The sequence below is a fragment of the Pleurodeles waltl genome, chromosome 8 (assembly GCF_031143425.1).
Source record: "Pleurodeles waltl isolate 20211129_DDA chromosome 8, aPleWal1.hap1.20221129, whole genome shotgun sequence".
Taxonomy (NCBI): domain Eukaryota; kingdom Metazoa; phylum Chordata; class Amphibia; order Caudata; family Salamandridae; genus Pleurodeles; species Pleurodeles waltl.
This window is the reverse complement of record NC_090447.1, coordinates 250077809-250149897: the sequence shown is the minus strand read 5'-3', so window position 1 is coordinate 250149897 and position 72089 is coordinate 250077809.

Genomic DNA, 72089 nt, shown 5'->3' with positions numbered 1-72089 from the left:
GTCAACTGGGTGTCTCAGTGGCACACAAAGGAGAATGTTAAGTAGAGTATTCACTTCTTGGTGGTGTTTTTGGTCATGGCTGCAGGATGCCTGGATGGAAGAGCTTGTTTGTATGGGGGATCCTCAGCTGCAGGCGCAGGGGTGCTCAGAGCCTGTGGGTCCTCTGGCTGGGCCTCCATTGCATTAGCTGTGGCAGATGTAGATGGCACAGGTGTTGATTGGCTATTGGTAGGGGCCTGTGGGTGGTTGAAGAACGCAAGCAGGATGCGGGTAAGTGTAGTGAGCACCCCACAAATGGAGGCCATGGTGGCATTGTGTGTCTGCAACTGCTGCATGGCCTCCTGGTAGTATGCCCTCTGCAGCCTCTTATTCTCCTGCAAGGTTGTCAGTATTTGACCCATCCTGTCCTGGGATTGCTGGTATGCTCCCAGGACTCTGGAGATGGCCCCCTGGCCAGTCGTGTCCCGTTGGTGCCTCATCCCTTGACCCACAGTTGCCCTCCCACTGCCCTTTGCCCCTGTGACCCTGGCAAAGTGTGCCCACTCCCACTGACACAGACCTTCATCGTCTTGGATGTTAGGGGTCACCTGAGGTCCCTGTACTGTGAGGCACACTGTAGATTGATCTGTCCTTGGGACACAAGTTTGGGGAGGAGGGTGTTCCTGTGCTGTAGTAGCCACAGAGGTGGGGGACTCAGATGTGGGCAGGGTGAAGCTGGTGGTGGTGGACTGACCCCGGATGGGCCAGGTGAGGCGTCCTCTTCCAGACATCCAGAGTTGTAATCCTCAATTGGGCCTACTTCCAGGGGCTGACTGTCTGTCTCTGGCATCCCGTGCTGTGTGCCATTAGTAGGGATACCTGTGGATGGAGAGGAAGTGTATTACATTGTTGAAATGTACTTGTTGTTCACGTGGTGTTTTGCAATCATAGCCTTGGCATGCTTTTCAGTGATAGCAATGACAACTGCTTGGCCACTGGCAATGTTTAAGGGCTGATGGATAGTGCTGTTGTGTGCCTGTAGTATAGTAGGTTGTGGTAATCAATGCTGTCATTGCCATGTACTGGTGAGCAGTCCAAGTATCCTGCAGGTGAAGGAGGTGACATGGTTATACATGCAGGTGTCCTAATGTGGAGTGGAATTGGCAATTATACAAGGGTGGGAAGTGTTGCCTTGTGGTAGTTGTAGTACTTGCTACAGTGGGAGCTATCCGTGCACTTGGTGGGCCTGTGTGGGACTAGTGGTAGTGGGGAGGTGTGGCATGTAAGGGAGGGCATTGGGTTCAGGGTGGATTGGTGCATGTAAGTGTGCTGGAGAGGGGTTCAAGGGGGTGGGGGTACATGCTGTGCAGGAGTACATGTTGCCCAGGGAGTGTTGTTGACTTACCAGAGTTCAGTCCTCCTGGTATTCCAGTCAGGCCCTTTGGTTGTAGTAGGGCCAAGACCTTCTCCTCCCACAATGTTAACTCTGGGGTTGGAGGTGAGGGTCCACCGCCAGTCATGTTGATGGCAATCTGGTGTCTTGCCACCATGTACCGGATCTTCCCCCTTAGGTCATTCCACCTCTTCCTGGGGTCCTTCCTTTGTTTATGGATGGTTTCCCACTGAGTTCACCCTGTTGACGATCCTCTGCCATAACCCCGTTTTCCTTTCAATGGATGTATGCTGGACCTGTGCGCCAAAACAGTTGTGGCTTCACTCTGACGATTTCATCTACCATGACCCTCAACTTCTCGTCTCTGAATCGTCAGTGTTTCTGTTGTGACATGGTGGATGTGTTGTGGGTGTGTAATGTGCAGGGGTGCAGTTTGGTGAGGTGGGGTTGTGTGGTTTGGTGTGCCTGTGGTATGTGGTGGTTGTGTGCAATGGCGACGTGTTTGTTGTATGCAGAGGTGCAGTTGTGTAGTGTGTGCTGCGTGTTAGGTGTGGTGGTGCCCATGGTATTTGTGCGTTCTTCTTTTTATCTGGGTAAAATTCAGGATGCAAGGGGTTGTGGGTATCTGTGGGGGTGTGTTTTATAGGGCAGTGATTAGGTGTGTGTAGTGTGTGTGTCAGGTGTGGGGTATTCATATTGTCCAACGTGGTGTTGTGTTCTGGTGGAGTTGAGTTTTTGACCACAGTGGTTCGCACTGCCAATGGACTACCGCTGTGCAAAGACCATTGTGCTGATTTGTAGGTCGTAATTTCTAGGGTAGGATGTTGCCGGCGTGGTGGTGGTGGCAGGGGGACTGCCTCTCTCCCTCCCTCGGTCTGGCTGACGGTGTCAGATTTTGGGCTGATTTTGGCCGGTCTGCAGTTTGTGACTCATGACCGCCGACACTGACGGTCTTTTGGCCCACACAAGACGGCGGTCTTCTGCTTAGACTTCCAAAGCCTTAATCAGCACATAAATCTCCCCTACATAAAATAAAAGTTAATTTGATCTTGTGAAAAGTAACTTGTGTTCATGTAAATTGCTCTAACGTCTTCAGGGCGAGTTCACACTATATAAAACAAAATAAATAAATGATTCAAGAATATGGGCCACTTTTTGTGGGATTGCCCGGGCTTAACTGTGATCTCAATCTGACCCTGCTCCTCTCCACAAGCCAAATACTATGTAACTAAATATGAGCTACTTATTATTATCTCCTCCCTCAAAATAAAATGAATATGTGTGACCTCACCCTTGGTCATAATATTACCATTCTGCTGGCCTCCTAAACATGACTTGGTGAAGAATCTGGTCCATATCTTAATGTGTCAATTTCTCACAATATTCAGGTCACTCGAACTAACTGCACCTGCACTGATTTTGGAACTTATTCTGCTGAGTTTATTTCACCTTACATTTCTTCTATTAAACAATGAAGGGGTCATTATGACCCCGGTGGTCAGTGGAAATGTGGCGGTAGTACCATTATAACATTGTACCACACCGACCGCCATGGGGGTAGCAGCTGCTGGGCCGTAGATAACAATCTCCAGACCGGCGGCCGCTATTGTTCTGCCGGTGGCATTATGACCCTGCCCACCGCCATGGTTTTCGTGGCATTCGTAACGCCACGAAAACCATGGCAGTAGTCCCTACCAATGACAGGGAATTCCTTCCCTGTCAGTGGTAGGAGGCCCACCCCCTCAACACTCCCCAGACAACCCCTCTCCATCCACGCTCCCCCTTCGAATCCTCCCCTCATACACGCACACTCGTAGGCACACACCACACATTCACACAGGCATACACGCATGCATCCATTCATTCATGCACACATCCGTACACACATTCAAACTTACACGCAGACACGCATTCACATTTGCATTCATACACACATTCTCACACATGCACACACACATGCAAGCAACACTACACACTCATTCGCATGCACACACTCATACACTCATGCACACCGCCCCACACACACACACAACACACCCACCCCACTCCCCTGTCGAAAACCCTACTTACCTGAATCCAGGAGGTCTTCTGGCAGAGGACAGGACAGGGTGCTGCTACCACCGGCAGCGCTTGCCAGCAGAACACCGCCAGGCCGTACTATTTTTCATAATACGGCTGGCGGCAGTCTACTGGCATGGCGCTGCTGGTGGTAGCAGCGCCACCTAAACACCATCCACCAGCATGGCCACAGCCGGATTTCTGCACTTCTTGTGGCAGAAATCCAGCTGTGGTAATATTATGGCGGACGGATGTTAACCACGGTGATGGTCTTTTGGCGGCCGTCACCGCGGCGGTAGGCGGTATTTACTTCCAAAGATGTAATGTGGGCCTTAGTCCTTATAGTCGGACATCCCTGTCCACTGAGAAGTTCTGCCGCTCCTTGACAGTTCCGACACAGTCATTTAGTAACTGCTACCTCATCATTTGTTCTATGGTAAGATCAATATTAAGGAGAGAATTGCATCCTTTTTTTAAGAGGTATCTTAGCCCCCAAGAATTACACGCTGTACGCTAAAAGTTATAAAAATAATTTTACTATGACTCTAAGCAAAAGTGAAATGTCAGGCAATCTTGGCATGTCTTTGGACATAACTAATTTTAATAATAGGATTTTGGAAGCCCTATATTGAGTGATTCCTCAGAAAAAAAGTCACTCTTAAAGACACTCATTCCAGGAAAGGGTTGTGTAACAAGGACCTACTACTCAAAAGAAACTTGTAAAAGGGTGAACTGCTCTGGTGAACTAAGTACTTCACATCTTAGAAAGAGTTGTATCAATTAACTGTCAAGGCCCCTCAGATGCTCCAGAGCTACACCTCCCTTAGATACATTTTCTTCCAAATAACAGACTTCTTTCCTGCCAAAGCAGAGAGGATTAGAACATCCCTTCCCCCACCTTTCTTCCTTTACCTTCCCTTTGATAAACTCTTATTCACCTTCTTTTGTAACTCGTCAATCGAGAGTTCACAAATTAGATGCTCATTTTGTCAAACCAATTGTTGTTTTGGATCCACGTTCTATGAAATTTATCAAACTGATCAAGGGTGTCATTTCAGCTACCTTTATAGATATCTGCACCCCCTTTGTAACCTCTGCTACAGTATGTTTTGATACAAAGGAAGCACCAGTAGCCCCCCCTCCTCAAGAAACCAGCTGCAGACACTATGGGCCTCATTCCGACCCTGGCGGGGACGGAGGAAGCACCGGCAACAGGCTGGCGGTGCTTCAGGGGCAATTCTGACCGCGGCGGTAAAGCCGCGGTCAGAAAAGGGAAACCGGCGTTTTCCCGCCGGTTTTCCCCTGCCCCAGGGAATCCTCCACGGCGGCGCTGCAAGCAGCGCCGCCATGGGGATTCCGACCCCCTTCTCGCCAGCCTGTTCCTGGCGGTTTACACCGCCAGGAAGAGGCTGGCGGGAACGGGTGTCGTGGGGCCCCTGGGGGCCCCTGCAGTGCCCATGCCACTGGCATGGGCACTGCAGGGGCCCCCTAACAGGGCCCCATTAAGATTTTCAGTGTCTGCAAAGCAGACACTGAAAATCGCGACGGGTGCCACTGCACCCGTCGCACACCAGCAACTCCGCCGGCTCCATTCGGAGCCGGCTTCATCGTTGCTGGGGCTTTCCCGCTGGGCGGGCGGGTGGCCTTTCGGCGATCGCCCGCCTGCCCAGCGGGAAAGTCAAAATGACCGCCGCGGTCATTTGACCGCGGTACGGTCTTTTGGCGGTCTCCGCCCGGCGGGCGGTCTCCGCCCGGCGGGGTCGGAATGACCCCCTATGTTAGTTGGTAATTATTATCGATCTTTCTCCTCCTTGCTTATAAAATAATTGAAAGTTTGGTCAAAACTGAGTTAATGTTTTAGTGCAGACAACAGAATGCCTGATTCTTCAAGGCAGGCTTCTGCCGTCTTCATGGACTAGATTCCATACTAATTGCAGTGTTGGAATATTTTTATGAATGGTGCTGGACACAGGTGGCGCTTCCACACTTGTCCTTCTTGACTGCTTCTCAGCATTTGACATTGTCTCCCACTTCTGCTTTTACAGTATCTATTGTCGATTGGGGTGAGAGGAGGTGCTCAGGCTTGGGTTGCTTCTTAATTACAAGATGATACCAAGATGTGGCTCACCTTCTCCTTTTTTGTCCTCTCTCCACTCTCCTACAGTTTCTCACAGGGTTTGTCCCATAGTGCCAACTACTTAATTTTTTTTGTTATCCCTTTCCTACCCTTATTTCTTCCCTTCAGTTATCTCTATGTTCGACAAAGTGGACATACAGCTCATTGTTAACTGAATAATAAGCAGGATATCTGATTGATGTTGGTAAATGGACAAGCTGCAACTAATGCTGGAAATGGAAATAAAACACTTCACAAACCCATAAAGTAGGGATCATGGTGTGCCAGCAGACATACAGTGGAGCCACAAGGTATGGAGTCATTAAAAACAGAGTGCGACACTCAACTTATACATTTATTCTTGAAAAACTATATATAACAAATTGGCAACAAGGGCAAACATTACACTAAATCTGTTCTGGACTATTTAACTGGTCACAAAAAACTGGCTCTTGAATTATCTTAGGGATTATGGCACCTGCTACAGAGATCTTTGTGTGCCAAGCAAATTTAAAGTGATAATAATAATTGAAGGATAACTGTACTGTTTACATTACTTGCGTAATGGGAAGGGTATGTCAAGGGTGGGGCATTTATCTCCTTGGGTCCAGCCAGAGTTATTTGCTCAACCCTCAGGTCAACACTCTGGTAGGAATGGCACAGAGCAGCAAGGTGTAGCAAAGGAACAATGTGTATAGCATTAAACAACACCAAACATTGAAATAAGAAAGTCATCAAAAAATAAACAGACACAACTAAACTAAAATCCACCAGATGGTTCTAGAGATATGAATTTTTAAAGCAATTAACATTTTTAACATCAAGCACAAAACAAGTATTGGCAAGTCAAAACTTTATGAACTTTTGAAAACTTTGGAAAACGAATGTTGCACTGAGTTCAATGACTATGACCCAGGTTGAGTGACCAGATCCACCAGACTAGAGGTCTAGGAGTCTAGTAAGTAAACTTTGGACAGTTATCTGGCCACCAGATCACCATGAAGCAAGTTCCGAACTTTTATGGGACAACTGCCGTTTACTTCTATGGAGCTGTCCTGATGCTGAGGGGATCCAGGCTTCAATGCACTCAATGGAAGTTCCAGATGCTGTAGGAGGTAAAATCTAGTCGAGTCCTCGGTCCACAGGTGAGGGGGGCTATGCCTGCCATGGATCTTAGAGTCCCATGAAGTTCTCTATGCAGGAGTCAAACGGCTGCCGATGCAGACAGTTTGCTCTCACAACATAGCGATTCGAGTGCAAACATTTGGTGGGGGATAGTGCCCTTGTAGTCCAATGAATCCAGTCTCTGACAGCTCTACTGGATACAGCAGACTCAGGTGCAGACTTTGGCTATTTTGGATTCCTTTGTTGGTGCGCACGGCAACCGGTAGCGGCAAAACGTCTGCAGGGGCTACCACTTTGTCATTTTGGTCTCTTTCCACTCTTATGTCCCTGCAGCAGGTTTCAGGAGATTGGGGCCAGGAATCAACTTTTCCCCAGGACAGGCACGCAGAACAGGGTCCAAACTCCACTAGCTCAGTGTGCAGCAGGTGCAGTCACTCTGGTGCCGCAGCGTTTCTTACTGAGATTCAAAAGGGTGTTGAGATGTCTTCTTTTTGCACTCGTCAAAAATCCAGTAAGTACTAACTTCTTGGCAAATTACACTGGGACAAATTCGGTATATTTTACTAGGGCCAGCACGGATCCAGCTCAGTAGTAGCTGCTGAATCATACTGGATCTCCCTCATTTCCTGCATTAGCTGCAACTCATTAAAACTTATCAAATACAACATTAAGCTTTCAGTGGTAGGATGTGCTTTCTGCTCAGGCACCTGATGCCCAACAAAAGTAGAAGGTATACATACACAACAGTAGCACAGTTCATAATAGATTGTTCATATTTGACCAGAGTGTTTCCCTTGGTGATTTTCTCAATAAATGTGCTTCTGCCTGTGGTTTGAGTCATAAGAGCCAGAAGAAGATTTTCCACTGGACTGTGCTAATTCTATTTAACTTGGCTTCTGAAATCCTTTGCAGCCAAACTTCAAATCTTTTGAAATTCGGCTGCCACACTCACATTGGGGTGCTCTCAAAGAAAACAAAAATGCTAGACATCCGGTCAATTTGTATTGGATCCCTGCATCCTTTGGGCTTTCTTTCTACATGTCTTTGTGTCATTGTGCTATGCCAGCCCTGTATTTATGCAGTCAACTTTTCACTGATATACTTCTTCTTGCTCCCTCCACAATGTGCCAGCCATTTGCAGAGCCAGAACAGAGGGGTGAGCCTTTTCCACTGTGATTCTGAGGGCCTGGAACACACAGCCTTTATTATTCCACAATCAAACATGCTGTTTTTTATAAACAATTGAACACTTGGTTATTTTCTTCTCCTACTATGGTGTAAGATTTTGTTAATTCTTGAGAGGTCTGTCTTTGGCATCCAGATTCCCTTTGGGTTACTGTGCTCTATACAAAATTTGATTGTCATCATTATTGAATGGACCCCTGCCCAAGTCAAGCTTGGCACCTCAGCCACAATAATGCTACTTAGTTCTAGTGCTTGATGGCAGATACATCCCAACCATAAGCCAAGAGACTTCACTGTCAGCAGAAGCCAAAACCAGACAGCATCACAGAACAGGCTACCGGGACAGACTGTTCAGGGGAACAAAATCAAAGGAACTCATTTTCACCTTAATGTTTATTAACATATTTAATATCAGAATCTTTCCAGGCTACCTCTTGTTGTGAGAGCTCAGTTGATAGTGCAAGATCTTACATTTACCACAAGTCTCACAAGATCACAGTGAATCTGAAGCTGTCATCGGATCATGGCCACAGGGAGAGACTATACATATTCCCCACCCCATTTACTATTAGGATCTTTCCAAACTACTTCTTTTAGCGAGATCCCCAAAATCTTACAGGATATTGGCCATACTGCAGCTCACCAGACATGGCAGTTATCTTGGGAAGGGTCCCACTATTTAACTTCTGTCAAGCTCTGTCACCCTTGCATGCCAATCACAGTCCTAGAGAGGGAGCAGTTACCTGATGCACCACTCTTCCAGACACACTGGGAAGGCCCATTCCTGGCCACGAGAGGACTTCATACCTTTACCTGAAAATACACACTGTACGAATGAGAGGCGGTCGCTTGGTGATGTAAGAAAAGAGAGTGTTAATGAAAGAGAACTATTGGCAGTGCAAGAATGTGCATGAGTAGAGCTTGCATTGGCAGCTTTGCAGATCCTTTGGCAGAGCTAACATTAACATTATATGTGACCTGGGAAGTGCTATATGAGCTCTGTGAATCATTAGCTGCTACAAGGGGTAAAGAAGTCAAACTAACATTGGAACCTGAATGGGTATAATCACTGGAACCTGGGACATCACAATGTGGTGTGTGAACGTTTGGTCATTAGCAGAATTAATATGAATACATGAATGCTTCAGACTGTACCTTAGAGTGTGCAAGAGCACACAAATATAAAAGAATGCAATCAAGTGCTGTTGACATAGCACTAAAAGCATCATGAAGAAACACCACAGCCAATGAGTGGGGTGAAGGAACCCCACTGCTCCAAGTGAAAGTAATACTTCATAGTCTACATAGGTTAGGTGTGTCACACCAGCAGGGAAGCAGGGAGAAATGGAACTAAGCAAATAGAACAGGTTTCCTCTACAGTCCATATTCAGTGTGATATTTCCCAGGTCAGTGAGCCATATACATAATGTATCACAGAGGGTAGAGAGTACACAACCACAGCAAGGTTCAGGAGGGGATCAGTAAGTTCAGGTTCAGAGGAACTGGGAGGGACCTACAGTGAGAGGCTGCTCTAACAAGTATGCTTTCATTCTGTCCTTGCTTTTTAAGCACACATCCTGTTGAGATTGGCCTAGAAACAGGATACAAAGATACCAGACGAGGAAGCTTTGGATCATGATGGTTGTTATCCTGCCAATTCCCTTTCCCATAGCGAGCCCCAACAATACTGGTTTCCACCCCCAGCTTGTGCCTCTTCTCCAAGGCTGAGGTGTGACAGTTCATCTGGATCTGTGGTTTCCATGTGGTGAATAAACTGTTTCTTCTAACACCAACTGGAGATCACATTTTCTTCCCCTAAATTGTACAATGTTATATTCATCTGTTCACTCTCTGCTTCAAACATACTCATGCAGTGTCATGTGCCAGAGTCCCAGAGAGCCCTCTCCTGTCAGAGGTGCTATTTTCAGGTATGTTACCCTTGGTACTACTTTCCCAGCCATTCATTCCGGGTCCCATCTAGTCTTAGAGCAAATAATTATGCTTTCCCCATCTGTCAAATAACACAGTTCAAGACATCAGGGCCAAAAACACAATTGTCAATTCTCCATTATAGAAGCATGATGGCTAAAACATGTGTCAGAAAATTGCTGAAAACAAGGGGAGGGGTAGATGTGTTCATTGTTTCAGTGAGGGTACACCTCCACCTAAAAAAACAATAAACTCCAGAGTTAAAGAAAGGCCTTGCAGACCCTCTGGTAATGAAGCTAGGTACCAAGGGGTCAAATATAGGTCCCTGCTGGGAATGCACCAGTCCACCAAGCTAGCAGCTCCCACTGTCAGAGAAATTAGATGTGAAAGCACAATTCTGCTCTATGCTCCTGAAACGTAAAAACACAACATCTCCTTAAGAAATAAGATGTAGAAGCCATCTGGAGTTCATACACCAGACTCAAAAAGAAAAATACCTCACAGTACCACACATCACAAAGCAACAAAATTACTCACAAAAAAATCCTGGGCCAACCAGGGCCATGGCATGTGAGAAGGAGGATAGGAGGTTCTATGGTATCGAAACAACGAATGCAAACAGTAACGTGGGCAACACGTATATGCCAAAGGTTGTAAAACACACTGCAAACGAAAGGCAGATAATCATATCCTGGACAGTGCACTACACATTGAAACTGTAATAAAATGTAAGAGCAATGAATGACAGTCATTTAGCCAACCACAGAAGAAGGAAGGGCTGAGAAGGCCTTACCCTTATGCAAACAAAAAACCTGCAGAGCATTCTTAGCGGCACGCCAATATTTAAGAAATGTGGCATATTCTCATGGGGTGCTGTGACCAGAGCTGTGCCTACCACTCCATCCTAAGAACCACATATTGGCAGAAGACAAGGCAGCAAACAGTGGAATCCCAAGCACAAAAGGAAAAAGGTGGGATATATTGTCATCCGTGGATATCTTTTTTATGAGCTGCAAGAATAGGACTTAGTGTACCATTTCTGGGGTTTAACCTGTACCCATGGAGCCAAAGACAGAATCCCAAAATAGATGCAGGAGCTCATATGACACTATTACCCACTTTTTTGGTCAAACCTTACTTCTGTACCAGTGTTAGCAAGTTGGGAGCAGAAAGCACATCAGTCACTGAAAAGGCTGAGCATGCATACCACCAGACAGGCCCCTCCTTAGAGTCACTTTAGTTAGCTCCTATGTCGCCTAAACAGACCTCCTGAGAAAGAAGTGCTACCCTAGAGCTAAAGACCCACTTACCCCAGAACAAACCCCTCCACACCAATGAAAGGGGCCTCAGCAGATACAGAGCCACATATGGCAAACATGCTAAACTCAAAAGCCCACTGCAGTAGGGTTCAATCAGGAGAATGCACAAAGGCAGGAATTCATTAGCTGCAACCATACAAGATGGCTCCACACAGGAAAATAAATGTATAGGGCTGACAGTAACTGCAACAAACAACAAGGTGATAGATGGAATACCCAAATTAATCACAGCCAATGGTAAATGCTTGAGTCTCATTCTAGTCCATTCCACCCTGGGATGGATTGTTCCTATGTGGAGCAGGGTCAGTACTGATTTCCATAAAGCTGGCCTCAGTCTAGAATTGTATAGTGGCTGAAAAACAATGGACTGGAATGCAGTCTCGAGTGGTCACCAGTGGCAGAGATTAATGCAAAGAAACCATCAATTACCTTTTTATTTGTTGCATTTGACTCCATAAGTGTGATCGGTATTCTCAGGCATGATTGTCTGTGTTCACTAAGTCATAGAACTAAAGCTGCGCCTTACCAACGAGGCCAAAAAAAGGCTGAAACCAGTATGGGGTTGTTTGTGCTTCGTTCTGGAGGAGGCCTCACCTAGCAGTTAAGGAGGGACTGTTTTACTGAGGAGCAGGATTAGTACTGATTTGCATAAAGCTGGCCTTTGTCTAGAGTTGCATAGTGGGTGGAAAAAGACGGAGTGGAATGCAGCCTGAGAGATTGGCAGAGGCTGATATTAATTGAAGCATTTCATCTATCACCTTGATGTATTTTGCATTTGACGCCCTATATGTGAAGGCTGTCCCCAGATTTGGGTCATGTACTCACTATGCCTTATGACTCAAACTGCACAATACTACCAAAGCCTAAGTAGACTGAAGCCAGTTGTACTGCTTCCGTTTCCTTCTGAAGTAGATTGCACCTGACAGTAAAGGATGGACTGTGCCCATGTAGAGCAGCTTCAGTGCTGACTTACATAAGGCAGCCCTCTATCTGAAGTAGGTGTGCCCCCAGATTATCAAAGACAGAATGTTGGGCCAGATGTAGCAAAAATAAAAATTGCGACTCGCATTTTGCGAGTTGATGCCAGTCGCAAAATGCGAGTCGCAAATTGGAATGCCAGAAAAAAAAGCGATCCGATTTTGCGACTCGCAGCCGGACTCGCAACGCTGTGTGCGAGTCCGCAGTTTGCGAGGTCGCTGTTTGCGAGTGTGCAAAAAACGAACTCGCAATTAGCGAGTGGGTGTCGCAAATTGCGAATACCTTCAAAATTGCTTGCAGATGCAGCAGAACACTCCAGAAAGCATACCAGAACACTCTGGAAACACTTCCTGGCACATGATGATGACATCACAGCCAGGAAGTTAACAAATACACCTGGGAGGAGGGCTCAACAGTGAGCAGTGTCTCTGCCACTCACAGTAGGGTGCTGAGGAGTGGTAGGCACAGCACCATGGACGCAGCAGGGACCAGCCAGGCTGGCAGGAGGGGCAGGAGATCATAGATAACAGCCAGGACAGATTAATGTGGCACATGGCGTTAATGTGCCACATGACTGGTTGGCATTTTCCTGCCCATGGACAATTTCAACTTGTATATAGTTTCTTCATGACATTAATAAAACAGTTATTTTTGTTCCACTTAACAAATGGTTAATAGGTGAGTATGGTGGGAGTTGACACGTACCGTCCAAAATATTGCGTTGCAATGTGGTCACGTCTCAGTCTGCCTTGATTAGCTAGACTCCTATCCCCATGATGGCAATGTGGTTGTTCTTGCTCTTCATCATCAGGAACTGGGTCTGCAGGGGTGAGAGGTAGCCCACGTCGGGTGGCTATGTTGTGGAGGATGGCGCATGCGACCACAATTTTGAAAGCGGTAATGGGGGTGTATTGGAGGGCGCCTCCACTGCGGTGGAGGCATCTGAATCTTGCCTTCAGCAGTCCGAAGGTGCGCTCGATCAGGTTCCTGGTCCTCTTATGCGCACTGTTGTATTGCCTCTCTGATTCAGTTCTGGGTGTTAAAAACGGAGTCATGATCCAAGGCCTGAGAGCATGTGCACTGTCACCTGTTGGGCACAAAAGTACACGGTTAGGAAGTCCAGATTGTCGGGCACAGTGACCTGTGTGTATGTCTGCAAGTGTCTGTGGCTCTACCTAGGAGGTAACCGTCTCCAAATTCCCCACGTTCCAGGCGTTGATGTATCCCACTATGCCGAAAAATGTATGAGTCATGGGTACTGACAGGAAACTTAGCTACGATGTCCGTGATGACATAATGGGCATCACAAACAACCTGTATGTTGAGTGAGTGGGTACACTTCCTGTTGCGGAAAATGTGTTCCAGATTAGCAGGGGGGCATATTTGAATGTGTGTCCCATCTACACACCCTATGACATGAGGAAAGTGGGCAATGCGGTAAAAGTCCAGCTTGGTGCTGTTAATTTCTGCCTCATTCCTTGGTAAGTATATGAAGTGAGACATGTGCGTGACTAAGGCATCTAGGAATGCCCTGAGGAACCTTGACACTGCACTTTGGGATACCCCACCTGCCACGGCAATGACCCCCTGATAGCTCCCTGAGGCCAAGAGGTGCAGTGCGCATAGTACTTGCACATGCGTAGGGATGGCGCAGCCACGCAGAGTCTTGTGTTCTAGCTGTGGTTTCAGTAAATCTATTAATTCTAGAATGGCTGCGCTGCTAAGGCGGTATTTGTCATAGATCTCCTCTTCAGTTTGCTGAAAAAGAGTCTGCCTGGTTCTATATATCTTCTCCTGTCTGTGGCCCCTCCTCCTCCTCTGCTGGGCTCCATAGACTCTCCTCCTCACTGCTATCAGGTATATCTCCGCCATCTTGAGTAACACAGATGCCTTCTGGGTCCCCTTTTATACTTTGGTAATGGTTACCACCTGCTCTGAGTTAGTGGTAAATGGGACATGCAAACTGGGCTTTTTGCGACTAGTCGCAATTTGCGAGTTGCAATTGCATAAGGTTTGCGACTCGCAAATTGCGACTTGCAATTTGCGGGTCGCAAAATGGGGTCGCACCGGATGCGACTCGCAAACGGGTCCCATCGCTTTTTGCGAGTCGGAAATGGGCTTTTTGCATCCCATTTCCGATTTTGCACTGTCATAAATAGCGAATCGGCCCATTTGCGAGTCGCAAACGTTTGCTACATCTGGCCCGTTATTCTTTAACCCCATTTTGTTGTACGTGCATTACACTGACAAGCAACTACCTTCAATGATACATAAAAAGCAAACAAAATCACTCCATTAAGTCACAGCCGCAACAATTGATTGAAAACATCAGTAGCAAAAAAATATTTTAAGTTGTAAATGCTGCACCGGGCAACTTTATGGAGAATAATGTTGTGAAAGCAGATGCAATAGAATAAAATGTTGGTAAAGGCCGGTATTATGACTACAGAACGTGACAGTAACTGTACAACATCATTTTGTTTCATACTGTTTTAGGAGCCGTGTGACATTACTAAGGGCGAGGCATTGTTAATATTAGACATTACTGAAGTTTTCTGTGGAAAGTTTTCAATGACAGGTTACTTTTCTCCGAAAAGCATTTTCAGCTAAACTGTGCTTGCGAGAGAAAGTGCTGCGTTTGTGTTTCCTCGGACTCCCAACCCTTAATTTTGAAAAATGAAGTAAACGTTAAAAGACAGCTGGGTTTATACTTAAAAGCCGGTGCTCTTCACTGTTTCTGCAACAGCCGTTCCTGTCACCAATATTTTCTGTCAACGATGTTGACTAAACAGAGGAAAGTCTGTAGCTCTCATAATAATATTCGGCTCCCAGTCACTGCTGTTCTTTAATGTTTAAAGAAATATATCTTGCAGTGATATTTTACCTTACATTTCTCCTCAAATAAAAAAACAAAAATCAATAACCATAAAATATCTGCCTTGAATTAATCTCAATGTGCCCTGGTCATAGACTGCAAAGAAAAATATATTTAAAATGATCACTTTTTTTCTCCCTACATTTTGGGAAATAAGGTATGATTATGAATTATTCCATTTATATGTAACGAATATGTCAGACCCTCAAGGATTATTACGGTGAAAATCTACAGCTGGGTGTTTGTCAAATAGGGTAATTAATATCAAACTCCTTGTCCAAAATGGTAATCCGGGAGATTCAATTCAACAAAATGCACGTCTGAAGGCTTTTGCACAATGTAATAAGAATCCATCTTTAAAGGCATACTGGCTTTAACATGTATGTTTCACAATGACTCCCTCCTCCCATTGGTGCTGCTGCCAGAGACAAATACTGTAAATTATCTAGTTATTTAAGACGTTTTACAATGCGATGTGTGTGCACCTGAAAGTTCAAGCTCAGGCAGCTCGATAAATTAACAAAATGATCAAACAAGCAGCAAACAAACAAATGTTATTGATTTAGATCTCATCGGAGATAAACAATATTTACAATTATAAATAATTACAATTAAAAGGAGAAGAAAAGGGCTCAACGGTTTCAGTGCAAACCTTAACAATTAGTACATTGGCAAAATCGATTTTAAAAACAAATTATAGCAAACAAATTCATCAGGTGGTGACTTTGCGAGGGCAATCAATTCGTCAGTTTTGAATATGTTTTTTTTAAAACACAAAGGTTTCAAAAATTGATTTCTAACTTCCTTCACTGTTGCGCTAGGACAAACAGAAAGAACATGCATAATTTCTTGAGTCCCACCAAGATCACACATTCCAGTCTTATTTCATTTATCGGACCAGTGTTTTTTAAAATTACTTAGAAGTAAAATGCCTAATCTTTGCATAAGTAAGATTATCACAGCAAACTTGAACGCTTCTAAACATAACACTGTGCTTTTGCGGTGTTACTCGCCTGAAAGTTTTGACACCTGGGTCTCTTCCTCTTTGGACTCTATCGCTCCTTTAAGAACTAAAACCATGACTAGAACCAAACCATCTGCCCCTTGGTTTTCGGCTGAGCTTAAGGAGCTGTGTCTGAAATGTCACCAGCAACAGCGCAAGTGGTTGCTTACTACCACCGCTGATGGAAAACTCCTGGAAAAAAAGCTAAACATAAGGCTCTGCTGTCACATTATAAAATGTCTATTAAAGCCGCAAAAACAGTTTTTGACTAACAAAATTAGGATGGCTGGCAGTTCTTCCAAACTTCTATTTAAAACTATCAAAGACCCGACCTCCCCTCCTTCTCAAAATCAGAATTCTACTTCCCAAGCCTCCTGGGACGGTATGGCACTCTTTTTCAAAAACAAGATCCTAGATCTATTCTCTACTTTTAATCTTTTGTTAGAAGGCGACTTTCTGCCTGTAGAATCCTCAGGACTAAAATTATTGGAGTTTCCCTCTATTTCTCTTCAGAAGACCAAAGAGTTGCTTTTATGCACTAAATCTGGGTCTCCTCTGTATCCCTGCTCGGCCAAAATATTTCATCTGGCCCCCAATCCTATTCCTGATTTTTTGCATAATACTTTCAGAGGTATTATTCAATCTGGCATTTTTCCAGCCTCTTGGAAAAGAGCCATGTTGACCAGCGGGGTGCAGCCATACTTCTAATGCTCGACTTGTCCGCTGCATTTGATACGATATGGCCAGCACGTATGATTCAAGTGTTTGAGGAGATAAGGGTTGCGGGTGTTGCCCTCCATCTGCTTCCTTCCCTGTGGTGATCCTGTGGTGTTCCCCAGGGCTCCACATTGAGTCCGATCGTTTTAAGCATCTATGTGGCACCTTTGTCACCCCTGGTGCGGTCTTTCGGCTTTGAGGTTCAGTCATATGCTGATGATACACAAATTATCTTGTCAATTTCCAACAATGTGATCGATGTTGCTGAGTCTTTCAGGCACTGCATGTCCAGTATTGAGAAATTCGTAAACAACAATGCATTAAAACTCAGTGCTGGAGAGAGAGAGGTCTTGGGTGCCAAAGAATCTGTTCCAATATCATGTGGCCCGAGGAGTGTGCGCCTCCTCCCACTCCTGTGAAATCTGCCAAAAATCTAGGTATTTTGTTGGACAATTCCTTGAGTTTTGACAACCAGGCTAGCCACAAGGCCGGCACTTGTTTTCACATCATGAGAATCTTGAGGAAGATTTTTCCTTTTATTCCTAAGATTTATGTCAGGCGGTTGTCATCGCACCCATTACATCTTGGTTGGATTATTGTTGGAGTATACCTGAACACTAACTGTACTAGAATTAATAAGTTGCAGGTTGTCCAGAATGCAACTGCTCATCTCACTTTGAACAGCCATAGACAGGCATCGGTGAGTAAAGGGCTGCATGCCCTTCATTGGCTGCCTATCAGAAAGAGAACTGTCTTTAAAGCTGTATGCATGGTGCATAAGGCCCTTCACTTCCAGAACACAAAATAGCTTAATGCTAATTTTTGGTGGTATACCCCACCTAGACCTCTTAGGTCTTCCCTGCACTAACTGGTAGTTGTTCCTAGATTTTGTAAAGTTAGGTGGGGTGGGTGGACTTTCTAAGTGGGGGCAGCTAAGTTATGGAACACTTTGCCATCTTACATTGTGGATCTGGAAACTTCTTCTGCTTTTAAAAAACAATTAAAAACTTTGATCTTTACTCAATAGGGTCCTAAATGAGTGCTATTGCCGTTTCTGCTGGGCCTCTGGTAGCACATTGATTCCCTTGGGTTTAATGTGCTCTACAAATGCCTTTAACATAACATAAGTAAAAATCGTCTGCACTGAGTTCCAAAGATGGCTTTAAATATTCTTGATTCTGCTTAAAAGAGGTACTGTCAAAGTAAGACTTACACATTTCTAATAGTGAACAGTGGGTGATGTCACTTCTGGCAGCAGCATTTTTTAGAAACACTTTGAGTTGTGCTGGTGTCCACATCTGCAGGTGGTCGATAGTACACTGTAATTTGCTAGTGCAACCTTAAGATTATTATTAAAGGTGTCTTTTTTTACTTTTCCATTAACGGTTTCCTGCCTTAGGGAGTCTCTTAGGGTGCCTTTGGGCGCATGTAATAAATTGCAAGCTCATCTAATTACATTTATCAAAGATGTAGAATAGACACTAAAGAAGGTAAGTTCTATTCATAATGCTCGAAATTGAATTGCCTGGCTTAAAGATATTATCCTCCCTGAGAAGCTTACATTTGAATACATTTAAAACAGACCATTCACTTTTGGGAATATGTTCTAGGCATAAGATAAAATGGAGGGTGGTATCTTTGCCCTATTAATATCTAAAATGATTTCGAAATGTCACCTACCGGTGGAACAATATTTATTTTAAAAACACCTGTATGAACTATTGCCTTAGAACCTATGTGCGAAAGTGTGACATATTTTCAAGAGACTGGGAGAGGACCCTTCCTAAGTATGAATATGTATTTTCTATGTCCAGTGGCATTCCACTCAGCTTCCAATTAAAATAATAATACCACCTTTTGCCTCTAAATGGCCTTGTTCTAAGCAACATTTTTTTCAAAAAGTTATCCACTGCATACTTAAATAAGATGTCGAGATTTCACTGGACAGCAGCAGAAGTAAGATCATAGATGATGACGTCTTCATCATACAAGAAATCATGCAAATTTTGAGGTGCAATTTGCGGAGGAAAATTATTAATATTAGTAAAACAAGCAGATAAATCCCTAAGATAAATTGAAAACAAGAGAGAAGCTAGAATACAGCTATGTTTCAATCCATTTTGAGTTAAAATATTAGGAGTCAGTCCCTTGCCCTTCCCCCCCATTAAAACATTACATCAAGTGGATGGCTTCTCACAATTATTCAGAACTGATTTGTTCACATACAGTTCAGAGAGGTAGTTAATCCATTTCAACGGGGGCATGGGTATCACTGTAGGATTTTTTCTACTACCTGTAAATTTTGTGAGGCGCCGCAAAAAGGTTTTATGGTTTTTCTGTAAGGCTGCTTGTTGCAGTTCCACCCAATTCGTATCCATTATTGTTTTGTTGATTGAGAAACAATTATTTCTCCGTTTCCTTTGTAGAGCCTGAATTCCTTTACCACTGGTGACTGAAAAATCATCACAATGATCACAACCATGTGGAGGATAAGCAATTTATTTTTGTGAAAGCACTCAACTTCTGCCCAATCAAAACATGTACTCCAGGCATCCAACATGGGGGCAAAGACTAGCCAGACTATAAGGCATCTGGGGTCACTGAGACAGAATGTCTGTTGAGTTATTCCCATATATGCTACTCGTAGACTTAGGTGGTCATTATGAACATGGCATGAATAACCACACTTCCAGCTGTGGCGGTAACTACCACCAACAGGCTGGCAGTCCGGACCGCCAAATAATGGAGCCAATAAGAAACAAGTAGCGGTCCATCCACACACCGCAATTTTTGTAGTTCCGCCGACAATGGAGGAGTCTGCCTTCAGGCCGGCGGAAAGGCCCTACCTGACCACCAATTAATGAAACACCACACTGCCATCAGTTCCGGGGCGGGAACCACCGCCAGGCAAAGCGTGGCTGAAACAAACAATATAAAAGGAAACACTCATCGGAGGTACACAGAACACGCCTACGCAGACGTGGAGCGAGAGTTGGAAATAATGCCAGTGCTTCTCTTTGCCATATTCCTCCTGGACAGTGACCGACGACAAAGACGACGATGGTAAGTACCGCAGCCTAGTACACATGGGAAGAAAAGGCACAGTTACACACCTACCCCACACACCCCGCAATGCACACCCAACCCCTCCCACCATCCGAAGCCTTACATACCATAACAAGATGTACTTACCAGACACAAGCCAACAAATACCTGCATCAATACACACACCTGTGCACACCACACCCCCACAGTGAAATGCTGCACAGCGGCTCAATATTGGGCCAGCAGCAGTGCTGGGCACTCAAATTTAATTGCAACATATAACAGGAATGTCCAAATAAGGCCATTAGCCAGTCCATTGTAAAGTTCATGAAGGGCAAATATAGCCCAAACGTGACCCCTACATGTGTAAAGGAAACTCCACTGGGAAGAGACCTCAATGGGGCAGCCAGGCACCTCAGGGAACAGGGGCAGAGGGTGGTGGGGTGGGGACTCAGGTCTTGGAGGGGGTGTCTTGGGTTTAGGTTTAGGAGGTGGGGAGGGTTTGGGCTTGCCCTTGGAAGGAGGAGGAGTGGGCCTGGACTAGGGGGTGGCAGAGGGACCTGGGGCAACACGGGGCTTCTTCCTCCCTGGGGAAGGGTCACAGGAATGGGAAGGATGGACTGGGGTGGACTTAAACGAGGAAGGAGTGGACTGGGCAAGGGCATGGGAACGTTTAGGGACAAGACGGGGTGGGCCAGTGGGTTCAAACAGGTCAACACGGGAGAGGAAAATCTTCTTAGGTGCAGTTGGAGGGGATCTGGAGCCAAGTCTGGGAGTGGAGGTTGAGGGAGTGGTCGTACGAGGTGTAGGTGTGCTGGACATGGATGCAGTTGCCTGTTTAGTATGCTTATGTATGGTGGATGTGTGTGGTGTGGATGTGTGTGAACGTTTTAGTGTTTTGGGAGGAGGGGGTGGACACAGTGGGATAAGACAGGCTGCCAGAGTAGATGAATGTTGTGTGGGTGTCTGCAGGTCTGGTGAGAGTGCTGCAAGTGTCTGTGAATGTAGACGTGGTGAGTGCAGGTGTGGTGTCTGGGGTGAATGACTGGATGTCAGCTTGTGTGGTGACTGCAAGAATGGGGGCAGCAGCAGTGACTGAGGGTGCAGTGCATGTGGGTGTGCATGGTGAGGTGACAAACAGGGAGGAGGGGGAGGCTGACACAGTGGGGGAGGCGGATGTTGTTGTGTGTGTCTTTGCATGTTGGGTGTGTGCATGCCTGTGGTGGAAAGTGTGGTGCTTGTGTTTTTCAGTGTGCTTCTTGTGTGTTGATCTGTGTGCATGGCTGTCTGTATGTGTGCGTGGGATGGGTGAAGGGAGTGGGGTGCTGGAAGGGGTAGAGGTGGTGCAGGGGGGGGCAGAAAGACCTGGGACACTGGCTGCCATCAAAGAGGAGGCCAGAGCCTGAAAAGATCTCTGTAGGCCAAGTATGGCACCGTGAATGCCTTCTAGGTATGCTTTGCATTGCTGCATCTGTGATTCTAGCCCTGGATGGCATTCACGATGTTTGTCTACAGTGATGGTCCTCAGGAGGTCAATAGCCTCCTCTGTGAGGGCAGCAGCGCTGACTGGGGGAGGGGATGAGGTGCCTGGGGTGAAGGAGATGCCCACCCTCCTGGGTGAGCAGGCACGGGCAACTCAGTGGGGAGAAACTGGGAGGGGGTGATGGTATGGGGGTTGGCAGAAGATGACAAAGAATGGGTGGGCCCAGCAGGGTCCACCACCACGGGGGAGCTGCCATCGAAGGAGATATCAGAGTCACTGCCTCCAGTGGTAGTTGCCTCCCCCGTGGTACTCCCCTCGCCCTCCATCCCACTGGTCCCCTTGGTGTCGGTCGACTCTGCCTCCTTGGAACCATGGGATGCTGCATCCCCACTCGCCAGTGCCTCAGCTCCCTCACCAGATGATACTAATGTACTCAGGGACACAACAGCACAGGAGTGGGGAAACAAAACAAGAAAAAAGTATGTCAAATCCTGGAATTAGGTACATTTTGGGACACAGACACTCCCACCAAGGTCAGGCACGAACCCTCAGCAGACACAACACACGTTAAGTATGTGCCCCTGACTAGTAGGCATGACCCCAGAATACACAACATCACCTTCCTGAACCAAAACTCTGATACACTTTGTGAAGTGAACCCATGAGAGACTATGCCAAGCCAATACATCTACATGTTCATGAGACCACAATTAATACCATTTACAAAAATGGGACCCCTCACAGGCCTACAGACCCTGCCAAAACTAACTATGGCACTATCCCACGGACGTGGAAGGAGGCAGGACTGCAGGGACACACCTGTTTAAGTGCCTGGCACTACAATGCATGCAACCCTTAGCACCCAACTACACTATTCATAGTGGCATCACAACAGCTGGAGTCAATTGTCAAGGGTCTGTCAAAATGGCGGTAGATACTGCAGCGGTGTGCACCTTCACCGCCGGCAGCGATCATGATTGGCCCAGGTTTCCCATTGACAACCATGTAATCCAATGATCAGGTGCACGGCAGTGAACACAGCCTACCGCCAAGACGACTAAAGCCAGCGGAATGAAGTCACTTCCACACTACAATACCTGGATGGCAGGAGGCTGCCATTCTGCTTTCACCACGTCTCCATAGCCTGGCCGGGGGGCCTCATCCACGGGCCCATTCTCTCTCCCCTTCGTCGTTTACTCTCATGATTGATTGATCCCCACATGCACTCATGGTTGGAAGTGTGTCTACACTGTGATGCCATTATGACTGGGAAACCGCAGCACACAGTAGCCTGATGGTGTACCTCATTCTTTGTGTTTGTGTGCGTTACCCATGTGGCGCATTGTAGAAAAGTATAGTGACACCATGTGATGCAAGTGTATGTCGAAACTCAAAATGTGTTCCTTCATCACCCGTAGGTACAGACCCATGTGGCGATGGAGGGCCCCATCTGCTGACAGACCCCTGGTAGATCTGGCCACCAAGGAGGAACGTCACATCATCATAACCTACCGACTTAATTGAGCTGCAATCCTTGACCTCTGTGCAGTAATGGATCCTGTTCTGATGCCGGCCAATCGGAATCAGCATGCCATACCTACAACTGTGCAGGTGCTATGTGTGCTCCATTTTTTGGCAACAGGCTCATTTCAAGTAACAGTGGGCATGGCTGCAGGGGAATCTCAGACATTGTTCAGCCACATCCTGTCCAATTTCCTGGATGCATTCGTTCAACACTTGCAAACTTATGTCCAGTGTCCCCAAAGGGCTGATCTCACTGCCATCAAATCTGGATTCTATGCTTTTGCAAATATCCCCCATGTGATAGGTGTCATTGATGGAACCCACATAGCCCTCATACCCAGAGTGAATAAGCAGGTGTACAGGAATCATAAGAACTATCACTCCATGAATGTCTAATTGGTGTGTACTGCTGATCAATACATTTCACATGTCAGTGCAAGGTTCCCAGGATCAGTCCATGATTCATTTGTCCTGAGAACGAGCAGTGTGCCACACATGATGGGACAACTACAGGGTGACAGAGCTTGGCTCATAGGTGAGTTTGTATGACACTCGATCAGTGACATAGCTGACGGGCAGTATGTATGCAAGTAAAATGTGTGCGTTCAAGTCCTCTTTTGTCCACATTTGCAGGTGATTCTGGCTACCCCAACATGCAGTGACTCCTGACACCTGTGAGGAATCCCAGGACAGATGCAGAGAGGAATTATAATGAGGCCCTTGGCCCTACTAGGAGGGTGATAGAGCGGACTATTAGACACCTGAAAGCAAGATTTTGTTGCCTCCATCTCTCTGGAGGATCCCTGTGCTATGTCCCTGACAAGGTGTGTAAGACAGTGGTGGCCTGCTGCACGTTGCACAACTTGGCTATGAGGAAAGCTATTCCACTTCTGGAACAGGAGGGTGCTGTCCAACCAGCCCTGTAACCTCAGAGGAGAGATGAGAGTGATGCTGAGGAAGAAGAGGGGGAAGATATCAACTCCAGGACCCAGCTAATCCGGCTATACTTCCAGTGACACTCTGATACTGTTCTATGATGCTGATGTCTTCACTGTATTCTTTCAGTCTGACTCATGTAATAAGTACTGTGGTGTTCTTTGTCAGTGACAATGCCAAATCATGACTGATGTGGCAGATGCCAGTGCACGTAATGGTACATACAGTGTGACATACTTCAGACACTACAGTGTGTAGGATCCCCTCCTGCAATAAAAGTGGCATTATGATGGTAACTGCCTAATGCATTCACATTCACAATTCATCTCTGATATTGATTAAGTACATATATTTTGAGTGCACAGGTGTATTTATTCAATGTCAAAATATACATAAGTGTTGGGACAGTGAAAGTGAGTGGGCACATGGTGAACAAACTACTCAGGTACATATGATCAGCTGTTGGTAGCACAGGGGTGTTGTCCATGGGGCCATTGGAAGATGGTGAGATGGCAGTGGCATGTCAACGAGGTAGCTTAGTGGCACGCAAGGGAGACAGTTCAGGGCAGGGTCACTTCCTGGCGCTGGGCTTGGTCTTGGCTGGTGTTTCAGTGACATATCTGGGTCTGAGGGGACATTTGGGATGCAGCTGGGATGCATGCGTAGGGGTGCTGATGTCCTGTGAGTCCTCTGGCAGTGCCACCAGTCCAGTGGATGCTGCAGAGTAGATGGCAGGGCAGTGTCCTGGCTAGTGGTAGGGGCAAGCAGGTGGGTGGAGGACTCAGGCTGGCTGTGGTAGTGGCGCTGCAGTACCCCTGCAATGGAGGCCATGGTGGCATTGAGCTATTTCCATTGCTCCATGGCCTCCTGGTGGTGTGCTATCGGCAGCCTCTGATTCTGCTCCAAGATGGCCAGGATCTGGCCCATCCTGTCCTGGGAATGGTGGTATGCTCTGAGGACCTCAGATACCACCTCCTGGGCTGCTGCATCAATCATTTGGCCACCCCCTGGGCCACTGATGCCCTCCCACTGGCCCTAGCCCCCTGTGCCTGTGTCCCCTGCACAGGTCTGGCAGTCCCACTTGCAGCTGGCCCTTCATCATCCTGTCTGTTGGTGGGTGAAGACTCTGGCCTCTGTACATGTGGGCAGCCAGTCTGTGGCCTGGTGACACTGGTGTGGGGTCGTTTGGCCAGAGCTGATGGTGGTGGCTGAGTGGTAGGGGTGTCAGTGGTGTCCTGGGTGGGGCTTCTGGAGGGTGATTGTCCAGGGGTGTGGGATGGGCCAGGGATTTCCTCTGTGTCCAGACATCCCTCTGCACTCTCCTGGGTGGGGCCTCTGTCTTCAGGTGGAGGACTGGCACTCCTTGACGTCTCCGTCCGGGTGACATGGTTGTTTGTGCCTTTGTGTGAGAGAATAGAGATGTGGGTGTCCTGTACTTTTTTGTCAATTGCAGCACTGGTCAGCACTAATTGATGCTTAAATTCCCATGTAGTGGCATGCAGGGTCCCTTCGTGTACATTTAGATGCATTTTTTGAGGGGGGTGGAAGTGTATTGTGGGGGCTGTAGTGCCACTGGGATTCCATGCAGGGGTAGGTGACTGTGCTCAGGGGGCTGGATGGTGAGTTGTTTGGGGGATTGTGGGCATGCAGGTGACTTGGATGTAGGTGTGTGGGTGTTGTGGACTGGGTAGGGGATGGGGTCCTGGTGGTAGTGAGGAGATGGGGTGATGCATGCATTACAGGTGTGGTGACTGTTAAGGTATTGTAGTTGACTTACCCGAGTCCAGTCCTCCGGGTGCAGGATAGCCAGGACCTTCTCCTCCCAGTCGGTGTATCCGTGGGGAGTAGGTGGGGGACCACCACCAGTCTTCTGTATGGCGATGTTGTGCCTGGATGCCATGGACCGAACCTTCCCGCACAGGTCGTTCCATCTATTCCTGATGTCCTCCCTTGTGCGTGGATGGTTTCCCACTGCGTTTACTTTGTTGACAATCGTCTGCCATAGCTCCATCTCATCTTCGTGGCCATGGGTGTCTGCTGCACATGTGCCCCGAATAGGTGTGGCTCAACCCTGAATATGTCGCCCACCATGGTCCTTAGCTCCCTGTCTGCGAAGCTGGGGTGCTTAGGGGGTGCCATGGTGTGTGTTGTGGGTGGTGTGTTATAGGTGTATTGGTGAGGGTGCTGTTGTGTGGTTATGTGTGTGGCTTCTGATGGTGGTTGAGCAATGTAGGTGTTTTGGTGGTATATTTGTGTGTGTGACTTGTGTGATGGTGTGTTCAGTGTGTGCGTGTTGTGTTGTCAATATCTGTCATGCTATTGACATTGCAAAGGATTGTGGGCTGTGTATGTGTGTGTTTTATAGTGTTGTGGATGTGTATCAGGTGTGTGGTTTTCAAACTTGCCAACGTGTGCATTTGTTGTTGGAGGGTCCCATTGCTGGCCGTGGCGGTCCGTACTGCCAATAGTCGTTCGCCATTCACTGTCCGCCATGTTGATTTGTGCATCATTATTTGGTGGGCGGGGGATTTGTCTGCATGGCGGTGCCGAGGGGAGGTGTACTGCCTTTCCACCATTGTTGGCCCTGGCAGTGGGTGGAGGTTGCAGGATTTTTGGAGGTTTGTCTTTTTGGCATCATTATATGGCAGTGTGCAGTTCACCGCCCTGGTGGTCTTTTGTTCACCGACAGCACATCGGTCGGCAGTGATTGCCGCCAAGTTCGTAATGAGGGCCTTTATCTGGTATAATGTCATGCTCCTACATTAGGCCAGGAGAATGTAATAATGCATATTTTTTACGTTTGTTTAATGTTCATGAAGGGGTGGAGTTCACTGTCTCCAGCCTTTTCTATCCCCTCTTCACCCATTCTAGGGTTTGTTCAGCATCAACCTGCCAGCCAGTAATGACGAGATATTCGTATTAATCAACTGGGAATAGCACATGCTAAAAGATGTTGAGATGAATAGATCTGAAATAAACTGATTAAAACTTAGTCTGCAAGACCGAGGCATGTGTGTCACATGATTTGCAATCCTGCCTTTTTCCAAGTCATTTTTCATTAATATTATATGACTGATTGAATGAAAAACAGTATTAGTTAGAAGTGAGGAAACAAGGTTCTCAGATTCTGAAAAACAAGGAGACGTGTTAAATTACACACATAAGTTATTTAAAATGGCTGTAAAACCAACAGCTTTTTATCTTATTGTTAGTTTCCGTTTCTTTAGAATGGACAACTCAAAAGGCCTGGCTCTATCAGCTGGTCAAGAAGTAATGCAATCTTTCTTTAGTCCTGAGTCATAACTGCTGTAAAGACCAATGTTTGGCTTCATGTTTTTCAACATGCACTCGATGCCCCTTAATCTCATTGAGGGTGGTAACTTAGCCAAGCTCACTGTGTGCACTTCTCCCAAAGGTGTTATGTCCCACCTTTTTCGAAGTTCACTAGCTGTAGTAGTGTCCACGTACAGTATGTTTATTGTTTAGCAATACTGATCACTCCATTATGCTTTGACTATTATAGAGAAGCATATGACTAACCAGTCCTTTTTACAGAATTAACTCCTTCCTAAAAGTCTACATACAAAGAATCACCTTAGGAACATATCAATCTAACAAGCAACTCCATGAATTCAGACTATCACAGGGCTCTCCTCCCACTCCAATATTATGTAATAATTGGGTGTTTAATGTTCGTCCAAGAGTACAGGATCCCTACATATTTTCAGATATGAAATACATTTGCTTGTAATTCATCTAAATGGAAATTATTTGTGGTATAAGTGATTATCCTGAAATACTAGCATACGCCTGTCCTCGTGGATCATTGCTGGATACACCTACTTAAAAAAAAAAATCATGTTCAATGAATTTTAGTGAGTGAACCTGGTGTTGGAAGCTGTGTCAGAGTGCTTTTCATAGTTATGTTTGCATCTTTTAGGTCTCTGACACTACAACTCCACAACAGTTAGAAATAATCTGTTCTTTTGTATGTGGGAAGTTATGTCTAGCATGCACTGTTGGATAATTATGTGTGGTGTCTGATACAGCTGAGCCGCTTATTGGAGCATCTACAGACTATATTTTTGCTATGGTGGATGTATATGGGATATTCTGTCTAATGTGCACTGTGTTCTTCTAGTGGAGTGTTTTCATATTTTATACCTATTAAAGATGCAATATGCAAATGACTCTCAACTTTTTAGGTTTCACCTACAGACAGCTTTTATCTGTCTGTTGTCAAAACACCTCTTGTGGACCATACCAAAAACGTGCAGTGGGCTTGGAGTTAGTCTATTGCTTACCATTGGTTGGTTTTCTTGTCACTTTGATTTGCTTCACTCTTATTTAAAACCTTTTTACTCTTCTTGTGTTTGTTCCTTCCCTGGAGCATCACTTATTACCATCCTTTTCATCAGATGACGTGTAACCTTCCAATGCTCATAATCAAGGAATTCCTTTTTTTCTTTATCTTTCAGCACTCCATGGTAGAGTATCTGTTTTCTAGCTCTCTTCCTCTTGTTCTGCTGGTGCCCTTGAACAACCCCTGTGCATGCCATCTTGCACCATCCTCTCCCCACCGTTAGCTTGACCACTGGCCACCTCATCTATTGCTGTTTTTTAAAACATTTTTTAATAAACACAATTCTCCCCCTCTAGTGCTTCATTTGCTCCCTGCCTTCTACCTGTTATATCCCCCCACATTCACTTATCCATCAAGTGCTCATCTATCATTGCTCCCATGTCCCTCCTGTGGGGGGTATAAAAAAATAGTTATTTTTCAGTTTTTGTAGGGCCCAACAGCTGCCATTTGTTTTGGGCTATGCCTTTTTCTAAATGCTGTTTTGCATATTTTCAGATAGATTTTTTTAAAGTTCAAAGACTTACACCCGCCATATTGGAACTATAAGTAAAAGGAAAACAAAATAGCTGCCATATTGGAACTGTAAATTAAAAGATAACAAAATGGCATTTATGTCATGCGGTATGCATTTGCATTTGTGGTGATGCATGCAAATGCATACCTCATTGCACTGGACTACCTTAATGTCATGATGCACACTTAGACATGCATTATGATGCCTGCGTGTGCTCAAAATATTGGCCAATTTTTTTTTGCCCTAATGCTGCATGGGATGGCCAAAAGTTTTCAATTTGCTGAGATTGCACAACAGCAAATAGCTCTTGCAAAGCCAATAGGTCAAAGAGAAGTTAAACAAATATTGATAATGTCTTTAGGTCTGACTATGTTTTAGGTTTGTGTGATGTGCTGTGCCTTTTGTACATGTTTTTTCATAGGTGTGCAGTACATTAAACAGAAGGAAAACTGTTTCTTATTCACATGTAAAATTGACAGAACAGATCTAGGTTGCAAATAACATTTGTAGAAATGAGCTGCAAATAATATTTGAATACAACAGGAAACAAATCTTTCTCCACCCTGCAACAACTGAACTTGCTGCGGATGAAGACAAGATATAACTAACTATTAATGTCCATCTCTAGATCGGAAAGTGCTGTACATGAAGTCTTCTGGCTACCATATAAAATGTTCACTCATACATAGGTTAGCCCCATGTTTAAACCGATGCAGCTAAACTGCTCCTCCTTCTTATCAGTGTAACAAGTGAATCTTGAGAGCTAAAGGATTTTGACCCCACCCCACAAGTAGATTTTCCATGGTTCTCATACACGTGTAGATAACCTGTGGACCTCAGAGTGGGCAGAACAGACATGGCTCTGATTGGTCCACCCATGGGCTATGCTTTGGAGACGTCACTACGGTAACTGCTCCAAACCTGCCAGAGTCGTAAGCAAAGTGATTTGGTTAGGATCTCCAACTTGGTACTAAGAAGTAAAGGAATACAACTGTAATGTAGTTACACAACTTTATTATGCACTAACATACAGCTTAAAAATATAAAGCAATTATAGTGAAAATAATTAGCACATTAGTCGAGGTGATTATTGGAAAGGTGAATGGAAATAATATAACATTTTATTACAGTTTTAATAGAATCCGCCATTGTATTTGCATCTGATTGTAAAATCTCAGCATTCCCTTCCTAAAGCTTGTGGAGGACAAGCACCAAATGCTTCGTGGTGTTAGTCACAGGGCTAGCTTTAACGCTGGTGGGGCCTTCTTGTAACAATCTTTTTTGGTGACGCTTCATGACCTCCTTCTCCAGAAATTACATCACTACCAGTCTCTAACAGGGCGCCTCATTTCAGCGCAGTTTCTCTCAGACAGACATTTCCTTTTTAGGTTGAGCATAAGCATACGTCCTCTTGTATACTTTTCTTATACTTTACTTCTGTGGGCTTACAGCCATTTCATTTGTTCGTTTCAGTTTCATTTAAAAATACTTGCTTGCCAGTGGTCAGTCATGCCTCTTTGTCCCTCCTTTTTCTCTTTGGGGGCAGGGACTACCTACTGTGTAATTACCCTTTGTCATTTTTATCTGTTCTTTGGGAAAAAACATTTCTTAGTTTCCCGCTCATGTTCGACGAAGCTTCCCCTTTCATTTGTAAAGCATTCTTGCTCTCAGCTAACGTAATCATGTTGTTCCTGCTTACATTTCACATGCTTTACTCAATCTAGCATTCTCTATGAGTGTTTGCTTTTTCCAGGATGTTGCTACTCATTTTATTTTTCAGCCAGCATATTATTCTTCTATCCCCTCTGTCAAAAATTGAGTGCAGAGCGTAAAACTTTTCATAAAAAGGGCACTGCGCTTCATTTTTCAGCAACAGTGCCTGAAAGTCATTGGGGATGTGTGGAATTCAAGACTGCAGGGTGCAGTGCCTTGTGTGGCCAAAAGAGGTCCCAATGGAACAGCGTAGGGACAGCCTGTGGCACTGCAGCCTTTCCCTGGTTTATGCAGATTAGAACGCTAAATGTTGCAGGTTTTTTTCAGCCAGTATACTGTAAGTGTAAAAGCGTTAATGTAACCATGTTCTTCCTGATTACGTTTCACATGCTTTACTTAATTATTTTTTTTGGACCATGCTATCCAAAGTGTTACCACTGCTATTATTGCTCTCTGTCAACAGATGTCTCAAACATGGCCTAGCGCCAAAGCTGCTCCCTTTGTAACTGGGGAACAAGGTTCAAGTATCGGCGTTGGTTCACCATCCTGTGATTCTGGGAAACTGTGCCCCCCAAAAAATGAATCTGCAATTGTGTAATATATTGGGTGTTCCTATAAAGCGCTTCGATGCCTGCTGGTCAAGTTTGCGCTATATAAATCTGCAAATAACCGCAGTGATTTTGAGAAGATTTTAAGCCATAAGTCGTCCAGCACCAAGAATTCACATAGATGCCGAGCTTGAAGTTGCTTTAAAATGTATACCCTGTGTCAGCACCAGGACAGTGCGCGCTCTACGGGCATCTGGAATGCAAAAACCCAACACTCGCAAGATAATGTAATTTATGCATTGTGATGATATGTTATTGTTTAACCTTTTGCATTGCAGAATTCCATCCAAAAGATTCATTTTTAAGGTGCTTATAAATAATGTACATTTGCAATGTATTGCTGCAGACATTCAGAGTGAGTTAGGGTGTGGCAGGGTGTGGTCCCTTTCCAGGGCCTTTCAGAGACTTTCCCTGCAACATGCCTGGGCATGGTTCTAGGCGGGGCCAAGACTCTATAAAAGAGAGTCAGCCCAAATCCCAGTGCTCACTATTCAGAGGTCCCGGTGCAGAGCAGCAGCTTCTTCCTGAGCTCCTGTCCCGGCGGCCTATTTGGATTTTCCAGTCTTCTGCACTCATCTCTCATTGGTGATCACTGTTTCCAGGCGGTAAGACGGTGTTTGGACATTTCCCAACACCGTAATTGAGAATTTTCGTATTCTTGATTTTAATTCTTAAATGAATAACAGATTACTTGTGCGCTGCCATTTTTTGACATTTGTATGGTGGTTTGCAAATAGGGAGGACACGCAATTTATTCCATAAAGATTTGACTTCGTTATTACATGGTTGTTCATTGCGCGCTGATATTTCTTGACATTTACATGATGTTTTACGAGTTGGCAAGACGTGCAACTCGTTTCATGAGCATTTAACTTTGTTGTTCATTGCGCGCTACCTTTTCTTGACATTTACATGGTGGCATTCGAATCTGCGAAACGCGCGATTCACTTCTCGTGTGTAATTCATGCTGTTCATAGTGCGCTACCATTTTCTGGCATTTACATGGTGGCATTCGAATCGGCAACACACGCAATTCTTTCCTTGTGTGTTTTTTCATGTTATTCATTGTGCGCTACCATTTCTTGGCATTTGCATGGTGGCATTTGAATCGACAAGACGCGCAATTCTTTCCCTGAGTGCTTTTCATGTTGTTCATTGTGCACTACCATTTCTTGATATTTGTATGGTGGCATTTGAATCAGCAAGACGTGCAATTCTTTCCTCGTGTATAAATAATGTAAATTACTGTGCGCTACTGTTCTAAGACATTTTCTTGGTAGCATTTCAAGTTGACACATTGCGTGATTTATTCCTTGAATCTACGTTGTGTGATTTCATGGTGCACAATCCTTTATGGTGTTTAATACTCATATAAAAATCTGCAATGTGCGCAATTCACTTCCCAATGTTTTTTCTGAGATGAACACAACAATACCAGAATTCTAGATGTAATGCTGTGTGTTCCTGATATTTATTCTTAAAAGGAGATTCATATGGTTGTTTAGAAATTGCTCAGAGTGTTTCCTGATTCTCATGCTAAAGAAAGTACTCGAATCTGAAAGTCCTATTTAACTTTTCCTGTTTCCTCCTCAGGTATTCGGTCATCTAAAGCCTAGTCAGTTTTAGGACTATTCTAGGGTTGTTCATGTTTTTTGGAAAAGACGAAGCTTAGAGTTGTAGCATGGTACTGAATTCATGAGATGTAATTTTGATGTTGTGTTTTAACCTTTTGCTTCCTACAGGTCTCCTTCCCAGCTGTTCCCGTCCTAATCACCTTTTCCCCACTTGGACTCTCTTAGACTCTGCGATAAATCTAATCAGAGTATTGGAGCTGTCTTGTGGTAGAAGTGTTGGGAACGTGCACAGACCCCGAGGATCTGGTGATTCTGACAGAATAGTGAGCCCACAAATTATTATACCCCTGGTTTGTGTATGTTCTCAGCACGGCCACACTGGACGAGCTAGTCAAGGCTATCACCCAGCTCCAGTCAGAAGTGGTATCATCAAAGGATTTGACAAATAGTCTAGCTGAGAGGGTGAGTCAGTTACAGAATAAGGTTAAGAAGAAAGAACAAAGTCCCACAGGTGTGTCTTGGCCAGGTACTTCTTCTCAGACTTCTGGAGGTAATCCGACTAACATTTCCCTCAATGTTCCTTCAGCCATTCCTTTAGCTCCCCCAGAACGCTTCTCAGGTGATCCCTTGAAAGCGCAATCTTTTCTGGTTCAAGTGGAACTTCATTTCACCTGCAGACCACATACTTTCCCCGATGCCCAGTCTAAAGTAGCTTTCTTGTTGTCATATCTGTCTGGAGATGCAGCTACCTGGGCTATTCCTCTTGTGCGTAAAAATAGTCCTCTGTGGTACAACTGGAAAAATTTTGTTCGTGAATTTGAGAGAGTTTTCGATCGTAGAACTGTAACACAGTCAGCAGATCGTGAATTATTAGACTTACGCCAAGGGAATCAGGACTTAGTGTCATATTTAGCCAACTTTAATCGGCTGGTCGCTGAGACATCCTGGCCTGAAGAAAAACAAGTGGCCTTGTTTTACAGGGGACTCAAAGAGGAGCTAAAAGACATCTTAGCGCAAATCGACCCACAACCTGCAAACTGTCAAGATTTAATAAACCTTGTCTTGAGGCTTGATCATCGTTTAAATGAAGGAAAAGGACTGAAAAACTTTCTTGGCATGCTCATGATAACAAAGACTCAAGAACTCCGAGAGAAAGAACGCCGGAACCGATGGAAATTGGAACCATCAGGAGACCTTTGACCAAAGATGAAAAGGACCTACGCAGAAAAAATGGGCAATGTCTCTATTGTGGAAGGAAAGGTCATTTCGCCAAAGATTGTCCAATCAAAACAAAGAGCAAGCGAGACCCAGTTCAGAAAGTTGCAACCAATGCATCAGTCGAGTCGGAAAATCTAAAGCACCCAAGTTGCAGAGAAGGGTTGCTCTTGGGTGTCACCGTGGATCCTTCACAATCCAAACATCTAAAATTGGGAATAAGAGTTCAGGTCAAGAAAAAGACCTATTTCAAGAAGGCCCTAGTCGACTCTGGGGCTACCGGAAACTTTGTTGACGCCCAATTGGTTCGTGCATGGGGGATCCCATGTATTGAAAAGAAGACCCCAGAAACCATCTAGGCAGTTGATGGAAAACTCTTGACTGGAGGTCCGATAACTCTTCAGACTGTCCCCTTGACAATAATTTGTGAAGGTAAAAATCAAAGAAAGAAACATAAAGAGGAACTCATCCTTGACATGATCCATGCTCCCCAGTATGGGATCATCCTTGGCTTGCCATGGTTAACTCATCACAATCCAGAGATTAATTGGGCAGAACGAAAGATCGTGTTCTCATCAGTGCTATGTAAAGAACATTGCCTCCAAAGGACTCAAGAATCGGAAGTTCGCCATTCTTACATAGCTACCGCCGCAGAGAAAGAAGTTCAGTTGCCCAAACAGTATTCGTCTTATGAAGATGTATTTGATGAGAAGGAAGCAGAGAACTTACCTCCTCATAGATCTTATGACTGTCAAATTGATCTAGTCCCAGGGGGGATACTTCCCAACTGTCGTGTGTATGCCCTGTCAGAACATGAAAATCAACATTTACGAAAATACTTGGATCAATTCTTAGAGAATGGTTTCATCCGCCCCTCTAAGTCTCCCACAGCTTCTCCTTTGTTTTTTGTTCCAAAAGCGAACTGAGAGCTTCGAACTTGTATCGACTATAGGGGCTTGAATAAAATCACCATCAAGAACAAATATCCTTTGCCTCTAATTCCGGTCTTACTGGAACAAGTAAAGAAAGCAAAAATCTACACAAAGCTTTATCTTCGAGGTGCTTACCATTTGGTCAGAATGAGAGAGGGTGGCGAATGGAAAACTGCATTCAAAAAAAGATATGGCCTTTTTGAATACACCGTCATGCCTTTTGGTCTGTGCAATGCTCCAGCAGCATTTCAATTTTTCTTAAATGACGTTCTTAGAGAGTACCTCGATATCTTTGCCATAGTTTACATTGATGACATTTTGATCTACTCAGACAATGAGAATGAACATGTTCAACATGTCAAGAAAACTTTGGCAGCCCTTCGTAAACACCATTTATATTGCAAGCTAACCAAGTGTGAGTTTCATGTTACCACAGTTGAGTTTTTAGGGGTTATCCTTACCCCTCAAGGTATGGTGATGGCAGAAAGGAAAGTAAAAGCCGTATCTGAATGGCCCATCCCAAAGACTGTTCGTGATGTACAATGTTTCCTGGGCTTTGCAAATTTTTACCGGAGGTTCATCAATCATTTCTCCCAGACAGTGGCTCCAATTACTAAGCTATTAAGAAAGAAAGAAAAATTTGTATGGTCCCCAGAAGCAGACCAAGCCTTTTCAACGTTGAAAGAAGCTTTCTCCACTGCCCCAGTCTTAACTCATCCAGATGCGGATCGACCTTTCATAGTGGAAGCTGATGCTTCAGATGTGGCGATAGGAGCAGTCTTGTCACAACGAAACAAAGACACTGGTCAGCTTCATCCTGTAGCTTACATGTCTCGGAAGTTGAACGAAGCCGAACAGAACTATGTCATTGCTGAAAAAGAGCTTCTGGCGATTCGTGACGCCTTTAAAGAGTGGAGACATCATTTGTTGGGAGCTAAATATACTGTCACAGTATATACTGATCATCGCAATCTTCAATTCATGAGTTCTGCCAGACTTTTGACTCCTCGGCAAATACGTTGGATGCTGTTTTTTGCTGAGTTTGATTTTGTGGTAACCTTCCGGCCTGGTAAAGATAATCGCAAAGCTGACGCCTTGTCCCGCCAAGAGTCTACCACATTGCCTGCAGTTCAAACCTCCAGAGCCATCATTGCTCCTGACAAGGTCCTATGTATCATAAAAACAGAAGATTTCTTTGAAGACATCCGCAATTCATTCACTGTTGAAAAATGGCAGGCGTGGGCCCAAGCAGATTCGAAAAGATCAATCAAGCAAGGATTACCCTTTCACAATGCTCGTTTGTTCGTGCCCACTACCAAACTCCGCAAGCTAGTGTTTCATTGGTTGCATGTTATACCTACAGCAGGTCACCCTGGTACTCCTAAAACTCTTGAATTAATCCAACACTATTTTTGGTGGCCTACCTTAACAAAGGATGTAAAAACAATGGTAAACAACTGCGAAGTCTGTGCTCGCACTAAAACAAGTCATTCAAAACCGAAAGGGTTGTTACACCCACTCCCAACCCCAAGTCGTCCGTGGGAAGACATCTCTTTAGACTTTATTACAGGTCTGCCAGTGGTTCAACAGCATTCAGTAATTCTGGTGGTAGTAGATAGTCTCACGAAATATGGACATTTCATTGCCTGTAAGAAATTACCCACCTCTAATGAACTGCAACTATCTTACTGAACAGAGTGGTTCGTTATCATGGACTGCCAAAAGTGATCCTCTCCGATCGGGGATCGCAATTTGCCTCCAACTTTTGGAAGACATGGTGTAAAACACTCCAAGTGACATCTACCCTATCTACTAGCCACCATCCTCAAACAGATGGTCAAACGGAGAGACTAAATCAGACTTTGAAGCAATACCTACGTGCTTACGCTGAAAAAGCACTAAATTCATGGACATCAATGCTCTGGTTAGCTGAGTTAGCCTACAACAACTCCTTCCACACTTCTACTGGCGTTACACCCTTCTTTGGTTTGTTTGGCTATCATCCTGACACCTTGCCCATCACAATTCCTCAAGAAAGTTCTCTCACTCCAGCTGTGTCAGAAATCATTCAACATTTGCATCAAACTCAGAAATCAATTCAACAACATTTAGAAAAAGCCAAAAAAAAAATACAAAAAGCATTATGACAAGAAACATTGTGAGGGACCGCAGTATCAACCTGGTGACAAAGTGTGGCTTTCCACAAAACATATAGACTTCAAGAAGAAGCACATGTTCAACCCCAAATTTATAGGTCCTTACACTGTTCTTCAGCAAATCAATCCTGTGACCTATAAACTACAATTGCCAAAATCATTACGGATTCATCCAGTGTTCCATACTTCCCTCTTAAAAAGGGCAGTCCAAAAGGTCCACCCTCATCCAGCTCCTGTTCTAGTACAGGGGGAAGAAGAATACGAAGTCAAGAAAGTGTTGGACTCTAAACTGAGAGGGCGTAACCTATGGTACTTAATCTCATGGAAAGGTTATGGCCCTGAAAGTAATTCATGGGTTTCCACATCTGATGTTCATGCTCCAGTACTTGTGAGACGCTTTCATCGTCTCAATCCAGATAAACCAGGCCCTAGAGCACGCCTGGGAGGGGGGAGTACTGTCAACACCAGGACAGTGCGCGCTCTACGGGCATCTGGAATGCAAAAACCCAACACTCACAAGATAATGTAATTTATGCATTGTGATGATATGTTATTGTTTAACCTTTTGCATTGCAGAATTCCATCCAAAAGATTCATTTTTAAGGTGCTTATAAATAATGTACATTTGCAATGTATTGCTGCAGACATTCAGAGTGAGTTAGGGTGTGGCAGGGTGTGGTCCCTTTCCAGGGCCTTTCAGAGACTTTCCCTGCAACATGCCTGGGCATGGTTCTATGCGGGGCCAAGACTCTATAAAAGAGAGTCAGCCCAAATCCCAGTGCTCACTATGCAGAGGTCCCGGTGCAGAGCAGCAGCTTCTTCCTGAGCTCCTGTCCCGGCGGCCTATTTGGATTTTCCAGTCTTCTGCACTCATCTCTCATTGGTGATCACTGTTTCCAGGCGGTAAGACGGTGTTTGGACATTTCCCAACACCGTAATTGAGAATTTTCGTATTCTTGATTTTAATTCTTAAATGAATAACAGATTACTTGTGCGCTGCCATTTTTTGACATTTGTATGGTGGTTTGCAAATAGGGAGGACGCGCAATTTATTCCATAAAGATTTGACTTCGTTATTACATGGTTGTTCATTGCGCGCTGATATTTCTTGACATTTACATGATGTTTTACGAGTTGGCAAGACGTGCAACTCGTTTCATGAGCATTTAACTTTGTTGTTCATTGCGCGCTACCTTTTCTTGACATTTACATGGTGGCATTCGAATCTGCGAAACGCGCAATTTACTTCTTGTGTGTAATTCATGCTGTTCATAGTGCGCTACCATTTTCTGGCATTTACATGGTGGCATTCGAATCGGCAACACGCGCGATTCTTTCCTTGAGTGTTTTTTCATGTTATTCATTGTGCGCTACCATTTCTTGGCATTTGCATGGTGGCATTTGAATCGACAAGACGCGCGATTCTTTCCCTGAGTGCTTTTCATGTTGTTCATTGTGCGCTACCATTTCTTGATATTTGTATGGTGGCATTTGAATCGGCAAGACGCGCAATTCTTTCCTCGTGTATAAATAATGTAAATTACTGTGCGCTACTATTCTAAGACATTTTCTTGGTAGCATTTCAAGTTGACACATTGCGTGATTTATTCCTTGAATATACGTTGTGTGATTTCATGGTGCACAATCCTTTATGGTGTTTAATACTCATATAAAAATCTGCAATGTGCGCAATTCACTTCCCAATGTTTTTTCTGAGATGAAAACAACAATACCAGAATTCTAGATGTAATGCTGTGTGTTCCTGATATTCATTCTTAAAAGGAGATTCATATGGTTGTTTAGAAATTGCTCAGAGTGTTTCCTGATTCTCATGCTAAAGAAAGTACTCGAATCTGAAAAGTCCTATTTAACTTTTCCTGTTTCCTCCTCAGGTATTCGGTCATCTAAAGCCTAGTCAGTTTAAGGACTATTCTAGGGTTGTTCATGTTTTTTGGAAAAGACGAAGCTTAGAGTTGTAGCATGGTACTGAATTCATGAGATGTAATTTTGATGTTGTGTTTTAACCTTTTGCTTCCTACAGGTCTCCTTCCCAGCTGTTCCCGTCCTAATCTCCTTTTCCCCACTTGGACTCTCTTAGACTCTGTGATAAATCTAATCAGAGTATTGGAGCTGTCTTGTGGTGGAAGTGTTGGGAACGTGCACAGACCCCGAGGATCTGGTGACTCTGACACCCTGTCCTCCTTTGTGGCATGGAAAGGTGCTTTCAGTCGGATATGGTGCGGTGTCTGTTGGATTTCACCAGGAATTTTTTTACATACAGGCAAAAATGCATTCACACTCTCTCTCCCTGTCTCTGTTTGGAAAGACTTAAAAAGTAATATGCTTTATCACACTTACTACACCTAGAAATCTGCATTCCTCTCTCTTTTCACTGCCCCGTAACCCCCTCTCATGCACCCTGCTTACCATATAATAGTATGTTTCAGCCACTGAAAGCGTGGGATGAAAAAGTGTGTTTACACAGATTAGCGCTTGTCAGGTTGAGTAAAAGCCACCCCTCCAGTTCCAACTTCTTCTTAGTAACAGCAGCAAGGAGTTGTCAGCCATAATGACTCAATTTTGCCCGAAGTAAAGCTCCACATGTGTCGTAAACTCTTTAGTGAACGCTTTTCAGGAGAAGAACCATCGCTAGTGTCCTAGCTACTGACAACTGCAGCCGAATCCACTCCCCTACTTCTGCTACCACATTTACATACTTTTGCCCTAGTTCTCCCCTGAGGCATCTTAAGGATTTTGTGGGCCCACGACCAAACGTATTTTGGGGGCCTCTGTTTGTAACAGAATTGAATTTATGCTTCCTAATATTACTGCAAATGATCTCTGTGAAACCCTCCCATTTCTAATATATGAGGTCCTGTTTTGGTTTTAAAGAACCTTTTCTTATGGATGGTGCATCAAACAAACACAACATTTATTTGGAAAATGTCAGTAACAGTCCCTCACACATCACACACATTAAAAATAAATTACAAGATCACAGTACTAAAAACAATCTAAGAAATGTTCAAGGTCATCAGGGCAAGACTCTCTGCAGTAAAAGGAAGTGCTTTAGTTATATGCAGGGCCACTGGAATTATGTTGCAGAGAGGATCTAATTATGCAGCAGGGTTGACCAATTTATGTGGCAAGAAAAGCCCAGTTATGCATTTACAACGTCAATAGCTTTAACTCAAGCAAATGCAAGACCTTTTGCATTGCAAATGCTTGTTTTATAATACATTTCATAGTTCACTCACACTCAGTTCTGTGGTCTGCATGGTACAAGTTTCTTTGCAGAAGGCACATTAACCCTCTGCGCTACTATATGATGAGCCAAAACTGCCATTAGACTAAATTCAATCAATCAACCAATCAGAGTTTTATAAAGCGCAGCTACTCACCTGTTGGGGTCTCAAGGCGCTGGAGGGGGAGTGTAGCGAGTACCGGAGGTGGATTAAAAAAGCCATGTCTTCAGTTCCTTTATGAAGCTGGGGAGGGAGGTGGTTTGTCTGATGTGGATGGGTAGGGCGTTTCAGGTGGTAGCGGCGAGGTAGGAGAAGGAGCGTCCTCCTGTTCTGGTTTTCCGGATGCGGGGTACTTCTGCCAGAGAGGGCTGGGCTGAGCGTCGGGTCCTGTGAGGTACATGGAAGTTGAGTCGCTGGTTAAGGTAGGCAGGTCCGGTGTTGTGGAGGGCTTTGTGGGTGTAGATGAGGATTTTGAAAGTGATTCTTTTCTCGATGGAGAGCCAGTGCAGTGTGCTTAGGTGTTGTGAGATGTGGCAGTGTCGAGGTAGGTCGAGGATTAATCTGTCAGCGGCGTTCTGGATGTTTTGCAATTTGCGGATGAGGTTTTTGTTGATTCCGGCATAGAGTGTGTTGCCGTAGTCCAGTCTGCTGGTGATGAGGGCATGTGTGATGGTCTTTCTATGCTCGAGGGGGATCCATTTGAAGGTCTTGCGTAGGAGACGGGGAGTGCGGAAGCAGGTGGAGGTGACTGAGTTGATCTGATGGTTCATGCTGAGGTCGGGGTCCAGGATGATTCCGAGGTTGCGGACTTGGCTGGTGGGGATCCGAGGGAGTCGCTCCATGCGTTGGGTTGAGGGCCCAGGATGAGTACCTTGGTCTTTTTGTGTTGAGTTGAAGGCAGCTATCTCTCATCCAGTTGGTGACTGCTTTCACGCCCTCATGGAAGTTGTGTCTGGCCTTGTCTGGTTCGTTGGAGAGGGAGAGGATGAGTTGGGTGTCGCCGGCATAGGAGATGATGTTTATTCCGTAGCTTCTGACGACGATGGCTAGCGGGGCCATGTAGATGTTAAACAGTGTGGGGCTGAGGAGGATCCTTGGGGCACTCAGCAGGTGGCAGGTGTGGGGTCTGCGAGGAAGGGGGCGAGTCTCACTCATTGCGTTCTACCAGAGAGGAAGGATTGGACCCAGTCGAGGGCCTTGTCTCTAATGCCGGCTCAAGATGTGTTGGGAGACTGTGTTGAATGCTGCTGAGAGATCAAGTAGGATGAGTGCCGTCTGTTGCGGACAGGATGGCGGTTTCAGTGCTGTGGTTTGACCTGAATCCGGATTGGGAGATGTCGAGGATGTTGTGGCTTTCTAAAAATGTGGTGAGTTGGCTATTGACTGCTTTTTCTATGACCTTTGCGGGAAAAGGAAAAGGAAGTAGGGAGATAGGCCTGACGTTTTTGAGGTTGGTGGGGTCAGCAGAGGGTTTCTTGAGGAGAGGGTTGATCTCGGTGTGTTTCCAGTCATCGGGGAAGGTGGCAGCAGCTAGTGAGCAGTTGATGGTGAGGCGGAGCTTGGGTGTGATGGTGTCTGCAGCTCTGTTGAAGACGTGATTGGGACATGGGTCTGTGGGGGCCCCAGGTTGTATGGACTTCATGGTTTTCAGTGTATCTTCAGTGGAGAGGGGTGGCCAGGTGGAGACTGTGGGATTGTTGGTGTCAGTGGTTGGACGGGAGTGGCGGGGTTCTGCGCATGGGTTGTGCTTTTTGAAACTGTTGTAGATGTACTTCATTTTGTGGTGGAAGTAGGTGTTGAGTCTGTCACATACGTCCTGTGAGGGTGGGATGTTCGTTGTCTCACTGTTGTGTTGGGCGAACTCCTTGATGATGTTGAAGAGTTCCTTGCTGTTGTGTGCTTGTGAGGAGATCCTGTCTTGGATAGCCTTCTTTCTGGTGTTTCTGATGAGTTGGCAGTGTGCGGTGGTGGCGGCTTTGAAGTTGCTGTGGGCTTCTGGGGATTTAGTGTTTCTCCAGACTTTCTCAAGGCGGCGACAGGTGTGTCTTGATTCCCGGAGTTCGGGGGTAAACCAGCTGGCTCTCTTGCGTGGCTGTTGTTGTTCTTTTTGAGGGGGGCTATGGCTATGGTGTTGGCGCAGTCGGTGATCCTCTTGTGGAAGGTGCGTGCTGCAGTGTTTGGGTCATCGTTGCGTGCGATGGTGGGTGTGGAGATGGCAAGGGCAGTGGTGATCTGATCGTCTGTTATTCTTGTCCAGTTTCTATGCGATGGCTGGAGTTGGGGTCTGGTAATGGTAGGTGAGTTCAAGGTGAAGTGATTGCATCAGTAATCTGTCCATGGGAGTTCTGTGGTGTGACTAAAAGTGGCAGAGTTTCCTGTAGTGAAGATGGGATCGAGGGTGTGTCCTGCAGAGTGTGTTGGCTCTGTAACAATCTGTCGAAATCCTATGTTGTGGAGGTTGTCTAGGAGGGATGCGGTGTTGGGGTCTAGTGGTTGCTCGAGGTGGAAGTTGAGGTCTCCTAGCAGGGTGTAGTTGGTGACTGAGATGGCTTGGGCGGAGATGAATCTGTGATGGAGTCGGCAAAAGGTGTGCGAGGTCCGGGAGGGTTGTAGATGATGGTTCCCCTAATGGTGGATGCCGGGCCGGTGTGTAGCTTGAAGTGGAGGTGTTCCATCAGGTTAGTGGCTTCTTTGGAGTCTTCGGAGTTTGTGTTCAGGTGGAGGTTGGACCTGTGGATGATAGCGATCTTTCCAGGTGATCTTGTACCTCTGGGGGATGGGGATGGCGATGTCTGGGCCTGACGTGTTGTTGGTCCAGGTCTCAGTGAGGAATGCGACATCCGGGGTGATGCTGTCGAGGAGGTCCCAGATTTCTGTGGCGTGTTTATGGAGGGAGCGGACGTTGAGGAGGATGCACTTCAGGGGCTTCGGGTTCGGTGAGTTGTTGCGGGTGGGTTGTGCTGGGTCTCCGGTCTTGGTGGTGGTGCAGGATTGATGGCAGCAGAGGCAGCTGAAGGGACTGTGTGTGTTGCCTGGAGCTGCTTGCTTGCAGTTGCTGTTGCATCCTGGGTTGAGTGCGATGAGTTAATCTGCTGTGTAGAGGTAGCGGGTGGCAGGACCAGGGGTCCTGTCGCTGGTCACGGACGGGCACAGATGGGCTTGCCTTTGGCGCATCAGCGGTGCGCCAGCATCGTGGCCGCCATTAAGTAGGGAGGGGAGAGGAGAAGACAGCTGGGAAGCGGGAACAGGAAACAGCACAAAAAAAGGGGGCAGGGCCGCGGGGGCAGCATCGGCGGGGATAGAGCATGAGAGAGAGGATGGGGTGGACCGCAGGGGCAGCAGTGGTAGAGGAGTGAGAGAGGGGGGAGAGAAAGAGTGAGAGAGAGAGAGAGTGGAGTGAGGGGAGAAAAACAAGGAGGAGAGAGTCAAACGCAGAAAGCGAAAGACACAAAAGGAACAGAACACTGAAGGAAGAGAAAAGGACACAAAGAGGGAACAGAGGCAAAAGACGAAAAAAGAGAAAAGAGGCGGAGGGCAGCCCAGTAGCAGAGCAGAGCTCTCCCACTAGACACCAGGGATGAGGCGCAGGCAGAAGCCTGCGGGTGGAGGAGGGCCTCGAACTCTTGACAAAGGTCAGAGTTCAGAGGAACAGAAGGGCTTACTACCAGGTGGCAGAGCAATTCACTGACTAGGTCAGTGTGATAGAAAAATCATTCTCTCCCCAGTAGGAACATTAATCATTAATCATCATTAATTCGTTCTCTCATCAGTAGGAACATTAATCACCAGAGTTATCTCGACATTTTAATTGTTGCCTGAAAACTGCTGGACACATGGAAGTTTAATAAGTTATTTTTAAACACCCCCACCAAAGTCAGCGCCAGGTTCGGCTGCACCGGTCGCACCAGCCTAAAACCGGTCCTGGTTAGGCATTCCGTTTCAACGGCATCTGCACACCTGACCTTCAGAGTGCCTCCCAACGCAGAATAGTCCTAGCCACCCTGCAGCAAAAACACAGGGGGTTGTTCAGTCTGTGACTGCATAAAAACATGTGAATAGGCTTTTTTGGACTTCTCCATGGATGCTTGGGAATGCGACATGAGAATGCTGCCTGTGAATTAGACACGTAGGGAACAACGCAGGCCTATGCACTGTATTGTCAATTAAAAACATTGATACAAAAATAACATATGTTTGTGTATCATCTCATGCAAGAGTATAAAAACATCATGAAGTCACACTTTCATAACATAAAGTAACAATGATATAGTCGATGTCATGTTACCCAAATAAGGGGCAATAGTCAAAAGTCAGGGCTATAAGCCCTACATCAAAAGTGCAACCATTAATGACAATCTCTAGCCTCTTCATAAACAAACATTGGTAAAGCCAATAGGTTTCGCCTTTGTGAGAGCTATTGGCATTGTCAACGGTTTTAGACATGTTTCAGCAGACTCTTGTGCAACGTGGCCGAACGTTAATAAAATAATAGCTCTATGTGTCCGCATCATGGTGCTAGCATTTCGCTCACAGTTTAGCACATGCATCAACCGCGTACAGACGAAGAAAGAGTGAAAAATCAAAAGACGATGTATTTGAAATACTCTTAAACATACCTATGAGATGTGAATGTTGCACTATATTGTTGTTCATAGGTAAAAACTGATTTTTTTTTAAATATAACCATTATATCTTTAGCTACTACAGGTCTTATTTCTTATGATTGAGAGGAAAATGAATTTTCGTACTCATTTTGTACTTTGCCTATTTTTTATGCTTATTAATTTTAAAGAAGCAATAATAACCTTACAGCAGGAATAATACCTCTGATTTATTAAGTGCTTCAGTTCTAAATGACAACAAAGTTCTTACATTTGGACTCGGGCCTTGATAATCATATAAAAAGGACCATTGTAGAACGCAAAAGTAGTGTCTCAGTTCCTCAAAGACAATAAAGTGCTTAAGTGTCTCTTAGGGCCTTGATAGTCATATACAATAAACCGTTGTACCTTATAAAAGGAAACAGACACGAAAAATACATCCTTTATGAGGGAGAGAATTAAAAAAAAACTGAAAATCACATAATTATAAAACTATCAGCAAAAATATTTTAACTGACATTACAAATTTTCCATAGGATAAAATGCATGTGCTCGATTATTACCTGTTAGAAATAGGGCCTCTAGTTGGCAGTCAGATTACACCCTGTGCAAGTAGGGACCCTCACTCTAGTCAGGGTAAGGGAGTCACACACCTAAGTTAACCCCTGGTCACCCACTTGGTAGCGTGGCACAAGCAGTCAGGCTTTTCTCAGAGGCAATGTCTAAAGTATTTGCACCCACACAATCAGTAACACAGAGAAAACACTATAAATAGACACCACACCAGTTTAGAAAAATAGCCAATATTTATCTGAATAAAACAACACCAAAACTACAAAAATACAACAGACACAAGAAAAGATATCAATTGTTATAAAAGTTTAAAGAGTCTTAATCTATAGGAATCAATGAATGCATTGTTTTAGCACAAAATACCTGATATGAGTCAAAAATAAAGCTGCACGAGAGGTGATGCATCAGAAAAGCAAGTGATATGTTGATTCCTTACTCACAAGTGAGGCTGTGCGTCGATTCTTTCCCCGCTGGGTAGGCGATGCTTCGATTCTTCCCCTGCAGGAGAATGATACATCACGTTCCGGACACACATCCTCAGGTCCTTGTTGTTATGCAGAAGATTTGACGCCCAACGTCGATGCGTGAAAAATTCTGAGGCGCTGTGTGAAGGGTCCGCATTGAAAACAAGCACTGGGTCGAATTTTCTGCCGTGGACAGGTGATGCGTCAATGTTTCTGACATGCAGACAGCGGTGTGTGGATTTTCCCCCACAGGTTACCAGCTTCCACTTTTAAGGGCCCTGGGACTGGAACTGGCACCACTTAGCAAGTCAGGACTCTCAGCAGAGGAGCCCAGGCACTGGCAGATGAAGTCTGAGACTGCACAACTTGAGGCAAGCTCTGTTCAATCCCTTGGAGAACCTTGGAAAGCAGTATGTAGAAAGCAAAGTCCAGTCCTTTCACTCCCAGGGCAGAAGTAGCAGCAGCAGGCCAGCAATGCAACATGCATAGTGGCAGGTCCTCCTAAAGTATCCAGCCCTTCTCCCTGGCAGAATGTCCTTAGTTCATGAGTGTTCTGAAGTTGTGTGGTTTGCAGTCCAATACTTATACTCAATTCTGCCTTTCAAGTAGGAAAACATCAAAGGAAAGTCTTTGTAGTGCACAGGACTCTGCCTCTCTCTGTCCTGGCCCCGGACACACTCTACCGGGCTGGAGACTCCTTTTTGTAAGGACAGGCACAGTCCTAGTCAAATGCGAGTGTCAGCTCCTCCCTCCACTCTAGCCCAGGAAGACCCATCAGGATATGCAGGACACACCTCAGCTCCCTTTCTGTAATTGTCTAGAGTGATTGCACAAACAGCCCAACTATTTGTCTGACCTAGACGTATATTCCACAACCAGACAGAGGCACAGAATGGTTAAGCAAGAAAATGTCCACTTTCTAAAAGTGGTATTCCCAAACTTACAATCTAAAAACCAACTTCACAAAAAGATGTATTTTTAAAGGTTGAGTTCATAGACCCCAAACTCCATATCTCCATCTGCTCTCAATGGGAAACTGCACTTAAAAGATACTTCTAGGCAATGCTCATGTTACCCTATGGGAGAGATAGGCCTTGCAATAGTGAAAACTGAATCTAGTAGTATTTCACTATCAGATATGTAAAACACACTAGTACATGTCCTATTATCTTTTAAATGCACTGCACCCTGCCAACGGGGCTGCCTTGGTCCTACCTTAGGGGTGACTTACAAGTAGTAAAAGGGAAGGTTTGGGCCTGGCAAGTGGGTGCAGTCGCAAGGTCAAACTGGAAGTTTAAACCTTCACACACAGACACTGCAGTGGCAGGTCTGAGACATGTTTGCAGGGCTACTCGTGTGGGTGGCACAATCAGTGCTGCAGGCCCACTATTAGCATTTGATTTACAGGCCCTGGGCACCTCCGGTGCACTTTACTAGGGACTTTCTAGTAAATCAAATATGCCAATTATGGATAAACCAATCACCAATACAATTTAGACAGAGAGCATATGCACTTTGGCACTGGTTAGCAGTGATAAAAGGCCCAGAGTCCTGAAGCCAATAAAAACAGGTCAGAACAAAATAGCAGAAAAGAGGCAAAATGTTTGGGGATGACCCAGCAAAAAAGGACCAGGCCCAACATTACCCAAATTGCTGGCTGAGGGAATAGAAAGAGAGACATTGCCTTCACACCCCTACATGAATTAGCCTAACGATAAAGTGCAATGAAAAGTACAAAGGCTCAAAAAAATCAAAATTTGCCTATCCAGAAATCATTCGCATAACATTAGCAGCAAGAGTGTTTCATATAATGCTTCAAGTTGCTCATAGGATAAAGGGCATATGCTCAATTATTGCCCAGATTCCCAGCTGAGGGAAGGAAAAAGAGAGACACCACAATCATCTTCACACCCCATGCACCTCGACCCCTATACCAGCAGCTTCTCTCCATGTCCTATGCTCTCGTTCCAGTCAGACAGTGAAGACCAGATCAGGGCTCCACGTTTCTGCAACTTCTGGCCTTTACACTTATATAAACTCTTCTCCATATTATACATTGATAAAAGCCGGGTCCTCCATTCTAGAAAAGTAAGAGAGTCTATATTCAGCCAGGCTGATACGAAGCACAAGCGGGCCACTGCCTTAGCCACAAATACAAAATAAACAAGCCCTTTCGGGCTTTCTCATCAACCCCTAACAGCATCAACTGCGGGGTGATTTCTATATGAACACATAAAACAGCCTAATGAAAGACCTTATTCCTTCAATAAACAAGTTTAACCTTGGGTATGTGCAAAACATATGCAAGTTATCAGCTTGATCCTCTCCACAATCCTTACAATTGTCATCGGACTTCCTGCCCCACTTACATAATTTTGCAGGAGTATAATATAAATTGAATACAGATTTATAATGCTGACTCCCAAGCCCAGCTGTCAGCAGTGTCTCTCGTCCCCAACCTCTAATGATTTCTGAAGGTTTGTCCCCTCTACCCCCAGACTTTTTTTTGCCATTTAGCAATCTGAGCCTCTAAATCATCTGGCATAGTTTGCATTATTAGATTATAGTTTGCCCGATCCTGGCTCCACCTTAAATAGCATCTATAATTTGTATTTTATTGTTCAAGAGCTGGTTCTTGTCCAGTTTACAGATAAAATCTGTGACCTGCTGATATTTAAAAAAATCCTCCCTTGTTAGGCCATATTTTTCTTGCAGCTTGCTGAATTAGTGTAACTGATCATCACAGAAAAGATCCCTCAGTCTGACAATCTCGCTCTGCTTCCATCTTTTACCAACATTGTCCAGGACTATAGAGAGAAAGATAAGGGACCCCCATTTTAGAATGTACTGATTGAATATCATGGCACTTATACTCCTCTTCACTTGCCTTCATGTCTTATATGCCCCTTCACAGTTTTAAACGTAATCTTCTTGTAATAACTGTGTTCTATATTTCTGAGGAAGCACCCCTTAGCCTCAGACCCCAAAGCGAGTTCATAAACGGTTGGTGTTTTAGAAAGTTCTATAATATGGGTCTTTCCAGGAATCAGTACCCCCATATGCTGCAGCATGCGAGATCAGCAATAAAGCATGAAATTGGGGGCTTCCCATCTATCCCTGCTCCTAGGAAGCATCATGTATTTTGAGGCCCTCCTTACTTTTTTAAACTGCCAAAAATGCTGGGTCAAACACTCTTGAATCTAGAGAGCCAATATTTTTTAACCTCCAGAGGGATAGCGGAAAACGTATATAATATTTGTGGCAATATAACCATTTTTAGAATATTGCATTTCCCCATCAAAGAGAGATGTAAATTGTCAATTCTGCTTAAATCCGATTTTGTCTTAGATAGCATTGGCATAGGATTCACGTCAACCATTTGATTCAGCTTAGATGTCATGGTGATACCCACTACCCATCACACGTTGGTCCCTCGGATCAATATCCCTGTTACATACATTCCCCTTGTCTACATGATACCCTGCTAGTGCTCCAAAGCTTTTGGCCTCCCTCTTGATTTCTGTCAAGGCTTTTGCATAGTCTGGAATTACCATGGCAATGTCATCTGCATAGACCAGAACTTTATAATTGACGTTGTTGACGTTGTTTACTGATATTGGCTTGATTATCGATAAAAGGGTCTATATAAAGGGAAAAAGAAGCGGAGAGCATGGCCAGCCCTGCCTTCTACCCTTGGTTATTACAATCCTGTTTGACTCTTTGCCCATTGTCTGTAGTCTAGCGCAGGGAGCCTGATACAAAGCCCTAATGGTCTAATAAACCCTTGACCAAGTCCCTTCCACCTCAACATTTCTCACAAGTAACTCCAAGAGACCCTGTCAAATGGCTTTTCTGCATCCGGTAAAATTAGGCTCATCGTTGTTTTTGTGGCCTCGGCTATATCAAATTGAGTGGTGGCCCATCTTACATGATCAACAATACAGCAACCAGGGATGAAACCATGTTGTTGGGGTGATACCGAATTGGCAATTATCTTCCCTAATTGCATTGCCACAATATTTCCATAGATTTTGGCATCTCCATGTATTGGTGAGATTGGTCAATAAGAAACTGAGTTCTGAGGAACCTTTCCCTTATTCCTGAAGACAACAATGTTAATATCTTCTCAGGAGGAAGAAGCCTGTCACTCAAGCTGTACCCCCAAAAATGTTGAGGTCATGTCCGACCCTAATTCTGGGAGGAAAGTACTATAGAACGCTAGAGATATTTTTTCCGGCCCTGTGGCCTTACCCTGCACCAAAGATCTTATGGCCTCAGCTAGCTCCTCTATGGTAATCGGCAGCTGGAGCAAGGCCCAATCTTCCTCTTTATAGATCCCCCTTCTACTGTGCCTAAGAAATTCTAAAAAATTTAAAACAACAACAACAGATGATGGACGGAATGCAGAGTAAATCAAACATTCACCCCCAGTCACAGACCTGGGTTTAATCCATCAGTTGTTTTGCTTGCCATGCCATGCCATTCCAGTTTGGACCCAGCCATATGCAAATCAGCCTTCACCCTGTTCCCCATGGGAACAGTCCAGCCCGAACTGCCAGGCCAGGTCCTCCCTGGACCAGAAAGAAGCATCCTGGGACCGGTTTCCGGTTATCACCCTTCATCAGCCAGGCTAGCTTGAATCTGTTGGCATAGCAAGCACAGGACCCACATCTGAGCATACCCTTCCCACTTGGGGCGACAAAAGCAAAAACACCAGATGATGGATGGACTGCAGAGCAAATCAAACATTCACCCAGAGTCACAGACCTGGGTTTAATCTATCAGTTTTTTTGCTTGCCTTGCCATTCCAGTTTGGATCCAATTCATGTAGGCATCTAATGAAGGATCTATATCTTCTGTATATAGCTCTCTGGAAAACTCCTTAAAGGTCCTTTGGTGTGTCCTATCTCTGCCCCAGTCTATCCACTATAGACTGTATCCCCCTCTACGTTTCATTTTGCCTAATTCTGAGTGCCAGAGCCTCCCAGCATTTTCCCCATACTCATAACATTCTGATCTGATCTGATATGAGCTACTTCCTTGCTGTAATAGTGATTTATCTGAGCTTTGAGCACAGCAATCTTATTTGTATCTCCATATCGTCCCCTCTCTCCATAATCAGCTTAATTTGTTGTGTTTCAAACATCAAAGGTTCCTCATATTATCCCTGAATCTGACTATGCCTCAGCTTCTACCTGGGAATGCAATAACTCATAGCTTCCCATCTGACCCCTGCCTTTAATGAGTCCCATATTGTGTTGCCTGTAGCAGTACCTCTGTTTATTACCAAGAACTCTGATATCCACTTACACATGTGATCAACATAGTTTGCCTCAAGAAGTAACCTTCTGTCAAATGTCCAGATCAACGTTGGCTTAGATAAACCCTCTATAAAGATCTCTAAGACCAATGGGTTATGGTCAGATAGCACCCTTGGATTTCGCTCTGCCTCCACTCGGCCTCCAAGGGCTGCTGACTCAGAAAATAATCTAGGCGAAACCACTTCTTGATGGGGGGTAAAGAACGATATATAAACAGGGTCTGGTGTTTTTACTCTGTGCCAGATGTCCATCAGCCCATGATGTTCTATCAGCGGGTGAACTGCTCAATACACCAATGACTTTCTGCCAATACACAGCTGATGTCGCCCAGAGCCGCCACTAACTTTTAAGTGAATGTTAAGGCCACCACACAGGATGAAGAGCGCTGACCAAGATGAAAGTTCCAGGTCCAGATAGTCCATTACACCTGCCTCATCCAGGTTGGACCCACTGACTGAACATAGGGTGAAAATGTTCCACTCCCCACCTGGCACTTCAGGATAACCCATCTGCCAAACTTAACTGAGAGCCTACAAGTTACCAAACAGCTGTTCTTGCTAGCTATTATTGCCACCCCGGTAGTCGTGATTTAAGAAGTGCATCCGAGGAGTAAGTACCCTGTTTCCCCAAACAAATTCCTCTTTTCCCATGCAACATGGGTGTCCTGAATACAGATGATTTCTGACATCATTGACCTAAGACCTAATGCCACTGTCCCCCTTGTAGCTCTAGCACTTAACCCGCAGACATTAATAGAGCAAATACTTAGCTATGTAATCCAGCTATTCAAGGATGTCTTCCCTGAGTTGGCAGGGTGGAACTGGGAGACAGAAATACAGAGAACACATAGGTTCCTGATCATACAAAAAAAATCTACATGAGACACCAGGAGACCTTGGGCCATCTTGCCTTTTTTTGGAAACTATCTCCCCAGGCAGGTTGTTTTTGAAAAGGCGCGACTAGACTCTAGGCGCACTGCTGGTGGGTGTACTGTCTTTGTGAGACTGGACTTCGGCCACATCACAGTAGAAAGGAAGTGGAGGCTGTGGCAGATCATTAAACCCTTTCTGGATAAGGGGGCACAAGCGTTTTTGATAAATCCAGCCAGATTGAAAATAGTTATGCATGGCAAAACATCTGTTTTTCAATCAGAGATTAATGCGAAGGAATTTCTAGATAATTTGTGTTTTAAGTATTGCTTTATGTCACCATGTCCGGAATTCCTCTCTTCCCACTTTTCTTTCTTTGTTTTTTTAGGTTATAGAGCGGTGCACAAAATGCTTTTGCAGGCAACTGTAATGATGCTGATTTGATTTAAGCTTGGTCAGGGTTCAATGAATGGCACACAAGCATCAATAGACCATAGTTGTTCTAATTGCTTCACGTGGGTGGCTGATGGGGGCTGGAGAGGATAAGGGCCATGGGGTTGGGGGATAGTGGGATGGCATTCAGAGGGGGCGGGGTGAGATGGGGAGGAAATGGGAGCTTAATATTTTGTTACAGCAGGGAGAGTTGTAGGTATATAGTTGAATGTTTGTTTTTCTATGACGTGCTGTGGCGAATACCTCGTAACTGCAATGGTGTTTATAACTGCAGGTATATTTAGAACATAGGATGCCTGATAACAGGCTATGCATTTGCTCTATAAATGTCTGCGGGTTCAGTGACAGAGCATTTTGGACTTTGCAATGTAGAATAATGACACAAATAAAGAGGGTGCCATACATGACAAAATGCAAAAGTAGCACTGAAGTCAGGAACACCTGCTTCTCTGAAGCTATTGTTACAGGGCTAGCAGTAAAACAGTTCCCAGGTAGAGTGGTAAAAAACAGGCAAACAGACACACACGCGTACATGTGTATAATATTTTAATTGCACAGTAAATAAAGCAAATGCGTGCACAGAAGTTAACCTTAATAACTCAAATACGTAACAGTGAAGAAATTATCAAAACAGAACATGGACATATAAGCACGCTACCAGAGCAAGAATAGGCACTATTCGCACCAGCCCTTCTGTCCTTGCAGGTGATAACGTGTCCAGCCCTTATAAATTACCTGTACCTGGACACGTTGGAGGTCGGTGGATTTCTTAACCGAGTCGGGCTCTCCTCATCCTAAAATAGTCGAGTCAATCAGATCAATAATCAATAACTATTGTAATCGGTAATCAATACTCAATTAATAGATCAATATAGCACATCAGAAATCAATAACAGTTGGTATTTCGGCGCACCATGACTTTTCAGTCATGAATAACCACACCAGTTTAGTAAAAGTTAGTGAATTTATTTCTCTATATTAACAAAGCTAACACAATGTATATAAGTCTCAAAACCAAATGATATATGTATATGAACATTACTAGCTGTCCATAACGGCGGAAGAAACGCAATCTACGCAAAATCTGGATGATGATACACTCAGTTATCGCAATGCAAATCACTAATATGACTAACTGTATTTGACTAATTTCATACATTTGTCAGCATAACAAGATTTCAATTTAGCATGATACATTGAATGAATACCTCGACTAACCTCTAATTAGCATTGACATGTGGGGCTTCATGCAAAACGGATTTAGTCAACACAAATTTGGAAAACTTCTAACTAGGACCCTATCAAAATAGCAGTTGGTACCTAAAAGGAAAAACACAATGCATAATACATTTATCCTTTCATATTTACCAAATACAATCAGCATTCAAGAAAAGTCTTCGTCCTTCAGGTACCGGTTGATCAGCATGGGGCAAATTTCAAAGGGGCAAAGTTAAAGGCAAGCTTCCTTGCAGCGGTAAGGAGAATGGGGCAAAGTTACTGCATGGGCAAGACGGGGCAAATCAAAGTTAAAGTCTCTAGGGTGAGAATTCTTAAAGTCTCTTTCTCTCAGATAGAGAAAAGGGCATCAGGGTGTCCAAAATGGAGTCTGGCATCTGGCTTCAAACTGGCATCGAGGAAAATAGCTGACTTCTCTTTGTCCGGTGGGTTTAAGTAAGAAACATTCCAAATTCTGCAGGGTCTTCCATTGGAGGGTTCATAGGTTGGCTTCAAATTCTCCAATGAAAATTGTCTTTTACTAGCGCTCATTTATGCATACACTGTCCTTGGAGCTTTGGAACACAAGTTGTAACATGGGTTGCCAATTATTTTACTATCTGTACCTTCATTGTCCGCACCTGCAGACTGACCTTGTATCAAAGGGGATGAAACCGGCCTAGTACGAAACCTTGGAGATAAGTGTATCAGTCAGCTCTACTGGAAAAATACAACTTCAAGCAAGAATATATGTTTCATTAGTTCAAGGAAAAACCACGCAGTTAGAATTTGAAACCAGGCAACTAGGCCAAAGCCTGTACTAAATTTAAGCTAAGCAAAACAGTTTTCAAACAAGAAATCATGGCATACATTTGCAATTATGACAGATTACTACATTTTCAATACTTCATGATTAATAAAGCTCGTTTACAATGATGGCAAACTACCCCGAGGGCACAATTTCCCTCGTACATTATTTTCTTTACTAAAATCACACTTCATTATATTTTGATTACTCGATATGTATGAATATATGTCGGACCTTCTTTTTCTGCGTCATCAATCCCCCCTCTGATGACTAATTATGTCATCACATCAAATCTACCCACAAATTTTATTCCATTAAAATTCTGTATAGTAATTTGGCACTTCAGTCAATTCCCTTTTTCTTTTAGTCCCTTTTGATTTTTCTCTATATATTTCCACCATTTTGTTCTCGATTTTCTCTTCTCTTTTTCTTTTGTTCCTTGCTTTTAACATTTTGAAAGCTTTCCATGTTCCCCAAGAACCTAATAGACAAATTAATATTATTAATATTCCCTTTACTATTTTTCGTAACAATCCGTTCCAAACATTGCTGAGCCAATTTCCCACAGAAGCAAATCCTTTTCCAACTTTCTCCCAAACTCCGGGTTCTTTCAATTCCTTTAAATCTACACTTTCTTTAGTTAAATTTGTAAGCATCGTTCTAATTTTTCCACTGCTGTCTGGTATATATGTACAACAGTGACGTGTACCAAGCATTTTGCAAACGCCGCCATCCTTTGCTAAAAGAATGTCTAAGGCAAGCTGATTTTGGAGAGTCATAGCTCTTTCTGCAGCAAGTTCAGCATCCATCAGGATTATAGCTCCTGAAAACTTTGTCAGCATGTTATCCACAATAGTAGACAACTTTCGTATTTTGATTGAATTCAACATGACTCCTACTGAAGGAATCAATGCTTCAAATATATCTCCTACCACACCAGAAGCTGTCTCCCTTTTCTGAACATGATGTGATTCAGACAGCCTTGGAAATTTCTTTAAGTCGTCTAGTTGGTAAACCTTTGGGAACACTATTCCCAAATAACACCTCCCATACCATCCTTTAGGAAGACGATAATAGGCGTTGAGTCCACAAATATAATATATTCCAGGAATAACTGGGTCTTGTCCATTCAGCATGAACGTCCACTTAGGTTTAAATGCATACGTATGTTTGCATTCACTCGTTCCCACAAAAACTGTGTCATAATATGATTCAGCTCTATATATACAAAATCTCCCTACGTGCAATGTATCTAAAGCTATTTTTCCCTTGTGTCTTTATTGCAGCAAAAGCATAATTATCTACAGATGTTCTTTCGTGTAATTCCCTCTCTAATTTCTCCTTCATTTCATTCTTCCTATCATCAGTGCGGTCTAAAAAATGTATTTCTACTGGTGAAAGCAAGCATGTAAGGTTCTCTCTATGTGCGTGAGCTGTGTGAAAAGGTGACATCGGTTCGAAGAATTCCCTCATTAATTTGGCATAATAATCTCTAGCTATTTTACTTAGGTGCCCTATTATGGGGACATATGCAAAAGTAACATCATAATTAGTGTAGAAATAATGAATGTCCTTTTGACCATAAATTCTGGACGCTATTATACTACATGTAATTCCATCCGTAATAGGCATGCTGTGATACGTTACCCCTTCCACTACTGAGGTAGGTATTTGTGTACACACATAACAATCTTTCGCATCCATGGTCTCAACATACTCACTCAGTAAGCGATAGAAAACGTTAGATGAAAGTTCCTTCTTATCATGCAAGTGTCTCTCGTCTTGCTCGAGTCTCTTCAGAGCTGTTAGTTCAGTAACGATAATAGGTTTAGAAGTAGAAGCATCATTCGTCTCACTCTCATTTTTACCATGCATTCCAAGAACTATTGCTACAATGATTAGTACGCATGCGGTTATTAAACCTATACACATGTATTTACAACACTTCATTTTACGCCCCTGTGTAGTGAAGCTAGTCATGATCTGTATAGAATCAGAAAGTTGAAGACACTTTATCAAAGCGTATTTGCAGGTATTTACAAAGCTGAACGAGTTCAATGTTCACACAGTTTTCTTTAGCAGCTTAGTCTCTTATCGGTTAGCAGCGTTGTCTCAAAATCGGTTTCAAAGTCAATCAAGTTAGCAATGTCTTAGCCGGTTGAAAAGTCAATCAGGTGATCAATGTCTTCAATCAACAGAGTCCATAAAGTTTTTATTTCCAAAATGAAGTTCTGCCTCTTCGTTCTCAAGACTGAGGGATACGAATTTGTCTGACCAATCGTTATTGGCTACGTATGCCCACTCCGGACCGGAATACCTCCTGCTCAGTATCCTTTTTCTTTTCAATTTTGCATCTCTCTTTGATTCTTTCTCACTGGTACTTTCCTCTTTAGCCAAGTCCTTTTCTTCACTTGGTGTTGATACTACGACAGACACTTCCTTTCTTTTCTCTTTCACTCTTGGCCCTTCACTGTCGTTCAACGTTTCTCTAGTTCTTAATTTTACTGGCGATATGCTTGGTCTTCTTTTTGCACTGTGTCCACTTGATGGACCTGCAGTCTCTTCTGAAGGAGTTTGAGCAGTTTCGTTCTGTTCTGCCTTGTCCCCTCCTTCTGGGGAGTCAATCAGGTTTTCCTTTTCTTTTTCTGTATCGTCTGCTTCTGGGAAAGCCCTCCTCTGATCAGGCTCTCCTGCTTCTTCACCTGTTTCGAGCCCTTTGTCACTGTTACTTTCTTCAGGCTCTTTATCACTTTCAGCTGCTTCAGGCTCTTTGTTACCTTCAGCTGCTTCGTCGCTTTCTGAGGCTCCTCCTTGGTCTTCCCCAAGTGAATCAGTTGCTTCGTCCTCTATTTCTGCCTGTTCGCTTCTAGTTCTTTTTCGCTCTGTCTCAGCGCTTGGCACTTTGTTATCAGGTACTGGTAACTTCAGCGCTTCAACTTCCTCGTCTGTGGGACACAATACCCTCTTTGTGTGACTGGCGTGAATCCAGTTGGGAACTCCCGCACACTTCACAGCTGTGGTATTCGTCAAAATCACTTGAAAAGGTCCTTTCCAACGGGGTTCCAAACACGACTTCCTCACGTGCTTCTTTATCACGACCCAGTCACCTGCTTTCAGGGCGTGTCCTGGACCTTGGATCGGTGGCAAGGTGGTTGCCTCCACCTGGTGAGAGAAAGAGCGAACCACATCAGCTAGACCTTTGCAGTAGTCTAACACCATATCATCCGTAATATTCAAAAGCGCATTTGCAGGAACTGCTGGAATTCTCATAGCTCTGCCCATGAGAATCTCGTGTGGGGACAGCCCATTCTTTCTGTCAGGGGTGTTTCTCATTGACATTAGTACCAAAGGCAATGCGTCAGGCCATTTCAAGTTTGTTGATGCGCATATTTTCGCCATTCTTGATTTCAATGTGCCATTCATTTGCTCCACTAGACCTGATGCTTCAGGGCGGTAGCTACAATGCAGCTTTTGCTCAATGTTCAGTGCTGCACAAAGCAATTTTATTACTTCATTATTGAAGTGACTTCCCCAATCTGATTCTAAAGAGATCGGGAATCCAAAACGTGGTATTAACTCTCTCAAGAGTAGTTTTGCAACTGTGAGACTGTCATTTCTGCGTGTAGGGTATGCTTCAATCCAGTGACTAAAAATGCACACAACCACCAACACATACTTCAAGCCTCCATGCACAGGCATCTCAATGAAGTCCATTTGCATCCTGCTGAATGGACCCCCTGCTCTTCCAATGTGGCTCAAATTTACTACGGTTCCCTTCCCTGCGTTCATCTGTTGGCAAATGATGCAACGGTGGCAAACTGCTTCAGCAACTTGACGGAATTTGGGGTTAAACCAATCAGTTTTAAACAACCTAATCATGGCATCCCTCCCAAGATGATCTTGTCCATGGTAAAATCTGGCTATCTGTGTCAAAAGGCTGTTTGGAAGAACGAATTTCCCTTCACTTGAAACCCATAATTCATCTAGTCTCTTTACACATTGTGATTTGGTCCACGAGAGTTTCTCATCCTCACTGACATCATTCTGTAAGGATTTCAATTCGTCCATCGTATCTACCACCTTTAGAGCAAATATTTCGCTTGGTTCGAGTTCTGGTTCACTTATCAAATTCCATTCATCCCTAAGCAATATACAGTTCAATGCGCAAAACCTTGCGACTTGATCCGCATATCCATTTCCCAGAGAAACATAATCTTGTCCCTTCGAGTGTGCACTGCATTTTACCACTGCTACTTCTCCTGGTAGTTGGATGGCATGTAACAATTCTCTTATTCTTTCACCATTTTTCACTGGTGATCCTGAAGAGGTCATGAAGCCTCTCTGTGACCACAATTGTCCGAAATCATGCACTAGCCCAAACCCGTACTGGCTGTCAGTGTAAATGGTAACTTTCATTAATGCAGAGAGTTGGCAAGCTCTAGTAAGGGCTACCAATTCTGCTACCTGTGCAGAGTAAACTCCTTGAAGCCAAGATGCTTCCAAAACACCTGTTACTGTACATACAGCGTACCCTGCTTTCAATATACCCAGTGCATCTCTTAAACATGAACCATCAACAAAAATAATTTGATCATTTTCTTCCAATCGGGTATCTTTGATATCAGGTCTTGGTTTGGTGCAAAATTCAGTCACTTGAAGACAGTCGTGCTCGATGTCTTCAGCGTTCTCAATTTCAGCATTTTCACTGGGAAACAAGGTTGCTGGATTCAACGTAGTGCACCGTTTCAGCAGCACGTTAGGTGATCCCAGAATTATTGTTTCATACCTTGTGAGTCTAGCACCAGTCATGTGCTGTGTTCGGGAACGTGTCAAAAGTATCTCGACTGAGTGAGGGACCATGACTGTTAAAGGGTGTCCCATCACTATTCCTTCACTCTGAGTGAGGCTGATACCAACTGCGGCTACGGCGCGCAAACACCCTGGCAGTGCTGCTGTGACCGGATCCAAAGTAGCTGAAAAATATGCTACTGGTCTGTTTACGCCACCATGGGCTTGGGTCAAGACAGACAAGGAACATGCATCACGTTCATGACAAAACAATGTGAAAGGCTTTGTGTAGTCAGGCATACCTAAAGCTGGAGCCCTGCACATGCATTCTTTCAATTCAATAAAAGCATCCATCTCATCTCCTTTCAGCTCAATTTCATCCAATGCATCCTTCTGGTCAATTTCAGTAAAGGTTTTGCTAGAGTTGAGAAGTTGGGGATCCATTGGCGACAGTAGCTCACCATTCCCAAAAACTTCCTCACCTCCCTCCTCGTCTTTGGGGAACTCATTTGAAGTACACTTGTTATTCTTTCCTTCATTATTTTCCATGACCCTTTCTCTATTTGGTGACCCAAATATTTCACTTTCTTCTGACAGAACTGTAATTTTGAAGGAGACACCTTGTGTCCATTCCTTCCCAAATGGTTCAATAGGGCAATGGTGTCGGCTGTGCAGTCACTTTCTGTCTTGGATGCAATCAGTAAGTCGTCAATGTACTGTACTAGGGTTGACTCGAATGGCAATTCTAATGCTTCCAAATCTTTCTTCAGAATCTGATTGAAAATTGACGGTGACTCCGAAAACCCTTGAGGAATTCGTCACCAACTGTAAACTCTGTCTAAGAATTTGAAACAAAAGAAAAATTGGCTGTCCTCATGAAGAGGCACCGAAAAGAATGCTTGTGACAAGTCGATGACTGAGAACCACTCAGCATCACAAGGGACTTGAAACATTATCACAGCTGGATTTGGTACTACAGGGCAACATTTTATTATTATGTCATTTATTTTCCTCAAGTCCTGCACAATTCGGACCTTTCCACTTGGCTTTATTAGTCCCATAATTGGTGAATTACATGGACTGCTTAACACTTCTTTCAGTACTCCCTGTTTTACAAACTCATCAATAAGTTGGGCAACTTTCATTAGGGGGTCTTGTGCCATATGGTACTGTGGGGTCTGGGGAAAGGTTACATTGGGTTTTACAGTCACTTTCACTGGTTCCACTCCTTTCACCAATCCCACCTCTTTTCCTGTCATATCCCACACTTCTTTTCCGACTGTTTCCTGTAACTCAGCAGGAATATCTGCTTCAGTGATCATCGGATAAAGGGTAATCAGGGGATACTCTTCATCGACAGTCTCCATCTCATCCCCTTCTACACTGTCCTCTTCTTCCCCATCACTGCTCGTCTGAATTCTAATTCCATCGTTCGAACACATAATCGAACATCCCAATTTGCACAATAGGTCTCTCCCTAACAGTGATATCGGGCTTGAGTCACATACCACAAAATTATGTGTCCCTTGATAGTTACCAATTCTGACTTGTACTGGATCTGTGATTGGGTTCGTCAGGTACCTGTTTGCTACTCCCACTACTTGAACTGTTCTCCCTGAAAGTGGCAAATTTGGTACTTCAATGCTCCTGACAGTGGAACGTGTAGCTCCTGTGTCAACCAAGAATGAAACGCGATGACCCATAACTCTTCCCTCCACATACGGACCCTTTTGATCAACTTCCAAGGATGCTGCAAGCACACAATTTCCCTCCTCATCTGAACTTTCACGCTCCCATACATCGTTTATTCCATTCTCGCTGTGTAGTAGGAATTGGTGTACTGTGTCATTTTGAGTCATTCCCTGACCCGTGACCTGTTGAGGAAGCATTGCTTGCTGCTGATTCATTGGTGCTAAGGGTATTTGCATTTGCTGATTGGGTACCATAGGAAACTGCTGTTGCATTGGCTGCAATTGTGTCATTTGCACACAGGGCATTTGCACCTGTTGCGGTTGCATGGGTTGTAAACCCTGCAGCTGGTTTATATTGTTTTGGAAATTTGGGTTTGGACCTCTCAGTTTCGGTCCTCTCATAGTCTGGAATGCATTGACATCAATGTTTTGCTGACCTACACCTTCCTGCACCATCATTGGGCACTCCCGTTTCCAATGCCCGACAATTCCGCACGTGTGACATGGCATCACCTTCTTCATTGCCTGTATACCATTTGGAATCATAACGGTATTCAAATCAGGACCATTATTCACAAAACCTCCTCGGCCTCTGCCTCTCATCTGCGGCTGAAACATAGCATTTCCCTGCTGCTGCTGCTGCGGCATTTGTTGTTGAAAACCTTGCAAACCTTGTAAACCTGTCTGAGCTGCTCTGAGCTGCATCACCATCACCTTTTCTTTCAATCTTTTCTGTTTGGTCTCAATCTCATCACTGCAGTATTTCGCATAATTCAACACTTCATCGATCGACTTCGACTGCCAACAAATCAAATGCGTTTTAATCATCTGGCTGATTTTGGGTCTCAACCCTTCCACAAACCTGAACACAAAATGGAGCATGTCCTTTGCCTCAATCGTTTCTGTGCCACTATAATTTTTAAACGCTTTCAACAACCTCTCATAATACGCATGTATAGACTCTTTAACCTCTTGGGCGGTCCTGTCAATCCTCTGCCAATCCACATTTTTCGACGCAACCTTGGTTTTCTAGTGCTCGATCACCTTGTGGTACAAACTCATTACCGTAGGTGATGGCGCACCTGTGTCCCTATCTCTCTCTGGTTCACTCGTCGGCCAACCTACAGCCCTTTTACAATCTTCCCACAAATCCGCCGGAACCACAATTTCATACAAAGTATTCAGGTCTTCCCAGAGACACTTCGCGAGTTTCACAAATCTATCTGTTTGTTGATACCATTCAATCGGCTTCTCTCTCAATTTGGGAAAGTCATCCGTAAAGGATTGAATATCGCACCTGTGCCATGGTACATGTACAAGTTTTCCCCCTGCTGTCTCTCTCATTGGTAACATGGTTATCAGATCGTCATTCTGATGTTTTTTCTCGTTCCGCTCTGGAGTATTTTCTTTCTTTTTGTCCTTTTTCTTAACCCACCTGCTTTCCCACTTGTCTAAACATCTCCAGACCTGTGCACTCTGCAGTATCTCTTTAAGGTGTGTTTTCATCCCTGCGGATCTCATGTGTTCAAAATCTTTTGTCTCAAAGTCTAACCTGTAAGTTCTGCTCAGGTGTTTAGTCTTACTTATATCGATCTTGTTTCTGTCTGCAATTTCTTGTAACTTCTTATGAATGCTGCTTACTTCTCTTGTAATCCTAGGGCACATGTATCTTAGTTCTTCCTCTGTGTATGATTCTAATCTGTTCAAACCCATTGTTCCCTCAACCAGTTCATCTGCCTCCATACCCAACCTTATTTTATTCAGGTATTCTTCTCCCTTCCCGCTAGATGCACTCTGTGGGGAGTTCAGGCTGTTGAACCATTGTGTTAACTGTTGCGCGTTCAGTCCCATCAGTGTAGCAGTTACATCAACTGCCACTGACGGTTTCTGTAATGTTTCAGTCTGTGAGGTTAACGGTACTAATAGTGGTGGATGTGACCTTACCACGGTTGACGGAGCACAAATTGGAATTGGACTAAATTCCGACAAGGACCCAGATCCATTTGGCAGTACCGCTATCGGAGTTGTGTCTGGAGTGGTTTCTATGCATCTTCTCCCGGTCCCATTCTGTATCATTAACCCTTGGTCGCTTGTGCTTGAATTTACCGGTATGTACAGTGGTACTGGTGGACCTACAGTGATAGGTAGAGATATTGCGTCTGGATTCTGTCTGTTCCCCGAATTCTGTGGCATGTTAATCCCCACATTGTGGTTCATCATTGCTGGCATACCTAACTGGCTTTCTACTACTCGAACTTCTTCTGTCTGCTTTTGGGGCATCGAGAACTGTGTTGATTCAGCTTGAATCAATGTCGGTCTCTGATAGTTTTGTCCTCCCTGCGCCATTGAATCAGAAGTCATTCCCATGTTATGCTCATCACAGCAGTGCCTTTGAACCTGTGGCTGATAGTTATCAGCAGGTTTCAATGTAGGCACGTCTGGGTATATTCTCTGAATCTGTGGTATTTGTGGTGAGAAAGGCATGTCGGAGCATGTCGGAGCTGCTCGGCCTCTGAGATATTCTCAAATTTGGTGTTACATTACCCTGTATTGGTTCTGGAGGGGCAGTACTAATGCTTGAGCCTTTTTCACTTTCCACATATGGTGGTGGGCGATATTCAGCAATTGTATAATGAACTCTTCATCATCTGACTCGTCTCCCCTTTTTGAGTTTTCTATTGTTCTCTCTCTCTCTGAACTGACTCCTGTTTGTCTTATAGGTGGCTTTCCTTCCTTCCGTCTCCGCTTCATCAGTAATCGCTGGAAACAATTTAATCCCCTGCAATACGTCTGATCTCCAAACCTTTTGTGTGCTGTCCCATCTAGCATCCGCTAGTGTCTTTTCTACTTTTCTTATTCTTGTCTCAAATTTCTTTTGTTGTTGGTTTCTAGCTATTAGCTCCCAAATTGCTAGTGCCTCAAACTGTGCTGGTCTTGGAGGTACTTTCATGTCGTATAGCGCAAATCTCAGATTTTCTAAAACTCTTAGATTAAACGACCCGTGGATAGGGAACGCTACACTTCCATGTTTCTCTGTTAATTTGCACCATTGTTTTAACCAAAGACATGGTGCTACACCCTTTTCTTCAATGACAATGTAAGCTGGTGTACCCTCAGGTGGTGTTTCTTCTCCTACATTTGCTTTAAGATAAACATCTCCCCTCCTGGCACTCTTAAATGCTTTGAAAAATTTCATCTTTCCGTCTTTTGTTTTTCTAAAATATGTAATCAATAAATGACTTTAATTCCCGGAATACTCTTCGCTTGCCTTTCCCCTTCCAATTGCGCTTCACGGACTGCGTCCAATCCGTGCGCGACCCTTCTCACCAACCGACCTATCCCAGCGCGGCTCCTAGTGACGTCACACTCACACACTGCAGCTGACAAAGTCCCGCGGCTTGTCCTCTTTTCATTCGGCTTCACTCATAAACTAATTTCTGCAATATAACGCGAGCACTTAACCAAAAGAATAAAACAGATCTGTCGGTTTACTACAGGAAAGGTAATACAATCGCTTCAGAAACCTTAGGGATTTTTCACTAGCCTCAGCAGTTATTCCATCTTTCTCGGTTTCCCACTTTCGCAAGCAAAATTTGACCCGCAAACTTTACTCTCAACTGATCAATGAACTATTCTAGTGCACTTTAGAATTCGTCAAATCTCAAAGTCGAAGTTTTCTTTCACTCCGCAACATTCATACCGACTTGTTGACCACGCCCGATCAACCTATTAAACCTGACCAGATCACAACATCAAACAAGTGTCACATACACTTTTCAACATACTCCGGAGTCTCTTGACCAACATCAACAACCATGTGGACAATTTTTTTTCTGCTCAAAGCGCTACACACAGGTGAAGTTCGACGACTTCCCTACTCTCACACCTTTGGAGTAACACTCCTCTAATATCTTTTAACCCCCCTTAAAATCCTCACAAACTTTTCAATTCATCTGCGGCGATAAGCTGTGCAAGCGCGAAACCCTAACTTCAATCATACCGTCACTAGAAACGCTGAGACCATTCTCATACCTCCATGTTCCTCATTCGCAAGCTCCGAGATTCCGGGAAAGTCATTGGGGACTTAGGGCATCATCATCTCTCCAACTTGTTTTATCAAAGAAAATTCTAACTTGACTCTGTCTATTGTTCGGATGGGGGTCCCAAAGGGCTAAACCATCAATCTCTGCTACCATCTACTGATACCGCGTCCAGCCCTTATAAATTACCTGTACCTGGACACGTTGGAGGTCGGTGGATCTTTTAACCGAGTCGGGCTCTCCTCATCCTAAAATAGTCGACATGTGGTGCTTCATGCAAAACGAATTTAGTCAACACAAATTTGGAAAACTTCTAACTAGGATCCTATCAAAATAGCAGTTGGTACCTAAAAGGAAAAACACAATGCATAATACATTTATCCTTTCATATTTACCAAATACAATCAGCATTCAAGAAAAGTCTTCGTCCTACAGGTACCGGTTGATCAGAATGGGGCAAATTTCAAAGGGGCAAAGTTAAGGGCAAGCTTCCTTGCAGCGGCAAGGAGAATGGGGCAAAGTTACTGCATGGGCAAGACGGGGCAAATCAAAGTTAAAGTCTCTAGGGTGAGAATTCTTAAAGTCTCGTTCTCTTAGATAGAGAAAAGGGCATCAGGGTGTCGTCCAAAATGGAGTCTGGCATCTGGCTTCAAACTGGCATCGAGGAAAATGGCTGACTTCTCTTTGTCCGGTGGGTTTAAGTAAGAAACATTCCAAATTCTGCAGGGTCTTCCATTGGAGGGTTCATAGGTTGGCTTCAAATTGTCCAATGAAAATTGTCTTTTACTAGCGCTCATTTATGCATACACTGTCCTTGGAGCCTTGGAACATAAGCTGTAACATGGGTTGCCAATTATTTTACTATCTGTACCTTCATTGTCCGCACCTGCAGACTGACCTTGTATCAAAGGGGATGAAACCGGCCTAGTACGAAACCTTGGAGATAAGTGTATCAGTCAGCTCTACTGGAAAAATACAACTTCAAGCAAGAATATATGTTTCATTAGTTCAAGGAAAAACCTCGCAGTTAGAATTTGAAACCAGGCAACTAGGCCAAAGCCTGTACTAAATTTAAGCTAAGCAAAACAGTTTTCAAACAAGAAATCATGGCATACATTTGCAATTATGACAGATTACTACATTTTCAATACTTCATAATTAATAAAGCTCGTTTACAATGATGGCAAACTACCCCGAGGGCACAATTTCCCTCGTACATTATTTTCTTTACTAAAATCACACTTCATTATATTTTGATTACTCGATATGTATGGATATATGTCGGACCTTCTTTTTCTGCGTCATCACAGGTCACCGACGATGACCAGTGTAGCGCCATGTTTGTTTCATCAGCGGATCGAGGAGGAAAACATCTTTTAATAGTGTGTCAGAGGCTTTGCAGCTCTAAATGGCCCTGGCCGCCATTTTGTACAAGGGCGGTATAGGCTTATGTAAAGCGTACATGCCAGAGATATGAAAGTTGCAGACAGTAGAAGTGGCAGAATGGACACAGTGAAGGGAGCATTTGAGAACCTTTATTTTATATTGTATCCCACATGTATTTAGGCCTTGTAAGCCATAAAAAAAGAACATGCCTAGCGGCAAGCAATAGAAGGGACGAGGGCCCTGGAGTGTGACAGCAGGGGGACAAAAGGAGGGTGGAGGACAACGGACTACGTGGGAATGGTTGTGGACAACAACAGAGAGGGGAAAAAAGGAGCTCAAGCAGCAGATGAACAATTCAAAAGGAGTAATACTTGGTCCAAGCCCCACGGGAAACTAAAAAAACAAGAGGGAAGATGAACGGAGACAGGAAAACACACACAATAACCAATAGAAAGCAAGGAAATAAGAGTGATAAGTGTAGAATCGCCCTTGGGTCACATAAAGAACAACACGGAGACCGTGCTCGGATGCTAGCACACCAGGAACTGCGTCACTGCAGTTCGCCCTTTATTTATACCCGTGCTCTGCGCCCCTCCCGGACACGCAGAGCACGCTGTACATTAGAGGAGAGCCCGAATGGCTCTCCGCACACTCTCTACATCCCCCCCATGTTTTACTTCACACGGACAAGGATTAACCTGTAAACTTAAAACAAACAATTGAACATTACCCCACAGACCCCCGAAGGGGTGAATGAGTTTAGGGAAGATAATAGAAATAACAATAAAACTGAATAACATAATCTAGGAAAAACCCATTTTCCCACACCCACTAACACTGTTCACTTTTGACCTCCGGACACCTTCTTATACTATCAATATCGGGCTTCATTAGTATTCAGTCAATGAAAGATGGTAACGAAACACAGTTCACGAACAGCCTGCTTTACAGACAAAGGGGGTCATTCTGACCCTGGCGGCCGGTGGCCGCCAGGGCCACCGACCACGGGAGCACCGCCAACAGGCTGGCGGTGCTCCCACGAGCATTCTGACCGCGGCGGTTCAGTCGCGGTCAGAATCGGAAAGTCGGCGGTCTCCCGCCGACTTTACGCTGCTCGGGGGAATCCTCCATGGCGGCGGAGCGCGCTCCGCTGCCATGGGGATTCTGACACCCCCTACCGCCATCCTGTTCATGGCGGGAAACCCGCCATGAACAGGATGGCGGTAGGGGGTGCTGCGGGGCCCCTGGGGGCCCCTGCAGTGCCCATGCCAATGGCATGGGCACTGCAGGGGCCCCCGTAAGATGGCCCCGCAAAGTATTTCAGTGTCTGCTTTGCAGACACTGAAATACGCGACGGGTGCAACTGCACCCGTCGCACCCCTGCAACTACGCCGGCTCAATTCTGAGCCGGCGTCCTCGTTGCAGGGGCATTTCCTCTGGGCCGGCGGGCGCTCTTTTGGAGAGCGCCCGCCGGCCCAGAGGAAATGTCTGAATGGCCGCCGCGGTCTTCTGACCGCGGTGCGGTCATTTGGCGGCGGTACCTTGGCGGACGGCCTCCGCCGTCCGCCAAGGTCATAATCAGGGCCAAAATCTTTCAACTGACTGCTGGGGACAGGATTGGGGCATAAATCGTACCTCGCACTTCTGGTGCGCAAACCTCCATGTCCAGGAGCAAGACAAGGCCTGGTTTGTTCAATCAGCACAGGCCCTGAGACACTCACAGTCTCTTCAGGTCTCGTCGGTGAACCACCTATTACATCCTCCATCTCTCCTTCTTCTTCTGCCAAGACAACAACACCAGCTTTACGGAAATGTGACACATTTCGTGTCACTCTCTGTCTTCCTCTGGCCGCTGTTATCATTGCTCCTTGTACACCATTGACCTCCCAGACTTCAGGCTCAAACGGTGTCCGGAACTTTCCTCCTCCTCTCTGACTTTTCACCACCACTCGATCACCTTCCTGAAACTGTCGATACTTGGCTCTTCGTTTTCCACTGGCCTTCTGATTAGTAATTTCCCGTTGTCTCTGAGTGGCCTTAATATCCAACACAGGTGGTTTCCACCTTGGACCAGATGGAATACAGTCACGAGGAGACACTTTGAACATCAAGGCGGAGGGGGCCCACCCAGTGGTGCTATGCGGTGTTTGACGGTAGGCACTCAAGAACTGTTGCAAGCACTGTTCGCTTTCCTCCCTTTTCTCAACCCCAATCCTGAGAGCCCTATTCAAGGTTTGCATAAATCTTTCAACATCCCCATTTGCCTGAGGCCAGTAGGGCATGATCTTACGATGATGAATCGCCAACCCATCAAGATTCGAGCGAAACTCTTGCCCCTGGAATGGGGGCCCATTGTCTGTTCTAATTTCATCGGGTAGCCCAAACAATGCAAAAGTCTTCTGAAGAACTGGCCGCACATTTTCAAACGCCGTGGACGCTATGATCTCGACCACAGGGAACTTTGTATAGGCATCTATCATAACGGAAGTCAGCCTTCCATCCGGAAAACTCCCAAAGTCCATGCTCACCTTGGTCCATGGTTTCAAAGTAGCAGGTTCAGTCACCACCGGGCAGCTCGGCGGTTCCACCGATGTGATGATACAGGAGTGACACTTCCCTACCATTTCATCAACTTGACTGTCCATGCCAGGGAACCACACTTTGGCACGTAACCTGGCTTTGGTTTTGGCAGCACCTTGATGCCCTTGATGAGCCAACTCGATCACCCGAGACCATAGACACTGAGGAAGAACAATTCTCCTTCCCCTCAGGATCAGTCTGGCATTATCTGTAGACAATTCATCACGTACCTTCCATATGCCCTGCATAGCCAACTTCTGGTCTGAGCTGGACGCATTTGTCTTCTCTAGAAAGTGTTTCCATTTCTTATAGTTCAACGCCTCTTTAACATGATTCAGCACCACATCATCCTGGGTAGCGTTCACAATGTCGGTTATGAGAAGAGCATTAGGACATGCCGACTGCACGACCATGCTGACAAAAACCTCAGTGCTTTCTTCATCTTGTTCTTGGTGAGAATCAAGTACCTTAGGAGACGGATGGCGAGACAAATAATCTGCTCGATTGATTGCCCCAGGCCGGTAAATGACTGTAAATCGATAAGGTTGAAGCAGAACAGTCCATCGTTCAATCCTCGGGGGTGCAAGACGTGGGCTACCCGCAAACAACGAAACCAAAGGTTTGTGATCAGTTACTACTTGAAACTCATGCCCATACAGATATAAATGAAAATGCCGGCATGCCCACCGAATAGCTAGAGCTTCTCGCTCAATCTGCGCATACCGTGTTTCAACCGCCGACAAAGCCCGGCTGGCATATGCAACGGGAATCCACTCTTGATGTCTTTGCTCTTGAAGAAGAACAGCCCCAAGCCCAAACAGGGCTTGCATCCACCACCACTTCTGTTCAGCTACTAGGGTTAAAATAAGCCATAGTTGACCTATCCAGTAACGCTGCCTTAATGTCTTCGAACGCCTTGTGTGCCCCAAGAGTCCACTCCCAGCGGTGTTGACCTTTTGTGAGTTGTCTAAGAGGTTCTGACATGGTGGCAAGCTGTGGTATGAACCTCCCACAATATGTGGCCATCCCCAGGAAACTGCGTACTTCCGTGGGATTTTGCGGAGTTGGGGCTTGACGAATTGCTTCAGCCTTACGTGGATCCACTTGTAGACCATCCTTCGAAAAGATGTAACCAAAAAAATCCACTGATGTTTGATAAAATGCACACTTCTTTTTGTGAAGTGTTAGTCCTGCTTCCACTAGTCTTTGCAACGTCGCTCTTAGATGACGATGATGTTCCCTGTCTCGTCCTGGAGTGTATCAAGTTATCATCGCTCAAATTGATTACCCCCCGTAATCCGGACAAAGTCTCTCTGATAGCATTCTGGAACACCTCGGCGGCCGAGGACACCCCAAAACTCAGCCTCTTATATCTCCGTAGCCCTACGAGCGTCGAGAAAGTGGTAATGTTCCTACTCTCAGGATCTAGCTCCAGTTGATGATATCCAGCGTTAAGATCCAGTTTTGAGAACCACTGCGCCCCATTCAGATCTGCTATGATGTCATCCATAGTGGGCGTTATGTGTCTCTCTCTTCGAATGGCTTTATTAGGCAAGCGCATGTCAACGCAGAGGCGAATAGCTCCAGGCTGTTTGGGTTTTGGCGCTATCACCAATGGTGAGACCCAGGGCGTAGGCCAATCTACCTTTTCAATGACTCCTTGGTCTTCAAGCAGTTGCAATTCTTTTTCGACGGCAGGCCGCAAGTGGAATGGCACCCGACGGTGCCTCAGAGCCACAGGGACAACGCTTGGATCTATGTGCAGTTTAACACCCTTTCCTTTAAAGCGTCCCAACCCCTCAAAGAGTTGCGGAAACTCGCTGAGGAGGCGTTCCACCTGAGTGTCATAAACTTGACGTGCAAAGAACACCAGCTCTAAATCTGCTGCCGTATGACACCCTAACAGAGTGCCTCGATCCCCTGCTACCACATAGAACTTTGCCTCTGTTGACTGATCCCCACTGGTCACGGACACTTCCACAGTTCCTTTAAGAGGAAGAGGGTCTCGTCCTCCATAGTTGTATATCCTGGTAGCAGTCGGGGTAAGTGGCGGTGTGGGGGTCAACTGCTGAAATAGGGTCTCATCCTTAACGTTGACTGATGCCCCTGTGTCAATAAGTACTAATGCCAATGTGCCATTGACTTGTACATCGCTCATGGGAGGCAGTCTCTTTTTTTGTTGCCTCCCTCAAGTGAATGAAATCACAAAAATGTCCTCTTCCACATCTTCCTCAAAAACGGGGCTACCCGACGTTGCGTGGTCTCTCACCTCTTCAGTACTCTTGGACACAGTCCTAACATTAGCATCCTTTCCCTTTTGATCCCCTTGCTTATTCCTCCTCGACCTGCACACTTTTGCAAAATGATTTGCTTTACCACAGCGGTTGCACGACTGTCCTTTTGCTGGGCACCCCATGTTAGCTCTGTGTTCGTAGCCACAGCTTCCACAGGCACGTTTACTGGGTCTGGCGAGGTTCGGCCTGCGCAGTGTTGCCGGGCCTGCCTGAACAACATCTACCTGCTCTTCTTTCACTTGGACAGCACAGGTCGTCGACGCTGCAGCCAACGACTGACCTCTCACAGCCGCCATCGCGTCTGCCCGTACCGCAGACAGTTCATGGGACCGTGCAAGAATTTGAATTTCGTCCAGGGACATACCCTGCTGCCAAAGAATAAGCTTTCTTAAGGCATTGGACCTGCAGCCTTGGATAATCTGAGCCCGGATCTCTTCTTGCTGGTTGAGTCCTTTACACGAACTCACTAGCTTTCTCAATCTGGCGTAGAACATGTCCATTGACTCGACTTCCGTTTGTTGCGCCTGTCTAAGTTTGAAACGTTCATAGTCGGAGTTAAGTTGAGGATCAAAGTGTCTGTTTAAAGCTGTTACAGCCGCATCAAAGTCAGATTTGTCCCCTGTATCGGGGAGGGAATCAAACAGCTCTTGTAGCTCATCTCCACCCATCAACAGCATTAAAGACATTCGTACTGCTCCATCCGTTTCCCTAGTAGCACAAAAATAGTTGTCTAGACGATTTATCCATAGGCGCCATCTTGGCGCAGCAGTGGCCGGATCAATCAGTTGGCTAAACGGGGGTAATGATGTGACTGAAGAATGAACACTGTTTGCCGGGAGCTGGGGATTTCCTGGTGGTGGTGGTGGCACATTCGCATTTTCTTGCGGCGGGGCACTCATGTTTGCGCTCTCCCACTCCACTGGTTCAAGAGGCTAAAGTTTTATAATTTTATTTTTTTAAACTTCAACCTTTGTTTATTTGCTACTATTATTTATTTGGTGTTTTTATTTTCTCTTGTGTG